Source organism: Lactuca serriola, chromosome 4 (assembly GCF_051521515.1).
Source record: "Lactuca serriola cultivar US96UC23 chromosome 4, Lser_US96UC23_V15, whole genome shotgun sequence".
NCBI classification, from domain to species: domain Eukaryota; kingdom Viridiplantae; phylum Streptophyta; class Magnoliopsida; order Asterales; family Asteraceae; genus Lactuca; species Lactuca serriola.
In genome coordinates this window covers 363,042,586-363,114,674 of record NC_136411.1, presented here as the reverse complement: position 1 = coordinate 363,114,674, position 72,089 = coordinate 363,042,586, and positions in this window count along the sequence as shown.

Genomic DNA, 72,089 nt, shown 5'->3' with positions numbered 1-72,089 from the left:
ATAGTTTAAGCATCAGAGTATCCCGAGAACCAAATCACAAAATCATGAAATATGAGGAGCGGTACGATCACGCCTTTGCGTTGCCACGTTCTCCTGATGTACCTGAAACAATAAACTGAAATAGTAAGCCCGAAAGCTTAATGAGTTTCCCACAAAATACCAACCACATACAACTATAATCATATCATATCATATCACAATACAGAACAGCCATGCCTCTAAAGTCTGCAGTGTGACTGGTCCGCCCTCAACAAGCCTTCAGTCCACCTGTTCCACTCTCTAAGTCTACAATATGATTGGACCGACCGCACCGAGCCCTCAGTCTATCTGGATCTATCCTGAGCCTTCGGTATTGACTGGACCACCATACGGGCCTACAATCTATCCAGACCGCTCGTAGGGTATGTTGGCCTTCAGCACAAAGCAGGACCGCCTCAACCCAAACATCAAGCAAATAACCATGTGCACATATAACAAGTAATCACATAACGGTCCATAGACAAACAAATCGATCTAGCGGATCATAAAGCATAGCAACATCCTAACCAGGATACCGACCTAACCGGTCACTAACATAGCATCATCCTATATACCAGGATACCGACCTAAACCAAGTCACTAACATAATATTATCCTAATTACCAGGACGCCGATCTAAACAGATCAAAGCACATCAAACAGTACACGTACAAATATCAGATATAAGTATCTCCCAGATCATCGATCATAGTAATCTCTCATAATAAAACACCGACCTAACCAGGTCACTAACTCACCAATCCTAACAGATCATTAGAGCATGACAACATACTGTCTATCCGGATACCGATCTAACATATCATAACCACATGTAGCATACTGTAACCATGATAACAACTAAAAGGGCTGGCCTTGGTGCCTTAGACCCTATTGATATAGTGAGGATAACTCACCTTGCAACTTCCGAACCGAACCATGAAAGCACTAGCCTGAAGCACTCCTCCAAACTCCAACACCTGATGCCATCAATGGACCATGACATAAATATCCAAAATACATAACACCCCTGAAGGTCAAACAGGTCAAAGTCAAAGTCCTTGCCAAACTCAACCTTCCTGATTGACTCTACTCGCCGAGTCAACCCGTCGACTCGTCGAGTTCTTATGGTCAGAAAACTCCCATAAAACGACTCAACTCACTGAGTCGCCCCAAGACTCGTCGAGTTCAATGATCTCTAAATTCCATCCTGTCCAACTCACTGATTCACCAATCGACTCACTGGTCCGATGTTTAACTACAAGAGGTTGGGTTTCTGCGACGTGACTCGCCGAGTCCAAGAACAGACTCGCCGAGTCCAAGGCAATCTTCAACAGACTCGCCGAGTTGTTCTTCCAACTCGTCGAGTCCACGCCCATCTTCATATGAATCGTCGAGTCCACCCATGCGACTCGCCAAGTCCCTTAAGTCCTTCATCCATATAGAGGCTTTTCAAGCCATGCAGGGGCTCCGAACTGTAGATCCACTCTTCTAGGGCATAACCCCTACGTAAAGTTGCAAACTTTTCGTGAAACCAAGGAGTTAAAGGTCCAAATCATTCTAGGGCTTGGGTTTTAGACAAAGGGGCTTCACCAACAAGTCATTGACTGATGCTTTATGACATTCTGGACCAACACAAGTCTAGATCTGAAATAGCAACGTCAGATCTAAACTCCAAACCCGAAATAGGTCTCAAACATACCCAAAATGGCCCCAAATCTCTCTCATGGATAGATCAAGATGCAAAAGAGTGAAGGTAACAGCTTATTACCTCCAAGATGTGCCCAAACTGAAGTAGATTCTGGATCTACACCACTCCCTTGATGCAAGCCCTATTTGATATTCAAGTTTCTTCCACAAAAGACAACTACCAAAGCTTCAATCTCCCTCCAAAGGCCTCACACACATGAGCTTAGGGTCTTCTGGTTCTCAAGGGAAATAAGGAGGCTGAGAGAAGGACATAAAGTCCTTTAAATAGGGTGTAACCTTCGAGATTAGGGTTTTCTCATTCCAGCACCAACTCGTCGAGTACAACTTCCAACTCGGCGAGCTGGCCACTTAACTTGTGATCAAATCCTGCTCCAACTTGACGAGTTGCATACCTACTCGTCGAGTAGCTTCCTTAATTTACACTTTAAGCCCTTCACTCATACTTCTGGAATTTGGGATGTTACACGTTTGACATGGAAGTTAGTTGAACACATCAATTTAGTACTGAACGGGCCCGATACATATGTCAAAACAAAATCATCAAGGGGCCCAAATATCGCTTCTAATCCAAGAAGGAACAAATAAACTTCAACTCATATGCTTGTTCTACTACTTTTTAAATTACACACAAAGGTACGTTTTATAACATCGAGTTACCAATGCGGTTTCGTACGATCAATGCATAACCAACTCATAGGCAACAAGATATATCTCTAGGTTTGAAGACTTATATGATATTACCGTCTTGCCATCAATCGAGATAAATTGCATGAAGCGATACCAGCGAGCGTGTGTTGAATCCAATACTTATAACTTATGAGCACTCATGACTGTTGAGGCGATGTCCAACATCTTAGACCTCTACATCCAGCTCATGACAGTCTTAATTCATATCTACTTCTAACATATGACCGACTGTGGATAATTTGAATAATATGCAAAACACAACATAAATCTTCTGGAAGTCAAAACATGCGAAAGAAATAATAGTAAACGATTGACAAAAGATAGCAACACTTTACTCATAAATCTCCATAGGCTCCTTTATAGCTGGTACAACTCCAAGGTCTCCAATGAAGTTCTTCAGCCATATTGCCTCCTTTTCTGCCTCGCTTATCGCTATATACTCTGATTCGCAAGTTGAATCAGCCACTGTCTCCTGCTTGGAACTTTTCCATGTAATTGCTCCTCCGTTTAAGGTAAAGACCCAGCCCGAATGAGAGTAGAAATTATCCCTATCAGTCCGGAAGCTAGCATCACTATACCCTATGACTCTTAAGTCATCACTCCCACCGAGGGTATGGACACAGTCCTTAGTCCTCCGCAGGTACTTGAGGATATTCTTTACCGCAGTCTAGTGAGCCTTACTAGGGTTCCCCTGATATCTGCTGACCATGCTCAATGAAAAGGCCATATTTGGACGAGTACAAGTCATATCATACATGATTGAGCCTACAACAGATGTATAAGGTACTCGATTCATTTCTATTGTCTCAGCCTCGATACTCGGGCTCTGAGTCTTACTCAATCTGACGTTACTCTGGATGGGTAACTCTCCTTTCTTGGAATCTTGCATGCTGAACCTCTTCATCACCTTATCCAAGTATGTACTCCGACTATGTCCAATTAGTCTTTTACTCCGATCTCTCAGAATCCTTATCCCTAGGATATAAGAAGCTTCTCCAAGGTCCTTCATAACGAAACACTTCCCAAGCCAGGACTTCACTTCCTGCAAGGTTGGGATGTCATTTCCTATGAGTAGTATGTCATCCACATACAGTACCAAAAAGCTGACTATACTCCCACTAGCCTTGACATATACACAAGATTCAACTTCACTCCTCGAAAATCCAAACTCTTTGACTTTCTCATCGAAGCAAAGATTCCATCTGCGAGGTGCTTGTTTCAATCTATAGATGGATTTCTCAAGTTTACACACTTTATTAGGGTACTCTGTGCTAACAAAACCCTCCGGCTGATTTATGTAAACATCCTTAGCCAACTCCCATTAAGGAAAGCGGTTTTGACATCCATTTTCCATATTTCATAGTCATGAAATGCAGCAATGGCTAACAGAACCCTAATGGACTTAATCTTGGCCACTGGTGAAAAGGTCTCATCATAATCAACTCTTGGAGTTTGAGAAAAGCCCTTTGCAACCAGTCGCGCCTTATACGTGTGTAAATTACCATCCATGTCGGTCTTCTTCTTGAAGGTTCATTTGCACCCAACTGTCTTACGACCTGGTACATTGTCAACCAAGTCCCAAACCTGGTTGTCATACATGGATTGTATCTCGCTGTCCATTGCCTCTTTGCATTTAGCATACTCGGGGCCTGCCATGGCTTCCACATAGCTGTTATGTTCATCAAGACTCACCAGTGTCGCATCACTGATAAGTGTCTCACCCTCCGCAGTAATATGGAGACCATAATAATGCTCAGGTGCATTCCTAACCCTTGTGGAACGTCTCAGAGGTACAGACTCGTAAATTGGATCAACAAGAGTTTCCTCCTCAAGTTGATTGATAGGGTTTGAGGTTCCTTCAGCACTTGAATCTTGAATTTCTTCAAGGTTAATTTGCCTCCTGCTGTTTCTTTAGCTTATGAACTCTCTCTCTCTCTCTCTCTCTCTCTCTCTCTCTCAAAAGACAACCCTCCTTGCTACAAAGACCACATTCTCACTAGGTCTGTAGGAGAGGTAACCAAAGGATTTTTGTAGTTAGCCGATGAAAATACATCTCTCACTTCGAGGTTCGAGTTTATCGTGAGTCTCGCGTCTCACAAAAGCTTCGCAACCTCAAATCTTGATGTGTGCTAGATTAGGAACTTTTCCAGTCCACACCTCGTGAGGTGTTTTGGCAACCTTCTTTGTAGGGACCAGATTAAGGATATGGGCGGCAGTCTCTAAGGCATACCCCTAAAATGAGATTGGTAGCGAGGCTCGACTCATCATGGAATGAACCATATACAACAAGGTTCGATTACGCCTCTCAGCTATACCATTCAACTGTGGTGTCCTGGGAGGTGTCAATTGTGAGACAACCCCACATTCCCTAAGATAGTCGAGAAACTCTGTACTAAGATACTCACCACCACGATCGGATCGAAGCATCTTAATGTTCCTGCCCAATTGATTCTCTACTTCCCGTTTAAACTCTTTAAACCTTTTGAAAGTCTATGACTTATGCTTAATTAAGTAGACGTGTCCATATCTACTATAATCATCTGTAAAAGTCACATAATAAGGATTAGCATCCTTTGTGGCAGTTTTGAAGGGTCCACACACATCGGTGTGTACTAGATCTAACAAACCTTCACCCCTAGAACAAGAGCCTGTGAAGGGTTACTTTATCATTTTTTCCAAGTAAGCATGATTCACAGCTATCATTTGACTTTAGGTCAAATGAATCCAAGACTCCATCCTTTTGGAGTTGGCCTATGCGTTTGTTGCTAACATGTCCAAGACGACAATGCCATAATGATGATTTATCCAAGTTATTATCATTAGTAGAATCAATACACGAAAAAAATATTTCCTAAGTTATCTACAACAGACACAACTTCATTCACACCATCACAAGGTAATTCTTTAAAATAAAACACATTATTAAAGAAAGCATTTATTCCACCAACATCATTATCAAAAGAAAAGGTAAACCCTTCTTTGTACAAAGCATGAAAGGAAATAATATTTCTTGCCATTTCAGGCGAATAAAAACATTTATTCAAATCTAAAGTAAACCCACTACTTAGCAACAAAGTATAAAATCCAATGTTGGTGACAGGTGAAGCTTTCCAATTCCCCATGATCTAGTTTATCTTTCCATGCCCCCACATTCTCACTTCTTCTTAGTCCCTGCAAATCAGTACAAATATGAATACCACAGCCGGTATCAAGGACCCAAGAGTTAGAATAGAGTGGGTTATTAGATAATATAGTGTAAATACCTGTATGGTTGGGTTTTACTTTCCCATCCTTCAAATCTTGCTGGTACTTTGGGCAGTTTCACTTCCAGTGTGCCTTTTCATGGCAATAGAAGCATTCAGCCTCTTTTCGATCAGAAGAAGGAGTGACGAAACCTTTCTTGGTTCCGCTCGAGGAGGAGCCATCAAGGGTCTTACCCTTGGTACCCTTCGAAGGGTTTTTCCTCTTCTTCCCTCTACCTTTCCCGATTGCCGGGACAGGTGCAGAGTTTGGAGTAGGAGTAGGAGTCGTAACAACCGACTTACCCTTTAGACCACTTTCAGCGCTCTTCAAGAGTCCTTGAAGTTTGATGAAGGTGACTTCTTCCTTGTTCATGTGATATGTCATGCGGGGTTGATCATAACACGATGGTAAGGAGTGTAAAATGATTTCTATTGATAACTCCTTGGTGAAGTTCACATTTAGCTTCATTAAACGGTCCACATACCTTTGCATTTTCTGCATGTGGCCTGTGACGGGTTCACCATCCTTCATTCAGGTTGTTATCATGGAGGAGATGATTTCATATCACTCTTGACGAGCACTTTGATGGTAGCGGTCCATCAGATCCTGGTGCATCTCAAAAGGATAGTAGTCCTCATAGGACTTCTGGAGCTCGGCTGTCATAGTGGCCATCATGATGCATGCCACTTTGGTAGCATCTCTTTCATGTGCGTCATATTCCGCAAGCTCCTCAAGAGTAGCAGTTTGCTCGGGTACCTTAAGCTCCTTGTCGAGAACATCTTATTTGTTCTCATTCTGAGTGACGATGTTCCTGATCCAATATGTAAAGTTGGATCCATCAAAGATGACTCTCCCACAAAGGTTCATGAGAGAGAAGGAGCCGGTAGGATTTGAGCTAGAAGCAGCATTGTTGGAAGACCAGTTTAGTTTAGATATAGAGATAGTCCTTAATAAAACACCCAAATGTAATATTAAGGCTAGGATTCAATCACAATATATTATAACTTAGAAGAGAGATGCTATAATCCAAGCTATAACATATTTGAAAGGTAGGTGAATGACGATTCACCAATTTCCACCGTGAAAATGAAATATAGATTATTAGGTTTTATTTGGTTTTATAGAAACTCCTAGATTCTTTTGAGATTCATTGAACTTTTCAATGGCATGTTTCAATCTCGAGTGTGCCCTTCATGTTTTGTGACTGGGATACCGAGGTCCGCAAAACAAGGTGTGAAGTAACCATGCAAATTACTTGGTACCCTTAATGTTTTTTCACTTAATCGATAAGCTGGTAAACCACACGCGCTCTACCGACCTATGAAAAACCATAAGTCACCCTTTGCCTACCTTTTTAAGTCCAAGTTAGTGTGCCGGTTAACCACACACGCTCCACTAACGACTTAATCAAAGTGCAAATTGTAATTTCATGGGTTAGCACCTTATTCACATTTTCCTAAAGTAAATAAGATTGAGAATTTATAAAAACATTTAGTTACTTTATACCAATCATTATACTTTTAATGAGAATTTTAAGTCATTGTCCTACCCGTTCGGCTAACTTCACTCCACCAATCAAGGAAGTGGTGGGTGAGAGTGGACACCCATTAAGCTATCATTTTATAGGCAACAACCTTATACCCCCTTATAGACCGGCTTCGTGAATGAGGCCTACTAACGGTAAAACGACTTTGTTCTTATACATATATTATAATTATTAAACTTATAATATTGTAAAGTATAAGGGTTGAATTTTAACTTTTAAAATTCTAGAGGTTGGAACTTAAAGTTTTTAAAATGACTTTACATGTTCCAAAACTTGAGGGAAAGTCTTTGTAACTTTCAAAACTTTTCATCTTTCATAACTTATGAGTTAATGGATTAATAAAATGAGAGACTCTTCATTTGAAAGTGTGACTTTTGGTAATTCATAACTTGAGGACAAATTATGGATTCCATTAACAACATATAATGATCAAGAATTAAACTAACATGCAAGTTACAAATAATTCCTATGATCTTCTAAACTCATAAGTTCATGAACATGCATATCAACAATTTCAAGAATCATAAAATTAACCATATGAAACTTGAGATTTTGATAATTGCTATTGAAAATTGATTAGTATAACCATTACATCATCTAAAACAAGTTTTATAACACCAAAACAGTTTAGGGTAATGTTTCTAGTCCATTTCCAATAGCAAAGCTCCAAAAACTGCTCACTGGACGACAAACTCGTCGAGTTCATGCAATAACACATAAACTCGACGAGTTTTTGGCCAGAAATCTTCGAGTTTTCTTGTCTTGATAGTTTTTTGGCTTTTGAAAAACAAGTTTGCATCAAGTATTTAACAAACAAGCCTAGGCTCTGATACCATTTATGGGTTATGAGCATTCTAACACCCCTTAAGTGTACATGCAACCCTAGAAAACCTTGGATCTATGTTTGTCTAAAATACATGCAAAATATTATTTCCAAGGTTCATAATCCTATCTAGCATACATGGGGAACTTTTAAACCTAAAAGATGGCTAGAATTACATACCTTGTAGTTGATTTGATTCCTTGAAATCCTTGAGAGCCTAGCACCCCAAGTGTGATGCCTCAAATGCTTCACACAACACCAAATGCTTTGGAATAACTTTAGAGTATGTATAACACTTGTATAAATCGGCTTGCCCTCTCTTGTTCTTAGTGTGTAGCCGATTTTGGTGTGCATCATGTTCTTTATATAGTGTGTCACATCTAGGGTTACACCATGTAAACCCTAATGTGACACGAGTCTTCATTTCCATGACCCATGGGTTTGTAACTCCCATGGAGCATCTTATGGGTTTTACCCAACTTGATAATCCATGGAGCCTTTTAGCCCACTATACAAGTTATGGATGATTTACATAATCAACCCATATATTTAATTAGCCATCTTTTGATCACTTAATTAATTCCAAATTAATTCTAGATCAATACTAACTAAATAATACTATTAATATATTAGAACTTATAATATATTAATAAACCACAAGTGTAATTTCTCTGATTTTAGTCTATCCAAATGCGTGATGCCATGCAACCTAAATGGACCATGCCGGGTCGGGTCAAGTACATACCAAATATAGTTCTGGACTTAGACACCTTATCCAACAGTCACGACATGATTTGAGTGGTCGTTGATCAGTTTACTAAAAGTGCACACTTCATAGCAGCCAATGAAAATGGTCTATAGATAAACTTGCAAATGCCTACGTGAAGGAGATAATGAGACTTTACGGTGTTCCCTTAACGATTGTATCAGATCGTGATAGTCGTTTCACGTAAGGGTTTTGGAGAATTATACAAGAAGAATTGGGTACAAATTTCTGTCTAGGTACAACCTACCATCCGCAAACTGATTGTCAGAGCGAACAAACGATTCAAACATTGGAGGATATGCTGCGAGCATGTACCTTGGAATTCCAAGGTAACTGGGATGAACATTTACCTCTGGTAGAATTTTCCTACAATAATAGTCTCCACTCAAGAATCAAGATGACACCTTATCAAGCTTTGTATGGACAAAAGTGTCGAATGCCATCATTTTGGGTTGAAGCTAGAGAAAAGCAGTTTATGGGACCCGAGATAGTTCATCAAATTGCTGAAAAGCTGAAAGTGATTAGGGAAAGGATGTTAGCAACTTAGGATCGTCAAAAGAGCTATGGTGACAAGAAAAGAAAACCGATAACATTTGAAGTTGGAGATTCGGATTTTCTTAAAGTCTTGCCGTGGAAGGGACTTATAAGATTTGGTAAAAGAGGAAAGTTAAGTCCAAGGTTTATTGGACCGTTTAAAGTTCTTCAAAGGAGTAGGGACCAAGCTTACAAGCTAGAACTACCAGAAGAACTAGATGGTATTCATAACACTTTCCACGTGTGTTATTTGAGGAAGTTCATGGGAGAAGTTCCCGACATAATTCCAATTTCTAAATTAAGGTTGGATGAAAGCAATAGGTTAATTAAAGAACCAAAGGCAATCTTTGACCGTAAGACTAAGAAGTTGCGACACAAGATGGTCGATTTAGTGCTTGTGCGATGGAAACATATGAATTAGCCAGATCTCACCTGGGAAACAGAGAGTGACATGATGAGTCATTATCCGTATTTGTTTGCTGATGTGTGATTCCGGGGACGGAATCATCCTAAACGGGAGAGAATTGTAATGCCCGTGTTTCTAGGCTAGGCATTAATAATGATGTAATAGTCTAGGCCAACCTTTGTAACTTGTTTTGAAATAATAAAATGTATTATTTGAGTATTATGTGTTTTATACTTAATTATTATGATTTAATAAATTAAGGATAAAAATAAGCGTTGAAAATAAATGTTAGCTAAACTTGATATCTATTAAGAAAGTTGTAGTGGTTGAAACAAGGATTCTGGAAATATAAAGAATACCGAAATCCGAGTTATAACGAGAAAGTTAAGAGTTGTCGAAGTTTCGCGACAGAACCGGCACGACGCTGTGTGCGGTAAAAAGTGAATTTACGATAAAGTGCTTTTTAGCCTTAGCGATCTAAAGGAAAGTCGTAGTACACGTTAAACTGAGAGTGTGCGTAAAAAGAATGTCCAAATCTGACTTGGTATGAGGAAGTTATAAATTTTCTAAGATTTGGTATAGGAGTATGCAGCCCGAAATTCGAATTTTAGATTGAACAATTTTTAGCCGACACAACCTAAACGAGAATCGAAGTTCTTGTTGATAGTAGTTGAATGGTAAAAAGATTGATCAAAACGGACGTTGGATGAAGAAGTTATAAATTTTTAACGGACTTTTCCTGTGCCGGCCTATTAAAAATATAACTTTAAAAATAAAGTCAAAATTAGCCGAATGAGTATAAACGAAAGTTATAGAGCATGGTGTCACACCCCAAAACCATGAACGGCGGAAACGTTCTGGGGCGGAGGATGTCATGTACTGTATCACAACAATGAATAGTAGTAAACAAGTAACAACATCATCCATTGCATTAATAATATAATTTTAATACAAGTGTGATCTGTCAAATTATAATAGACACTGAAGTATAAATCAAAATGAAAGATGAGTCTTGAACGAGCTCCATCTTCTCTAAACCTTGCACCTATACCTGTCTACTGTTGACCTGAGGATACAAGTTATTTTTCAAGAGAGTATCAACTTTAAAGCTGGTGAGATCATAAGTATTTTAGTGTCTGAATTTGTATGTAAGTATTTGTACGTATATGAAATGTAAGTATGTAAAAGTTTTGAACCTCCTAGAAAACCCTATGTTTCCTACTAAAAGTATCCTTCTATCAAGGCATCTAGTATCTGTGTGTGTCTCTTGTAAGAGTATGTATTTTCCCAAATCTGAATATCATTAACCAAAAATATAACTTCTACATTACCGTGCATCGTGCGAATGTTCACAAAGTGAATGTAATGGGAAAATGAAATAGTACTATGGTGTAGTATCAAATAACTACAACCGTACTAACTACTTTAAATCTATTGTAATTTAAAGTAACATGTGATCGACCTGTATCCTGCTACCGAATCTAGTAAAATGACGATGTAAGACGCCGTAAGAAATGACATTTGGCACTCCTAGACTTGCAAGTCCCACTGCAGCGAGTAGAAATGTGTAGGATAGTCAATCCAGTATAGATTTATATGCAAACTCATATGCTCCCCAATTAAGGAGATTCGGGATACAAAAACGGTCATGGCAGGAAGTGCCATAACCCGTTTAATGGTTCACATTACTGCATGAATGTACATGTAATGAATGTGCTACTATAAAGTGTACTCTTTCTCTGTCTAGCCTGTATGTACTGTAATGTTCTGCGTGTGCTAGTTGTAATGTGTGCTATCTCTCTATCTCGCATGTATAGAAATGTACTGTAATGTTCTGCGTGTGCTAGTTGTAATGTGTGTTCTCTCTCTATCTAGCATGTATAGTAATGTATTGTAATATTCTACATGTGCTAGCTGTAATGTGTGATCTCTCTCTATCTAGAAAGTATTGACTCATGAATGAACTGACTCATTGTATGATTTCGCGTTCTAGTAATAGTTCTAGTATCTTCCTGAACTACCCCTATGGTAGCTTACTAGTAATGTAACTGGTACGTATGAACATGAAAGTATACCCCTTCTACCCAAGGGTATTGAATTAACTGATAGAGCTTTTATGTCTATATATGTATACATAATATATAACTAATATTTAAACGACCTTCGGACGGATAACCAATGCCCTCAAGCCACATCCCAACGGGGAAAAGGAGATAAAGCGAGCTTGCCTTCCTAAGTCCTTTAAACATTACTTATATAACTATACCTATATAGGCATGCAATTGACAATATAAAAGCATAAAAGAAGTCTTGTAAAACCATTGAAAAGTTTAGCAACTAAGAAAAGATGAATTTATGTCAAATTGTAAAACGATTTGAAAGAAGTTTGTTTGATAAGAATAGTGTAAAGTATAAGGAAAACATTTGTTTTGAATCACAACTGTAAAGGGGTTTGAAAAGATACATTCAGTATGAAAGACAGTTTAGCAAAGAGTTTTAAATGAGTAAAAATGTTTTGGAAAACCATTTGAAGTAAACTGTTTGGTAAAACAGCTAAACGAGTAGTAAATCCATTTGTATGTTGCTTATTAATCACATGTGATTGATATAATAACTAGCATGATTCAACTTGTATCCCCCCATAAAAGCATTTAAAAACATTTAAAATATTGATTAAGGTGTATGAATTCACCTGTAGCAAGTGGTTGGGATTGAACGGACTGTATAGGATGATAGGTGTCAAGTGAAGACTTGTACACACTCTATGATCCCAGTTAACATATAATATCACATATATGTAACCAGTTAGTGTTTAAACAACTAAATAACAAATTTAAGACATCCTAAGACATGTTAAACATTTTATATAAGTGTTATAAGTGCTAAGGATTTCATCTAAGTGTTGTAGGACAAAGCTATTGAGCTTAAGGTTCAAGGGAACCCCTAATATGAGTTTACTCCCTAAAGACCATAACCCATTAATTTTATGGCCTAAACTCATGAATTTACAGCCGTAAACTCACACTCTTTGACCACTTTGAGTTTTGAAGCCTTAGAAGCATTTCTACATTGAAGTATAAGCCTATGGAAGTGTTTGTGGCATCAAAACACCCCTATATGTAGTTTACGGCCCATGGAACACTTCCCATGTGTTTGCGGCCATAAACACATATTATTTATGTCCTTTTGATGTTTTCAAGTCCCAAACATATCAATGAATAAATCTAGACTAGTTTCCTAAGCTTGTGAAGCGACTAGGGCCATTTTTAACCCCTTAAGAAGTGTTTACAGCCCAAGATGTTCTTGGACCGTAAACACCTTTAATCTTGGTGTTTTCTTGTGATTTTCTTGATGTAAGGACGTATACTAAGCAGTATGATACCATAGGATAGAAACACTTACGATATAGAAGCTTGAAATGAGCCAAAAGTCCAAGAACACTAGTGTGTGTTCTTAGTGTAAATTGAAGATTGACCCTTTTGGAATGATTTCACGGTTAGAAGTGTGTTAAAACACTAGATTAAGTCATATAACAACTTAACAAAGATAGAAACACTTACTAGATCGAAGATCTCGAAAAACTTTTGGATGATACTTGAGAGAGAAATGGGACTTGGATCTTGAAATTTGGAAAAAGTGTAAATAATGACCAGTTCTCATATATATACTTTCAGATTTAGGGTTTTTGGCAGAAAATATTTTATTTAGGCAGTAAACTCTAATTTCCTAGAGTTTTGGAATAACAGTGTTGCACAATAACCCTGTTATAAGGAATCGTTTTTCTGTCTATGCCCGATGTGGCATTTTCTATGAAACTATCTTGTACTGTAAGTACTTTTGGTTAGGTCTTTATGCTGTCAAGGACTTTCTACTCTGGATATGATGTAAGACCTTCTACAAGGTCATTTTTCCCAAACTTGTACGTCACGGATATCAAAGATATTGACAGTCGGCTAACTTCTGTGTCATTCTTTATTTAAATACTTTCATCATGCTATCATGGGAGTCTAATTGAAACCCATTTTAGTTGAGTTATTGAACTAGGGTATTCTAGCTCAGGGATAATTCCCAATTCTTCTTCAAGGGTTGGATCATGTTATTTACCAGCCGATGGTACCCTGTTTTAGACTTCAAGTGTCATAAGACCATATTACGAAACTTACTTCTATTCTATTATAAGACTGCATTGTAGGGATGTAGGTCAAACCTTCACAAACATACTTCCAATCCGTACTAGGACTGCATCATAGGGATGTAGTTCAAACTTTCGAGAACATACTCTTGCTCTTTACTTGAACAACTGAAGTACATCTCGGGTCAACCAAAATCGCTCACAAAATCCTTATCTTTCATGTTACAGAATCATGTCGTCATCCGGAAACAGTCAGCCGAACAACGAAACCCTTGCATTTCCTATGGACGCCGCTACTTTCCAAATCGCAGTTGCAGCTGCCATGATGGTTGCCGTGACAGCTGTCCTTGCGCACCGCAGTGCTATCAACGCAAGCAATGCTGGTGAAGGAGCTGAAAATCCCGATAGTAGTATCAATCCAGGAAGTCGTCAAACGATAACAGTCGCAGGCTCGCAAAGCCGAAAAACAGAGAACAAGAAACGAAAGTGCCAAGCCCAATAAGAACGCAAGCGATCCGAAAAACTTGCCATGCAACAACAACAAGTGGAAACCCCTGCCATCCCAGTACCGAGCAAACCATACGAGGGAAAACTCACGAATTGTGATAAGTGTAGTTTTCATCATCATGGGGCTCGCCATGAGATGCAATGTTGTAATTGCCTAAAAATAGCGCACTATGCTCGTAGCTGTGGAGCACCGGCACGACACATCACTCAAGCCCCTGATATCAGAGTCAACCAGGCTTACGATGGTGGTGTTAAAACTAGACCCTATGAAAGGAAAGTTTCAAAGTTGATGAACACGGAGAACACTCGTGTCCACGTCACTCTAGCTCGACAATTCACTTCCACCGCCAATGCTGGTGTTGTCCAGATATGTCACCAATGCGGTGAAATTGGACACCTCAAGAAGGATTGCCCGATAGCAAAGAACTCTAGCGCAGACGGGAAAATGCTAAGGATCACTGCCGTAGGAGAGACTACTCCAGACCCAAGTTAATGTAATTAAGGCGTTTCGTTGTAAAAGACTTATAAACCATCCAAAACTAGTGCAACTAGAGTCTTATCTTTTGCGAGATCCCGTTAGTGAAGGGATGCTCAAGCTGCGTATACTTGTCTTTTGTAGTATACCTTGTTCGCAGCAATAGTCTTGTAGTAAGTCTAAAGTATTGTAACTCTGTTGATGGTTGCACGGTTGTGTTTTGTCTGTAACGCCGTTATGATCAAGTATAATGTCTTTATTTTTCAAGTGAGTCCGATATTACCATACGAATAGATTCAATTTGATCCGCACAATACCAGCTTCATACGTTCATCTCTTTCTCCGAAATCGCCTTTCCAGCGAAGCCGTCATATCAAAACACCGAAGTACTCATGCATGGAGTACCTCATGTTTCATTTCCATTCCGAAGAATTCCCCGAAGTACCACTCATACAGTACGTCAAGTTCAATCCAAAGATCCATACGGTTGATCTATCGCTAAAGAATGTATACATAGGGGTGATATATAATCAATGTTTTACAACTTTAGAATTGATGAGTCCACTTTAACCTCTTTTCCTCGTTGGGAAGTTAGCATAAAGAAGAATCATTCATTCGACTATCTTTTCAATCTTAATTATATACAACTCGTATACACGAGATTGTGATCGTGGAACCATGTATGAATTCTAATATGAACTTCAGGACGGAGACTGCCCAAGACTATGAGTAATCGCATCGTCATGTGAACAAACTTAGAACCCAATACGACTTCTGTAAACAGATCGCCCTACGGTCTAACGCCCATGGAGATACAAGAACCGTCCGGACAGTTTAAAGGCTACTCAGCACTAGAATGGAAAGACCAAGCTTCTCATCCTAGAGAGCTTCGGTCTTATTCGTCAAGAAGATAGATGGATTGCTTCGTAAGTCCCTCATCTTCAGAGACCTCGACAAGATTCTTATTAGAAATCATCACCCTCTGCCTCGCATAGATGAGTCGGTTGACCAACCGCAAGGAACTATTTACCTTTCAGAAATGGACCTGAGATCCCATCATCACCAGTTTCAAGTGTTAGCGAAAGATGTCCCGAAGACTACCTTCCAAACTCAATGCGAACACTTCGAGTCCGTAGTGATACCCCTCGGATAGGACCAATATGCCCGTAGTATTCATGAGCTTAATGAATAGGGTACGCCATTCTTACATGGATCAGTTCGTCATTCTCTTTGTAAATGATTTACTTATCCACTCTCGTAGTAATAAGGAAACCATGGAAACATTACCCTTAGAGAAACTCTTTGCGAAGTTCTCTAAACACGAGTTTTGTAATTGAAGAGTAAAATTCCTAAGACACACTATTAGTGATGTGGAAATTCTTGAGTACTCTGTCAATTTATCAAAACCGTTGAGAAATTGTCGGCACTGAAGACGCTTATGAAATTCGCCAAATTTTAGGTCTCGCCGACTTACTGTCAGGAGTCCATTCAGATCTCCTCGCGAATTACAGAAACCCTTACGACTTTGACCCAACAGGAGGTGGCCCTTGACTGGGAAGATAAGCAAGAAACAGAAACCTTGGAATCCCAAGTGAGAGACCAAATTCTTTAGGAAGTCTCACTCTGGGAATGGCTTGATATGCTTCGGAAAGCGTGGAGAGCTAAATCCAAGATAGTTAGGACCTCCGAGATTCTTACCAGAATCGGTCCTGTATCTCACAAACTAAACCTACTCCACGAGCTTAGTAACATACATTCTACCCTTCACGTATCGAACTTGTAAAAAGTATCGATCCGACGAGACTCTTGAAATCCCACTCGAAGAGATCGATTCCCACAAGAGCCTCACCTGCGTGGAAGAACCGTAGTGACCATGGACCGAGAGGTCATGTGAACTATTCATAGTCGTTTCCTTTTAGTGAAGGTCTGCTAGGATGCCAACCAAGGACCCGAAATCACGTGGGAGTGCGAGAATCAATCATTTAGGAAGTATCCCCACTTCTTGGCTTGATTATTCATGCCTACTTCCTTACCTAAATTCTAATTTCGGGACGAAATTCCTTCTAACGGAGGGATGATGTGACAACTCGAAATTTCTATTTTGTACAAATATGTTAAGTCATTAGAAGTCAGAGCATTTGCTGTTAATTTTCAGACTTTTTAGGATAAGTTTGAGTATTTTAGGATTCACACTTTAGAGATATCAGGAGAGAGGATGCACTAGGGTTATTATGCAACATTGTTATTCCAAAAATCTAAGAAATTAGAGTTTACTGCCTGAATAAAATATTTTCTGCTATAAACCCTAAATCTGAGAGTATATATATGAGAACTGGTCACTATTTACACTTTTTCCAAATCTCAAGATCCAAGTCCCATTTCTCTCTCAAGTATCATCCAAAAGTTTTTCGAGATCTTCGATCTAGTAAGTGTTTCTAGCTTTCTTAAGTTGTTATATGACTTAATCTAGTGTTTTAACACACTTCTAACCATGAAATCATTCCAAAAGGGTCAATCTTCAATTTACACCAAGAACACCAACAACACACACTAGTGTTCTTGGACTTTTGGCTCATTTCAGGCTTCTATATCGTAAGTGTTTCTATCATAGAGTATCATACTACTTAGTATACGTCCTTACATCAAGAAAATCACAAGAAAACACCAAGATTAAAGGTGTTTACGGTCCAAGAACATCTCGGGCCGTAAACCCTTCTTAAGGGGTCAAAAATTGCCCTAGTCCCTTCACAAGCATAGGAAACAAGTCTAGATTTATTCCTTGATATGTTTGGGACTTGAAAACATCAAAAGGAAATAAATAATATGTTTTTACGGCTGCAAACACATAATGAAGTGGTCCATGGGCCGTAAAGTACATATAGGGGTGTTTTGATGCCACAAACACTTCCATAGGCTTATACTTCAATGTAGATATGCTTCTAAGGCTTCAAATCTCAAAGTGGTCAAAGAAGTGTGAGTCTACGGACGTAAAGTCATGAGTTTAGGCCGTAAAATCAATGGGTTATGGTCTTTAGGGAGTAAACTCATATTAGGGGTTCCCTTGAACCTTAAGCTCAATAGCTTTGTCCTACAACACTTAGATGAAATCCTTAGCACTTATAACACTTATATAAAGTGTTTAACATGTCTTAGGATGTCTTAAATTTGTTATTTAGTTGTTTAAACACTAATTGGTTACATATATGTGATATTATCTGTTAACTGGGATCATAGAGTGTGTACAAGTCTTCACTTGACACCTATCATCCTATACAGTCCGTTCAATCCCAACCACTTGCTACAGGTGAATTCATACACCTTAATCAATATTTTAAATGTTTTTAAATGCTTTTATGGGGGGATAAAAGTTGAATCATGCTAGTTATTATATCAATCACATGTGATTAATAAGTAGCATACAAATGGATTAACTACTCTTTTAGCTGTTTTACCAAACAGTTTACTTCAAATGGTTTTCCAAAACATTTTTACTCATTTAAAACTTTTTGTTAAACTGTCTTTCATACTAAATGTATCTATTCAAACCCTGTTGCAGTTGTGATCCAAAACAAATGTTTTCCTTATACTTTACACTGTTCTTATCAAACAAACTTCTTTCAAATCGTTTTACAATTTGACATCAAGTCATCTTTTCTTAGTTGCTAAACTTTTCAATGGTTTTACAAGACTTCTTTTATGCTTTTATATTGTCAATTGCATGCCTATATAGGTATAATTATATAAGTAATGTTTAAAGGACTTTGGAAGGCAAGCTCGCTTTATCTCCTTTTCCTCGTTGGGATGTGGCTTGAGGGCATTGGCTATCCGTCCAAAGGTCGTCTAAATATGAGTTATATATTATGTATACATATATAGACATAAAAGCTCTATCAGTTAATTCAATACCCTTGGGTAGCAGGGTTATACTTTCATGTTCATACATACCAGTAACATTACTAGTAAGCTACCATAGGGGTAGTTCAGGAAGATACTAGAACTATTACTAGAACGCGAAATCATACAATGAGTCAGTTCATTCATGAGTCAATACTTGCTAGATAGAGAGAGATCACACATTACAACCAGCACACACAGAACATTATAGTACATTACTATACATGGTAGATAGAGAGAGAACACACATTACAGCTAGCACACGCAGAACATTACAATATATTTCTATACATGCTAGATAGAGAGAGAGAGAGCACACATGACAACTAGCACACGCAGAACATTACAGTACATACAGGCTAGACAGAGAAAGAGTACACTTTACAGTAGCACATTCATTACATGTACATTCGTGTAGTAATGTGAACCATTAAACGGGTCATGGCACTTCCTGCCATGACCGTTTTTGTATCCCGAATCTCCTTAATTGGGGAGCAAATGAGTTTGCATATAGATCTATACTGGATTGACTATCCTACACCTTGCTGCTCGCTACAGTGGGACTTGCAAGTCTACGGGTGCCAAATGTCATTTCTTACGGCGTCTTACATCGTTGTTTTACTAGAGTCAGTAGCAGGATACAGGTCGATCACATGTTACTTTAAATTACAATAGATTTAAAGTATTTAGTATGGTTGTAGTTATTTGATACTACACCATAGTACTATTTCATTTTCCCATTACATTACATTCACTTCATAAACATTCACACGATGCACGGTAATGTAGAAGTTATATTTTTGGTTAATGATAGTCAGATTTGGGAAAATACACACTCTTACAAGAGACACACACATATACTAGATGCCTTGGTAGAAGGATACTTTTAGTAGGAAACATAGGGTTTTATAGGAGGTTCAAAACTTTTACATACTTACATTTTGTATACGTACAAATACTTACATACAAATTGAGACACTAAAATACTTATGATCTCACCAGCTTTAAAGCTGATACTCTCTTTCAAAATAACTTGTATCCTCAGGTCAACAGTAGACAGATACAGGTGCAAGGTTTAGAGAAGATGGAACTCGTTCAAGACTCATATTTCATTTTGATTTATACTTCAGTGTCTATTAAAATTTGACAAATCACACTTGTATTACAATTATATTATTAATGCAATGGATGATGTTGTTGCTTGTTTACTACTATTCATTGTTGTGATACTGTAGATGACGTCCTCCGCCCCAGAACGTTTCCGCCGTTCATGGTTTTGGGGTGTGACACACGAACTCACCTACGCGTGGATATAAAGAACTTCAAAAACGAAGCTCGTATGCGAAAGTTATGAATTTTTGAAGTTTGAAAAATCGTTGTACGTCCATCATACTCGTGTATGTGATCCGGAGTCAGTCACCCCCTACTCCTTCGCATGATGGACACTTGTTCGTAGCCTCGACGCGTCCGAGCTGATCCATTCATATGCCCAACATACGAAAGCGTACACCCAGCGAAGAACCTTGTGAGGCAGTACGCCCCGCGTACTCTAAAATTACGCCCAACGTAATTAGGTGCTTCGGATACTATAAATAGGGTGCGAGGCTGCCCCAAATTTTTTTTCAAAATTTACACTTTTTCACCTTCTACTTTCTTTTTACCTACACTAAATACCCCAAGCCTAGAGTATCATCCTAGCATCGTAAGCAAGCCCCGGAGAGCCCGAAGATCCCGAGAATAGAGTTTTTCGAGACGAAACTCTACCCATGTGAAGCCCGATATTTGAGAAAACATCCCGGTTTCCAAAAAAAAAGATTGTTTTAAGTGACGAAGTGATGTCTAATCATTGTTAATCATGCGAGTGTATATTCACTTTCATCTTACATATAGATATGAAGTATTTTCTATAAAATACGTGCTATGTGTATATATATTGTTTGTTTATTTGAGATGGGTGTTGAATAGATGTTTTATACAAGTTTTAAACTGTATATGTATTTTTATCTATAAATATGCTGGGTAAAACATGGGTAGATGAAATATTTGATGTGTGATAAAATGATGAGAGGCCTCGATGTTGTTGTTGTTGTTGTAGCCTTCTAGTGGAGTATAGATGACGACCACGAACCTTTCTAGACAGTCTAGTGGAACGCTAGCAGGCTCGCAACCTGTAGGTGTTGGTGAACCATATGTTTGCTGGTGTACTCCATCCCCCTCGTGGTTTCCTTTTGGACATATATGGCTGAGGAATCCCGTTAGCAGTAGTGTCCATCCCGATGATGACCCTTAGGCTAGGTCCCTTATGATAGGTGTTAAGGGACATAAAGTGAGGATAACGGGAACAGGTAATCAAGGTTATTGTTGGTTGATGAAATTAATACATTTATTGTTGGTTGATGAAGTTAATAAATTTATTTATTGTGGGTTGAAAACCCTATATGCTCACCAGACTCCCAAGTCTGACCCACTCAACTTTCTATATTACAGTTAGTGGACCCAGAGCATAGTTGGATGATGACGAGGGATTTTTGGATTATAAGCCAACATATGTAAATAACTGTTGCAATGCCTATAATGTATAGTTTATGCTTTTGGTCTGTATCGATGTGGACATCCCAACTTTTGTAATGAAATGAAAATACATTTCTTTAAGAAATGCTTTGTTAAATATTTTTATCATATTTTGTTTTAGGACAAATTCCGCATATTTTATTGGAGAGATTACTCTGATTTTATTTTAAAAGCATAAACTAAATTAGTCTTTTATGGCCGAGAAATTGGGGATGTCACACCAGAAGAATATGAAATACTTGTTAGATTATTCAAATCTGAACATGAAGCAACATAAATGGTTTATCATCCAGGGAAATCCAATGTGGTGGCCAATGCATTAAGTTGGAACACGAAAAGTGAACCCATTTGAGATCTGTTTCTGAGGATGACGGTTGTTACTCTCATTTTAGAACGAATCAAGAAGGACCAGGTCGAGGTAGTCAAGCAGGAGAACCGGAAGAGCGAGAGGATTATGGGACAGATTTCAGCTTTCGACATAGATAGTCATTGTTTGACGACTTTGTACGGTAGATTTTGGGTTCAATGTTTTGGTGGGGCTCGAAAGACATTGATGGAGTGGGAACATAAATCCAAGTTTTTGATTCATCCAGGAGCGACGAATATGTACAGATACCTAGGAAATGATTAGTTGTGGCCCTCCATAAAGAGGTATGTTTCATGGTATGTCAAAAGGTGTTTGACTTGTTGGAAAGTCAAGGTTGATTATTAGAGCCTCACGACATGTTGCATAGTTTAGATATCCCGTTATGGAAATGGGAGAATATCACTATGGGTTTCATTACCAAGTTGTTGAAGACTTCTGGAGGGTTGGATACTATTTAGGTTATCATGAAAAGGTTGACCAAGAGTTCCCACTTTATTGCTATTCAGGAAAGTTCATAATCCAAGAAGTTGGTTGATATCTATATTAGGGAGGTGGTCGCCTACCATGGTGTACCGATTGCAGTGATTTCCGATAGGGATATCTGGTTTACTTATAGTTCTTGGAAGAGATTCCATGATGATTTTGGCACATGGTTGCATTTTAGCATGTCACAACTAGCAAATTAGGGCTAGGATTTCTATCTTTGTACAAGATAATTTCTTGTGTAACATTGCAACACTACGTTTGGTATAAATCAAATTTCAATGCTACTAAATTCATACTTCCATAGATTGATATTTAGGTCGAAACAACCTCATAAAAGCCCAAAAACTCAACCCAATAAGTCAATTTTCACTCAACTTTGGGCCTTAGCCCAAGAGTTGTCAGTCCAAACCTCTTGTTGGACCAAGACCTTCTTAATGGGCCTTAATGGGCCGGTAACCCTTCCAATTGGTCTTTTGGGCCGTAAAACCCTTATTGGGCCATAAGAATTTATTTCGAGAACATAATGGGTCGTACACCTCTATTAGGAAATATTTGTTGGATTAGTATCTAAGCCTGTAACTATATTTGGTATGTACTAGACCCGGTTGTGCATGGTCCTTTTGGGTTGCCTTTACCAAAGCACCATGATAGGATGATTTATGGAGAAAAAGGAATAATTATGATTTGTTAATATAGTATATGAATAATATATTAAAGGAGAAATCATATTGTTTAATTAATATTAGTCAAGAATTTATTAAGAAATAGTTTTGTGACTAAAAGACATTAATTAAACTTAGGGGACTGTAATTGTAATTATAAGATAATTGCAATTGGGCTATGGATCACCTTGTAACATAGGTTGGACGAATTCTATGGGAAGCCAATAAATAAATCGTCCAAGGGGTGTTCTAAAGGGAGTCCATGGGCTGCTTAGGGCCTAAGCGGTCAAATTAGGGTTTCCTAGTTGAAAACCCTAATAGCCTACCTATATAAGGAACCCCTAAGGCCCCAAAAACATGACTAACACTTCTAAGAGAACCCTAGACATTTTTTTGGTGCCTCCTCCTCCTTCTCTTTAGTCATCCTCTTGCTTATGGTGTTTGTAAGCCATTAAAGGAGTGACACTTGTGACTCTAAGCGCAAAAGACAAGAAGATTCAAGTCATTGAAGAAGAGGTAATCGTCTAGATCTGTATTGTTATGTCTCTTTTGAAATATATATCTAGATCTAGGGTTTATAAGTCTTGGATGAAGTGCATGTACAATAGAGAAACTTAGATCCAAGCTTTAGGGTTTGCATGAGCAAATAGGATGTTCTTTTGTATAAAACCCATCAGTGGTATCAGAGACTTGATTGGTTTCTGTTGTATGTGATGCAATGCTTGTTTATCTACTAAAAATCGAGTTTCTGGCCTTTGCCTGACCCGACTCGGCGAGTTAGTATCTGGAATCGGCGAGTCAGCCCAACTCGGCGAGTCTAGGTAGTGACTCGGCGAGTCCGGGAGTCAGGCAGAGGATATTTTGGGATTTATTGTTGTTTTGCTGAAGGATAATTGCTAAAATCGTTTTCTCATGATAAAATCCGAATTTTATTGTTTCTATGTGATTATCCTTACCAAAACAAAAGACAATTTCAAATTATTTGAATAATAACTTCCTTATATGATAAATGTTAAATTTTTTTGGATTATTTGATCATTATCTTGCATGAAATTGAATTAAGTTATAATTAGATAATCACCAATTAATTGTTTAATTGCTTTATTTGTATTTTGATCTAATAGTTTTTAAAAGTTTCAAAACTTGCCCTCAAGTTTTGGAAGTTAAATTTTGATTAAAAGTTTAATTTTGAAATATTTAAATTCTAAACCCTAATGATTTGAAATGTTTCAAAACTTGCCCTCAAGTTTTGGAATTTATATTATAATTAAAAATTTAATTTTAAAATGTTAAATTCTAAAACCTTAATTTTTTAAAATGTTCAAATTGCACCCTTATGGTTTTATTAAATTAATTAATTGTATAATTAAAGAGAGTTAATAAATCCATAGTGATATGGTTTACATTTAATTAAATTAAAAGTATAATTTATTAAATCAAACCACCTAGTATTTTAAAAGTGTAAAATACACCCTTATACTATATATAACATTAAAAGTCTAATATTATATATGTATAACTTCAACTGCTAGTCTTATCGTTAGTAGGCCTCATTCACGAAGCTGATCTATAACGGGGATATAAGGTTATGGCTTATAAAATGGCCGTTTAATGGGTGTCCACTCTCACCCACCGCTTCCTTGATTGGTGGAGGGTCGTTAGCCGAACGGGTAGGATAGGGCAAACCCTTTCCATTGAAAGTATAATAAATTATAATGTAACTAAATGTTTTTAGAAAATTCCCACTCTTAGTTACTTTAGGAAAAAGTGAATTTGATGCAATTCCATGAAATTACACTTTGTACCCTTGCGAACACGTTAGTGAAGCATGTGTGGTTAACCGACACACTAAATGGTTCTGAGCAAAGGTAGCAAAGGGTGACTCAATGTTTGTCATAGTTCGGTGGAGCGTGTGTGGTTAACCGGCACATCGAATAGGTGACTGTAACATTGAGGGCACCATGTATATTTGCATGGTTATTCACACCCTGTTTTGTGATCCTCGGCATCACAGTCACAAATCGAGGGGCATATCGGGATTTAAACATGTCATTGAAAAGTTCAACGAATCTCAAAGGATGTAGGACTTTTCAATACATTTAAAACTTAATCTCTTTTTTGTTTTTTATGGTGGAAAATTAGTGAATCGTCATTCACTTCCCTTCAAATGTTCTGCAATTTGGGTTACGACATCCCTCTCCCAAGTTGTAGATTATTGTGTTGGGTCCTAGCCTTAATATCTCATTTGGGTGTTTTATTAAGGACTCAATCAATCAACTAACTTGAATTTTCTCCCATTTTGTAGATGTCAAAGTATGACAACTATGGTCTTCCCGAATCCAATGGAAAATGTTTTCCTGCCCAAAGTAAAAGTATGTTTCACAATGAAGGTGAAAGATCGATCCTTGCATTGTGGACCAACTTGGTTTCACTTCCTCCACCTCCTCCTGTCGTTCTCCCAAAGCCAGAATATCGAAAAATTGAAAGGTTCAAAATCACTGAAGCCCTGTTGGCAATGAAAATGAAGATGGAAAATCAATGTGTGCTCACATCCTAGGGATGAAATCACACATCGATAGGTTGATAATGTTGGGTGTGACTTTCCCAAAGGAGTTGGTTGTAGATTGGGTTCTTAAGTCACTCCCTGAATCATATAATTAGTTCAAAAGAGAGTATTATATGATGGATCTTGATGCGACCCTCATTGACCTAACTTACATGGTTATTGCTGCTGAATCAGAAATGATTTGGCAAAGTAGTGGAGCATATTTGTCTGGTAATTCAACCATTCATGCTTCTGTGGACACTCTAGAAGAACCCACCTGTTTCTGCTGCCAAGAGAAGGGGCGTTGGATACGAAGCTGCCCAGAGGACCTGAAAAATTTAAGAGATGGGAGAGTCAAGAAGTATGGCTCTACTTCAGGTAAAATCCACTATCTAACTCCATTAAGTTCCTATTCATTGATTCTTAGTACATAATGTGATAAGATTACATCTGAATGTTTTGTAGGATCAGAGAAAAGAGAGGAAGCTTGATGGAAGAGCAAGATGAGTCTGATTACGAAGAAATGATTACGATCACATGGATCCGAAGATTAGATTTTGAGCTCAGAAAGTTATGATAAATTTGTTGGGAATATTTGATTACATAGTTTTTTAGTTGATTTTGCATTGTAAGGACATGTTTTCCGCTACTTTTATGAATAAAATAAAATTTTGATTTGTCTTACTTATATATATATATCCTTGCAATGAAATCATTGTGGAAAATTGATGTTTGCATATTTCTATAATAAATAGATGTGATTCATAGATATTATTTATGGAAATTTTCTTAGTAAGGAAAGATTCTCATCGCCCAAGTTTCAATTGGACAAAATCTTGGAATCATATGATTTGAATCATGTGATGTATGGAAATCTTGATACTTTGAAATTTTAAGACTAATTCCTTGACAAAGAGTCAAGTGAAGGACTAGGAGAACGGGTTCACGATCATGTGCACCCATTAAGTCCGTCATAAATAACAATAAGATTATTCGTCATATTTACTAAAAGATTAGTAAATGAGGCTATACTTACAAGATTATGCGTCATTCTGAATCATTGAAAAGTTTCAATGAATGGCAGAATGAATAAGAAGAATCAATTAAGGCAAAAAGATAAAAGGTTTCTCAAATCTAAGAAGAAGGGAGAGTACTTTTGTATCAGTTTTTATGATCGTCTTAATAATTATGAACCATATCACAATTAATTCTCTAAGGAAATATTAGTTCTCAATAAGTTGCATAAGGGCAAACACCTTGTTCAATGAAAGTACATTGACTGGCATAGGTGAGCTGCTAAATAACTTGGAAGCAATGGTGGGACCCTTGATGGCAAGAAATTAAGGATGAACAAGTTCTGTCCATAAGAGTTTGAATTTGTCACAAACATTATTTTTCGATTTTGATTATGGCAAATTCACATGGATAAAAACACATACACTATAAAATCTAAGTGTCATAAGGTTTCTCTCCTTCATGAAAATGATTGTGAGGGAACGCTTTCACTAAGAGAGATTTTAAGAAGATAGCGATTATGTAAATTGCATTCTCAAATTCGATTATGATTACAACATCTTTTTTCATAGTTCGAATTGTGAGATTTGGCAATCGGTCTGAACATTTGGGACTTAGTAAAATAGGTTCTGAATTAGTTTAGACACACATGTGAGTTGTATTAGGAAAGGTGTGTGATTTTAAGAAGCTAAGTTAAATGCTTATCGAAGCATATCATATTAGAAACAGTGAACTTTGGAAGTCAATAAGTATTGTTTCTAAAAGTTTAGATGGTTTCCGAATACGTGTCAAAGCTAGTGGGAGCATAAATGTTATGCTGGAATGGATATAATCATCATGTTAGTGGGAACATGATTATTATTTAAGTATTGCAAGTTGGCAATATTAATTATAGAAAAACAAAAGTTTCACTTTGCAAAGTTGCAGGGGTAGAAAAGTTGTTTTTGCTATAATTAAGGGAGAGAATGGTATACTTCATTTTCAATCTAAAAGCTTAGATCAAGAAATTTTAATTGAATTTAGTCAAGGTTATATTTACGATTTGGATTCTCAAAGTTCGATTATGATTATGTCATCCCTTTTTATAGTTCGAATTTAGAGAACACAACAACTAGAAATATTATTGCAATATTATAGCAAGAAACTGCTAAAGTATCATGTTTTTCATTATGAATTGTATCCCACACGCTTCGGGTATAGGATCGATTGCTTATACTGTAATATTCGACCGTTCTAAAATTTTCCAACCGAATTTGAGTAAAATAATTAAAAAACTGTCAAGGACATTCTAAGGTTCGCCAATAATTGGTCGCTTGTGGAAAGTTGGAAGTATAGTCATGAATGGACGATATTGACATTATTATGAATAGATAAGATTCTATTTATAATGAGTTGTCATATGGAAAATATGGAAATGTTTCCAAATTGGGAGTTGGATATCGAGAATCAATGTCTAGATTAGAAAATTTTATGCAAGAAGGAAGTTCAAAGGAATGTGCTTTGAATATGAGACTTCATGACTATGGAATTGTCTTGTAATAATCTCCAATAGAGTACTTTGTAATTTCATTGGTAAAGTCTTGGTGACTTTGGCGCTATGATTTTACGAAAGAACCGTTGCATGAAATGTTAGAATCTAACATATTCTATAAGTGGCAAGAATTTGGTATTATCACACCTGTGGTATGGATTGGGAATGGTGAAATGAGTGTGATTGAAAATGTTATTCAATTATACTAATTCACAATTTAAGGACCATAGTTAAACATAGTGTGCAGGCTAAGAGCATGAGACAATTGTTGTTGTAATTCAAGCAATAAGTTGATTGCCCGAATAATTATACAACGAATAATGTGTAATCAATATGGTGACTAAATAAAAGGAGTTTTATTTATACTCAAAAGTTTGGGGCCATATTGGATTCAATTATTCTTGTGTTTCACTTTGCATGTTTTAACTTCCTGAATAATAAGATTATTCGGACGTTCCACAATCGCTCATACTTTGGGAGTATGTAAGAAAGAAGATTGTGATGAATTGGTTGTAGATTGTCTAAAGTGTTGGATTAATGTCTAAGTCCATAACTATAATTGGTAAGACTTGACCCGACCCGGCATGGTCCATTTGGGTTAAATGGCATCATGCATTTGGATAGACTAAAATGAGAGAAATAACACTTAAGGTTTGTTAATATATTATAAGTTATAAACTATTAATAAGATTATTTAATTAGTATCGATCAAGAATTAGTCTAGGATTAATTAAGTGATCAAAAGAAGACTAATTAAATATATGGGTTGATTGTGTAAATCATCCATACTTGTATAGTGGGCTAAGACTCCATGGATTATCAAGTTGGGCTAAAACCCATAGGATGCTCCATGGATGCTCCATGGTGTTTTTGTACCCATGGATCATGGAAATGGAAAGCCATGACAATTAGGGTTTACCGTAATTGTCACTAACTATATAAGCATCTTATTGTTGACAAAAGCAGCACTAGAATATATGTGAGAAAGGGCTAGCCGATTTTCATAAAGTGTGTATATTCACTCAAGTCTTTCCAAGTGAATATGATGTTGTGTGAACCATTTGAGGTGTCACACTTGGGGCACTAGGCACTCAAGCTTCATGAAGACAATCTACATCAAAGAGGTATATAATTCTAACTTGATATATTCATATGAATCGATGTTATTATGCTAGTTGGGATGAATACCTTGGAAAGTTCATATTTGCATGTATAATAGAGCAAACATAGATCCAAGTTATTTAGAGTTTTATGTACACTTAGGAGTGTTAGAATGGTCAAAACCCAACATTGGTGTCAGAGCCTAGGTTTGTTTTCAGAGCCTAGGTTTGTTTTCAGTCCACTGATGAACTCGCCGAGTCCATGAAGAAAATCATCCTACTCGTCGAGTAGGTTGATAGACTCGGCGAGTAGGAGCCCCAGACAGCATATTTTCGAGTTTTTTTTGGCTAGAAATGGACTAGGAACATTACCCTAAGCTGTTTTTAGACTTATATAGTTATGCTAATTACATGAAAAAGATAATTGTCAATAGATTCATATTTTGTGCTAGTTTAAAAGTTATGCTAATTACATGAAAAAGATTGATGTGAATTATCTTTGTTCATATGAGTTGCTTAGATTATTAGATAAGTTAATTGATTATGTGTTTTCAATATATTTTAATATAAGAGATGATTATAAAATGTGTTTGTGTAACTTGTCTTCAAGTTACATGAAAGGTCACATTCAAGTTTCTTAAAACTCATAAAAGATGGCAAAGGTTACAAAATGAAGAGTCTTGTTCTCATTAAATGGTTTTATGACTCTATAATTTGTCCTTAAGTTATGGAGGTTCAAGAGTCACTTCATTAAGTAATAAAATATGTAACCTTAATTAATACTATAAGTTACAAAATAAAGAAAAGTTACATTCTTTTGTAAGTTTAAAGTCTTCTATAACTTGTCCTCAAGTTATGGAACTTGAAAAGTCTTTTAATTAAAACTACTTTAAACACATATGTTATGGAATTAATTAGTTTTGAATAGTTTCAAAACATGCCCTCAAGTTTTGGAATTTGAAAAGTTTTCACTTATGAATACTTTAATTCCAAGTTAGCCATTAGAATTTTAAAAGTTAAAACTCAACCCTTATACTTTATAATATTATAAGTTAATAATATATATATATATATATATATATATATATATATATATATATATATATATATATGTATAAGAGTAAAGTCAGTCTTACCGTAAGTAGGCCTCATTCACGAAGCCGGTCTATATGGGGGGTATAAGGTTACTGCCTATAAAATGGCAGTTTAATGGGTATCCACACTCACCCACCGCTTCCTTGACCGGTGGAGGGTCGTTAGCCGAACGGGTAGGACAAGGACTAGAATTCTCCCTTCATTAAAAGTATTAATGATAAATACTAAGTAACTAAACCTTTTATAAATACCCAATCTTAGTTACCTAGGAAAATGTGAATTTGGTGCTAACCCATGAAATTACACTTTTCACTTTGTTTAAGTCGGTTAGTGGAGCGTATGTGGTTAACCAGCACACTAACTCGTATTTAACAAGGTAGGCAAAGGGTAACTTAATGTTTATCATAGTATAGATGGAGCGTGTGTGGTTAACTTACACATCGATTGAGGGGTAAACACTTAAAGGTACCAAGTAATTAGCATGGTTTCTTCACACCTTGTTTTGTGATCCTCGACATCCTAGTCACATAACCTGAAGGGCACAGTCGAGATTGAAACATGCCTTTGAAAAGTTCAATGAATCTCAAAAGAATCTAGGAGTTTCCAAACCAATTAAAACCTAATAATACATTTCGTTTATCTTGGTGGAAATTAGTGAATCGTCATTCACCTACCTTCAAATATTTTATAACTTGGATTATGGCATCCCTCTTCCAAGTTATAAAATAGTTTGTTGGGTCCTAGCCTTAATATTTCATATTGGGTGTTATATTAAGGACTTTAGATTAACTATCTTGAATATCTCCCAAAAGATACCTGGTTCAGACATCTATGATCCTCCCAAATCTCTTGGAACTTCACTTCCTCCACCTCCTCCAATTATTCTCCTTAACCCACAAGTTCAAGGTCACTCATGCCCTATTGGCAAGAAAGGTCTATGTGTGATCACATCTTGGAGATAAAGTCACACATTGACAAGCCGGGAGATTTGGGTGTCAAAGTCTTGAGAAAGTTGGATGTCCAATCACTTTCTATGTCACATAGTGAGTTCCTTTGGGACTACTATGGAACACACTATGACATGACCCATAATGATCTTATCTATTTGCTTGGTGCTTCTAAATCAAAAATGATTAGGAGGAGTAGTAAAGCAAATTTGATTAGAAGATCAACTTCCTAAACTTCGATGGACATTGAAAACGATACATGGTAAGGGGCATTGGTTACGAAGCTGCCAACTTTACCTAAAAGATCTTCAAGTAAAGTCCACTATCTAACTCTGTTAAGTTTCTATTATGAGATTCTTGTTACATGATGTGACTGGGTCACATGTTGATGTTTTAATAATCAAGGAAAAGTGAAGAAACTTAAAGAAATAGTATGCTGAATCTGATCACGTAGATGGATTTCTATCGCATAGTTTGAATCTCGGATTCTTGAGCTACTTCTTAGGAGTTATGATATATTGCTTAGGAATAGTTAACAACAAAGTTTTCATGTGCTTTTGCACTGTAAGGATAGTTTTTCCGCAATGTTTTTAAAATAAAAGGAAAAAATTTTTGATTTTATTTATTTTAAAATATCCTTACAATGGCATTTGTGAAAAAAAAAATTGGTGCTTATATGATTCCATTAATAGCAAGAGTGGAAATATGAATTTGATTATTTCATTTGTGGTAGTGTCTAAATTTACCAAATAAGGAAAGATTCTCATCACCGAAGTTTCAATTGGACTGAAACTTGGAATCACGCAAGTTGTATAGCTTGATGAATGAGAACTTTCAAGCATTGGAAAAATTAAGACTAACTACTTGTTCACATGGATGTGTGAGTCAAATAACAGACTAAGGGATCGAGTACAAATTCTTATGCACTAATTAAGTCAACCACAAAATATCGTTAAGACTATTCGTCATTATTTACTAAAGTTTAGTAAATATGGTTATACTTACAGGTTTAAGTATAATTCTGAAGCATTGGAAAAATTTCAGTGTATGGCAGAACGAATAAGAAGAATCAAAGTAGGCAAAAGGATAAAAGTTTCTCAAATCTGAAAGATGGGAGAGTACTTTAGTATCATGTCATATAATAATCTTAATGATTAAGAGACCTTATCACAATTCATCCTCTAAGTGCATTCTGGTAGCTAAGAAGAGGAGCTATGAATTGTTGAAGTGGTCAAATCAAGAAGATGAGTCATACTTTGTTCCAAAACAAGTCGTAGAGTCATACTCCAAGACTGTAATTTGAGTGATATATCTTCAAGAAAGGTTTAAAACACTTGTGAAATGTAAGAGTAAAAGTTTTCTACTCTTGTACATTTGAAATTGGTAAGTTGTGATGTTTTGGATAAAACAAAGACCAACTAAGGCCAATTGTTTGAAGTGTTTGTCTTGATTAGAATCCATACTATCTCTTGAATCTCTGAGAAGAAACTCTTATATGTCAAAAGGACAGTGGGAGTCTTAAAGGTCTTGAAAGTCTCAAGAACTAATCAAGAATAAAACCTGAAGTTCTTCACTAGCACACGACTTGAGGTTTATAACCTATCGTGTTGACATATTCTGTGCCCATTCCAATTAAAGTTGGCTTTGCATATGAGTTCTTAGAGTTCTCAATTGGTTGCACAACAACTTGGAAGCAATGGCAGGCCCTTGAGCTGTTGGGTGGCAAGAAGTTAAGTCTGCACAAGTTCAGTCCATATAAATTTGGAAGTTTCACTAACCGAATCTTGTGATTATGGTTTTGAAAAAATTCATGGTTTTGAAAAACATGGATAAGAACACATACACCATTAAATCTAAGTGTCATAAGGTTTCTCTCCGATTCATGAAAATGATGGTGAGGAAACACTTTCACTAAGCAGATTTTAACTAGATAGCAATTGTGATATGATTATGGCATCCCTTTTCATAGTTCTTAAATTGTTTAGACACACTTATGATCTATCTAAGATAAGGTGTATGATATTGATAAAGTTTTATCAAAGCAATCTAGTATCAGAAATCTGAACTTTGGTAAGTAAGTCAATAAAGTATTGTTTTTCTACAAGTCCAGCTGATTTCTGAGTACATGTCAAAGCTAGTGGAAGCATAAGTGTTATGCTAATAATCATCATGTTAGTGGGAGCATGATAATTATGATAAGTATTGCAAGTTAGCAATGTTAATTATAGAAAACAAAAGTTTCAATTCCTGAGGCTGCAGGGGTTGAAAAAGTTGTTTTGCTATAATTAAGGGAGACGAAATTATACTTTATTTCAATTCTAAAAGCTTCGATTGAGATTTTAATCAAATTTAGTCAAGAATATATATGAATTTCATGTTGGAATGACTCAACATAAGGAAATTCTATATATGGGTTCATTATTTATTTTCTAAAATTCGATTATGATTACGACGTCCCTTTTTATAATCTGAATTATGAGAACATGGCAAATAGAAATGGAAATGTTATAGCAAAAGACTGGTTTAGTCTTTATGTGAGACATCATGAATCGTTTCCCATATGCTTCGGATATAGGATCGATTACATGTGCTATATTCATCCTTTCTAAAATTTTCCAAATGTCTGGGGCATTAAGAAGGGAAAAGGTCTAGAATTGGATATGACTAAAAGGATTAAGCAATTGTTGAGGATAATCTAAGGTTTACCAAAGATTGGTTGCTCAGGGACAGTTGGAAGTATAGTGTTAATTGTTGGAAGGACCATATTGACATATTCTTAAAAGAGGCAACTCTTTTTCAGAAGTGATAGTCAAAAGGGGAATATGGAAATGATCCCATAGGTGGAAGTTGTTCAATAAATCTGTGTAAGATTAGGAAACTTAATGTAAGAAGGATGATTCCAAGGATTTAATCTCCTTTGGAATGCTATGTAATGTTTGTTGTCAAGTGTTTGTGACTTTGTGCATAATCGTTACAAGAGAATCAGTGCATATAAGTTTAGAATCTAACAGATTTCGGTAAATGGCATGAATTTGGAATTTTGCATTTTCCATAAGAATTCGGGACTGTGAAATTAGAATCATTGAAATTATGGTCAATTGATTTATTTCACAAAGTAAGGATCATAGACAAACATAGAGTGCATACTTGGTGTATGGCAAAGCTATTGCTTAGAAAACGTAGTGTACATGCTTGGAGCATGGGGCAACTATTGTTTTAATTCAAGTATAAAGTTGATAGTTTGAAATAGTATGCAATGAATAATGTGTAATCATATGGTGATAAATGAAAGGTGTTTTATTTATATTCATAAGTTCTGAGACCATATTAGATTCAATTATTCTTGTGTTTCATTTTTGCATGTTTTGACTTCCAGAATAACTAGGTCATTCTTCCTAAATGACTAAGTTATTCAAACTATCCACAGTCGGTCATATGTTGGAAGTAGATATGAATCAAGACTGTCATGGGTTGGGCATGTATAGGTCTAAGATGTTGGACAAGGTGGTGCTACAACACTCATGAGTGCTCATAAGTTCTGAGTAATGGATTCAACCTGCGCTCATTGGAATCACTTCATGGATTTTATCACGAGTGATCATGAGACGATAATATCTTATATTCTTCAAACCTAGAGATATGAGTTGTTACTATGAGTTGGTTGTTCATTGATTGCACGAAAACGCATTGGTAACTCAATTTTATAAAACGTGCCTTTATGTATGATTCAACAAGTAGTAGAACAAGCCATATGAGTCGAAATTTATCCATTCCATTTACCTTCGTGATAAAAGCGATATTTGTGGGCCCCTCGATGATTTGGTGATGACAAATGTAAGTGCTTGGCCGAGCCATGACTGATTTGATTTGTTCAATTAGTCAGTCATCATAAATCAGAAATCGGGAAACAACAAATAGACAGAGAGAATGATTTATAATCCATGTCTCAGTCCATATGATATCTAGAATGGAGGAATATATGATCCCTTATCTAATGGACAAGTCATTGACAAAGGTCAGAGATCTTCGGCAGTTCAGAGTTCGACGTAAGCTTTTTAGAGCTACGATTGCCAGTTGGTTCTTGAAGTCATACGCGATAATAGTGTTAGACTTATCCCAGTGGGAGATTGTTGGATTAATGTCTAAGTCCATAACTATAATTGGTAAGACTTGACCCGACCTGGAATGGTCCATTTGGGTTGCATGGCATCATGCATTTGGATAGACTAAAATGAGAGAAATAACACTTAAGGTTTGTTAATATATTATAAGTTATAATATATTAATAAGATTATTTAATTAGTATCAATCAAGAATTAATCTAGGATTAATTAAGTGATCAAAAGAAGACTAACTAAATATATGGGTTGATTGTGTAAACCATCCATACTTTTATAGTGGGCTAAGACTCCATGGATTATCAAGTTGGGCTAAAACCCATAGGATGCTCCATGGTGTTTTTGTACCCATGGATTATGGAAATGGAAAGCCATGACAATTAGGGTTTACCCTAATTGTCACTAACTATATAAACATCTTATTGTTGACAAAATCGGCACTAGAATATATGTGAGAAAGGGCTAGCCGACTTTCATAAAGTGTGTATATTCTCTCAAGTCTTTCCAAGTGCATATGATGTTGTGTGAACCATTTGAGGTGTCACGCTTGGGGCACTAGGCACTCAAGCTTCATGAAGACAATCTACATCAAAGAGGTATGTAATTCTAACTTGATATATTTGTTGGATTAATGTCTAAGTCCATAACTATATTCGGTATGTCCTTGATCCGACCCAGCATGATCCATTTGGGTTGCACATCACCAACACAATTTATATGGATAGTCTTTTGAGAATAGTATATTTATGATTTATATTAATATATATAAGTTCTAATATATTAATATGGAATCATATTATTTAATTAGTATTGATCAAGACTTAATTTAGAATTAATTAAGTGATCAAAAATGAACTAATTAAATATGGACTCTTATATATATGGAATGGGCCAAGTTCATTTAGGTTGGGCTAAGCTTTCATGGATAGTCCATGGAGTGTTTAACCCATGGATCATATGAAATGAAAGGTCATGGGTTTAACCCTAGTCTCCATACTATATAAATATGTTTTTGGTTGGTGAAATGGGCACTAGTGTGGTTACACTAAGAGTGCTAGCCGATTTCACTAGAGAGAACCAAGTATTCATATTCTCTAAAGTCTTCCAAGGTGTTTTGGTGATTTGTGATTCCACTTGAGGCTTCCACACTATTGGGGCTAAGCTCTTAAATCTTGAAGACATCAAGCTACATCAAAAGGTATGTCAACTAACTAGTACTTTGTAGTATAAGAACTTCATAATATGCTAGTTAGGATTAAAGCCTTGGAAAGTTCTTGTTTGCATGTATAATAGAGAAAACATAGATCCAAGGTTTATAGGGTTGCATGTACACCATAGGGGTGTTAGAATGCTCAAAACCCAATAGTGGTATCAGAGCCTAGGCTGGTTTTCTTGTTATACTTGCAAAAGAAGCTGGAAAATCGAGTTTTGATGTTCTCTGCCTAGCAGACTCGCTGAGTCCAAGGCAAAATGCATCCAACTCGCCGAGTTGGTTCGTGCACTCGACGAGTTGGACCCCCAGACAGCATAAATTCAACTTTTTTGGCTGGAATTGGACTAGGAACATTACCCTAAGATGTTTTTGAACTTATAAACTCGTTTTTGATGTGGTAATGTTCATTCTAATCCAATTTCAAAGAGATAACTGTCAATAGATTCATGTTTTGTATTAATTTAAGGTTTAGACTAATTACATGAAAAAGTTTGATTTGAATTATATTGTTCTTATGAATTGCTTAGATTAATAGAAAAGTTAATTGATTATGTGTTTTCAATCCAAATTAATCTAAGAGTTGATTCTAAAATGTGTTTTTGTAACTTGTCCTCAAGTTATATGAAAAGTCACATTTAAGTTTCATAAACTCATAAAAGTTGGCAAAGGTTACAAAATGAAGAGTCTTGTTTCATTGAATAGTTTTATGACTCCATCACTTGTCCTCATGTTATGGAAGTTCAAGAGTCACTTCATTAAGTAATAAAATATGTAACCTTAATTAATTCCATAAGTTATAAATTAAAGAAAAGTTAATTCTTTTATTAGTTTAAAGTCTTCCATAACTTGTCCTCAAGTTATAGAACTTGAAGAGTTTTTTAATTAAAACTACTTTAAACACATAAGTTATGGAATATAAAAGTTTTGAAAGTTACAAAACTTGCCCTCAAGTTTTGGAATTTGAAAAGTTTTCACTTATGAATACTTTAATTCCAAGTTAGCCCTTAGAATTTTAAAAGTTAAAATTCAACCCTTATACTTTATAATATTATAAGTTAATATATATATATATATATATATATATATATATATATATATATATATATATATATATATATATATATATATATATATATATATATATATAAGAGTAAAGTCAGTCTTACCGTTAGTAGGCCTCATTCACGAAGCCGGTCTATATGGGGGGTATAAGGTTACTGCCTATAAAATGGCAGTTTAATGGGTGTCCACACTCACCCACCGCTTCCTTGACCGGTGGAGGGTCGTTAGCCGAACGGGTAGGACAAGGACTAGAATTCTCCCTTCATTAAAAGTATTAATGATAAATACTAAGTAACTAAACCTTTTATAAATACCCAATCTTAGTTACCTAGGAAAATGTGAATTTGGTGCTAACCCATGAAATTACACTTTTCACTTTGTTTAAGTCGGTTAGTGGAGCGTGTGTGGTTAACCGGCACACTAACTCGTATTTAACAAGGTAGGCAAAGGGTAACTTAATGTTTATCGTAGTATTGATGGAGCGTGTGTGGTTAACCGACACATCGATTGAGGGGTAGACACTTAAGGGTACCAAGTAATTTGCATGGTTACTTCACACCTTGTTTTGTGATCCTCGGCATTCCAGTCACAAAACTTGAAGGGCACACTCGAGATTGAAACATGCCATTGAACAGTTCAATGAATCTCAAAGATCTAGGAATTTCAAATCCAATTAAAACCTAATTAATTATTTCGTTTTTCATGGTGGAAATTGGTGAATCGTCATTCACCTACCTTCAAATATTCTATAGCTTGATTACGGCATCCCTCTTCCAAGTTATAAAATAGTTTGTTGGGTCCTAGCCTTAGGATTTGATATTGGGTGTTATATTAAGAACTTTAAATCAACTATCTTGAATATCTCCCAAAAGATGTCTGGTTTAGACATCTACGATCTTCCCAAATTTCTTGAAACAAGCTTTCCTAAATGAAGATGATGTCCCTTGGAAATCATACTTCTTTCACCTCCTCCAATTATTCTCCCTAACCCACAAGTTCTTGAAAAGTTTAAGGTCACTCAAGCCCTATTGGCAAGTAAAGGTCTATGTGTGGTCACGTCTTGGAGATGTAGTCACATATTGACAAGCCGAGAGAGTTGGGTATCAAAGTCTTGAGAAAGTTGGTGGTTCAATCACTTTCTAAGTCACATAGTGAGCTCCTGTGGAACTCCTAAGAACCAGACTATGACAAGACCCTTAATGATCTTATCTATTTTCTAAGATCGACTTCCTAAAACTTTATGGACATTGACAATGATGACACTGGATAACCAGTAAAGTTCTCTCTTCCCAATGAAAAGGGATCGGCCATAGTCAACTGGGTTGACCAAATGGTAAAGAGAAAAGCTAAGTCTATGATAGTCTCGTGTACCATTATCAAAGGGTCCATAAGTTCAATTGCCAAAGGAAGGGGCATTGGTTGCGAAGCTGCCAAATTTACCTAAGGATGCTAAAGTCATTAGTTTGACTCTACTTCAGGTAAAGTCCTCTATCTAACTCTGCTAAGTTTCTATTCTAAGATTCTTGATACATGATGTGAATGGGTCACATGTTGATGTTTTAAGAATCAAAGAAAAGTAAAGAAACTTAAAGGAAGTATATGTTGATTCTGATCGCGAAGATGGATCGCATGGTTCGGCGATCAGAATTTTGAGCATGTGCTTAAGAGTTATGATAGATTGCTTAGGAATAGATAACAACAAGTTTTCATATACATTTGCATTGTAAGGATTAGTTTTTCCGCAAAGTTTTAAAATAAAAGAAAAGTTTTATTTTTGTTTATTTTAAAATATCCTTACAATGGCATTTGTAGAAAAAGGAAAAGATGTTGCTTATATGATTCCATTGATAGCAATATTGGAAATATGAATTTGATTCTTTTATTTGTGGTAGTGTCTAAATTTACCAAATAAGGAAAGATTCTTATCACCCAAGTTTCAGTTGGATAGAAACTTGGAATCATGCAAGTTGTATAGTATGATGAATGAGAACTTTCGAGCATTGGAAAATTAAGACTAACTTCTTGTTCACATGGATGTGTGAGTCAAGAGAAGGACTAAGGGATCAAGTACACTCTCTTGTGCACTTGTCAAAGTCCACCACAAAAGATGGATAAGACTATTCGTCATGATTTACTAAGGTTTAGTAAATATGATTAAACTTACAAGCTTAAGTATAATTCTGAAGCATTGAAAAATTTTCAATGTATGACAGAACGAATAAGAAGAATCAAATTAGGCAGAAGGTCAAAAGTTTCTCAAATCTGAAAAGATGGGAGAGTACTTTAGTATCAGTTTTTATGATCATCTTAATGATTTAGAGACCTTATCACAATTCATCCTCTAAGTGCCTTCCTATAGTTAAGAAGAGGAGCTATGGATTGTTGAAATGGTTAAATCAAGAAGATGAGTCATACTTCGTTCCAACACAAGTCTTAGAATCATACTCCAAGATTGTAACTTGAGTGACATGTCTTAAAGAAGGTTTAAAACACTTGTCAAATGTAAGAGTTAAAGTTTTCTACTCTTGTACATTTGAAATTGGTAAGTTGTGATGTTTTGGATAAAACAAAGACCAACTAAGGCCAATTGTGTGAAGTGTTTGTCTTGATTAGAATCCACACTATCTCTTGAATATCTAACAAGAAAGTCTTATATGTCAAGAGGATAGTGGGAGTCTTAAAGGTCTTGAAAGTCTCAAGAACTAATCAAGAATGAAACCCGAAATTCCTCACTAGCACACGACTTGAGGTTCATAACCTATCATGTTGACATATTTTGTGCCCATTCCAGTTAAAGTTGGCTTTGCATATGAGTCCTTAGAGTTCTCAATTGGGTTCATAACAACTTGGAAGCAATGGCAGGCCCTTGAGCTGCCAGATGGCAAGAAATTAGATTGAGTTCAATCCATATGAGGTTGGATTTGTCATTATCCTTGTCTTGTGACTATGGTTTTGACAAATTCACATGGATAGGAACACTTACACCATAAAATCTAAGTGTCATAAGGTTTCTCTTCGATTCATGAAAATGATGGTAAGGAAACTCTTTCACTAAGTAGGTTTTAAGTAGATAGCAATTGTGATATTTGCAGTTCTCAAAGTCGTTAGTGGAGCGTGCGTGGTTAACCGGCACACTAACATTGACTTATGAGAAATGGAAAAAGGTCTAAACAATTTAGACTATGATTACGACATCCATTTTCATAGTTCTGAAATTGTTTAGACACACTTGTGAGCTATCTAAGAGAGGTGTATGATTTTGATAAAGTCTTATCAAAGCAATGTAGTATCAGAAATCTGAACTTTGGTAAGAAAGTCAATAAAATATTGATTTCTAGAAGTCGAGCTGATTTCTGAGTACATGTCAAAGCTAGTGGGAGCATAAGTGTTATGCTAATAATCATCATGTTAGTGGGAGCATGATAATTATGATAAGTATTGCAAGTTAGCAATGTTAATTATAGAAAACAAAAGGTTTCAATTGGGAAAGAGTTGTTTTGCTATAATTAAGGGAGAGGATATTATACTTCATCTCAAATCTAAAAGCTTAGATTGAGGTTTTAATCATATTTAGTCAAGAATATATATGAATATCATGTTGAAATGGCTCAACATAAGGAAATTCTATATATGGGTTCATTATTTGTGTTCTAAAATTCGATTATGATTACGGCATCCGTTTTCATAATCTGAATTTTGAGAACTAGGCAAATAGAAATGGAAATATTATAGCAAAAGACTGGTTTAGTCTTTATGTGAGACATCATGAATCATGTCCCATATACTTCGGATATAGGATCGATTAGATGTGCTTTATTCATCCTCTCTAAAAAAAATTTCCAAATGCCCGGGGCATTAAGAAGGGAAAAGGTCTTGAATTAGATATGACTAAAATGATTAAGCAATTGTTGAGGACAATCTAAGGTTTACCAAGGATTGGTTGCTCAAGGACAGTTGGAAGTATAGTGTTGACTTTGAAAGGACCATATTGACATAGTCTAAAAAGAGGCAACTCTTGTTCGGAAGTGATAGTCAAAATGGAATATGGAAATGGTTCAAAGTTAGAAAGTATTCAATCTGTAAGATTAGGAAACTTAATGCAAGAAGGATGTTTCCAATGAGTTGATCTCCTTTGGAATACACTGTAATGATTGTTGCTAAGTCTTTGTGAATTTGTGCATAATCATTACAAGAGGATCAATGCATATAAGTTTAGAATCTAACAGATTTCAGTAAATGGAATGAATTTGGAATTCTTGAATTTGTAGTAAGGAATTGGGACTATGAAATGAGAATCATTGAAGTTATGTTTAACTGGTCTATTTCGCAAAGTAAAGATCATAAACAAACATAGTATGCATACTTGGTGTGTGGCATGACTAGTATTTAGAAAACATAGGGTACATGCTTGGAGCATGGTACAACTGGTGTTTTAATTCTAGTATAAAGTTGATAAAACTGAAACAATGAATAATGAGTAATCAATATGGTGATAAATAAAAGTGTTTATTTATATTCATAGGGTTTGATACCATATCTGATTCATTTATTCTTGTGTTTCACTTTGCATGTTTTGACTTCCAGAATAAACTAGGTTATTCTTCCGGAATGACTAAGTTATTCAAACCATCCACAGTCGGTCATATGTTGGAAGTAGATATGAATCAAGACTGTCATGGGTTGGCTTGTAGAGGTCTAAGATGTTGGACAAAGGGCTACAACACTCATGAGTGCTCATAAGTTCTGAGCATTGGATTCAACCCGCGCTCATTGCAATCACTTCATGGATTTTATCACGAGTGATCATGAGACGATAATATCTTATATTCTTCAAACCTAGAGATATGAGTTGTTACTATGAGTTGGTTGTACAGTGATTGCACGAAAACGCATTCGGTAACTCGGTGTTATAAAACGTGCCTTTGTGTATGATTCAACAAGTAGCAGAACAAGCCATATGAGTCAAAGTTTATCCATTCCTTTTACCTTCGGGATAAAAGCGATATCTGTGGGCCCTTCGATGATTTAATGATGACACATGTGAGTGCTTGGCCAAGCCAGGACTGATTGGATTTGTTCAATCAGTCAGTCGTCATGAATCGAAAATCGGGAAACAATAAATGGACAGAGAGAATGATTATAATCCATGTCTCAGTCCATATGATATCTAGAATGGAGGAATATATGATCCCTTATCTAATGGACAAGTTCGTTGACAAGATCAGAGTTCGACAGCGGGTTTAAGAGCTACGATTGCCAGTTAGGTTTTGAAGTCTTACTCAATATAGTTTTAGACTTATCCAAGTGGGAGACTGTTGGATTAATGTCTAAGTCCATAACTATATTTGGTATGTACTTGACCCAACCCGGCATGGTCCATTTGGGTTGCACTTCACCGACACAATTTGTATGGATAGTCTTTTGAGAATAGTATATTTATGATTTATATTAATATATATAAGTTCTAATATATTAATATGGAATCATATTATTTAATTAGTATTGATCAAGACTTAATTTAGAATTAATTAAGTGATAAAAAATGACCTAATTAAATATGGACTCTTATATATATGGAATGGGCCAAGTTCATTTAGGTTGGGCTAAGCTTTCATGGATAGTCCATGGAGTGTTTAACCCATGGATCATATGAAATGAAAGGTCATGGATTTAACCCTAGTCTCCATACTATATAAAGATGTCCTTGGTTGGTGAAATGGGCACTAGTGTTGTTACACTAAGAGGGCTAGCCGATTTCATTAGAGAGAACCAAGTATTCATATTCTCTAAAGTCTTCCAAGGTGTTTTGGTGATTTGTGATTCCACTTGAGGCTTCCACACTATTGGGGCTAAGCTCTTAAAGCTTGAAGACATCAAGCTACATCAAAAGGTATGTCATCTAACTAGTACTTTTTAGTATAAGAACTTCATAATATGCTAGTTAGATTTAAAGCCTTGGAAAGTTCTTATTTGTATGTATAATAGAGAAAACATAGATCCAAGGTTTATAGGGTTGCATGTACACCATAAGAGTGTTAGAATGCTCAAAACCCAACAATATTCATATGAATCAATGTTATTATGCTAGTTAGGATGAATACCTTGGAAAGTTCATATTTGCATGTATAATAGAGAAAACATAGATCCAAGGTATTTAGTGTAGCATGTACACTTAGGAGTGTTAGAATGCTCAAAACCCAACATAAAGTGTATTAGACATAGCAAAGGTTTGCTGCAACGTTCATGAGTGCTTATGAATATGATTTGAGCATTGGATTAAACCCACGCTCACTTGGATCACTTCATGGATTTTATCACGAGTGATTGGTGAGATGGTAATATCTTATATTCTTGAAACCAAGATGTGTGATTTGTATCTTGCGAGTTGGTTACACATTGATAATATGTAAATGCTCTAGTAAGTTGGTGTTATAAAATGTATTGTTGTGTGTGATTCGGTGAGTGAGTGCAAGCGAGCATTGAATCGAAGTTTATCCGTTTCTTTTACCCAAAGTGGGATAAAAGCGATATATGTGGGCCCTCGATGATTTAGTGATGACACCCTAAGCGCTTGGCCAAGCCGAGACAAAGTTGATGTGTTCAATTGTAGTCTGCTGTCAGTCGTCATAAATCGGAAATCGGGAAACAACACATAGACTTAGAGAATGATTTCAATCCATGTCTCATATCTATACGATATCTAGAATGGAGGAATATATGATCCCTTATCTAAAGGACAGGTTGCTGATAAGATCAGAGTTTGACAGCGTCTTTCAGAGCTACGATTGCTTATCGGATTGTACTTACATTATAGTTACTAGACTTATCCAAGTGGAAGACTATTGGATTAGTGTCTAAGCCCGTAACTATATTTGGTATGTACTTGGCCAGGTTGTGCATGGTCCTTTTGGGATGCCTTCACCAAGCAACTTGATCGGATGATTTTTGGAGAAAAAGGTATAATTATGATTTGTTAAGATATTATATGAATAATATATTAAAGGAGAAATCATATTGTTTAATTAATATTAGTCAAGAATTTATTAAGAAATAGTTTTGTTACTAAAAGACATTAATTAAACTTAGGGAACTGGAATTGTAATTATAAGATAATTGCAATTGGGCTATGGATCACCTTGTAACATAGGTTGGACGAATTCTATGGGAAGCCAATAAATAAATCGTCCAAGGGGTGTTCTAAAGGGAGTCCATGGGCCGCTTAGGGCCTAAGCAGTCAAATTAGGGTTTCCTAGTTGAAAACCCTAATAGCCTACCTATATAAGGAACCCCTAAGGCCCCAAAAACGTGACTAACACTTCTAAGAGAACCCTAGACATTTTTTGGTGCCTCCTCTTCCTTCTCTTTAGTCATCCTCTTGCTTATGGTGTTTGTAAGCCATTAAAGGAGTGACACTTGTGACTCTAAGCTCAAAAGACAAGAAGATTCAAGCCATTGAAGAAGAGGTAATCATCTAGATCTATATTCTTATGTCTCTTTCGAAATATATATCTAGATCTAGGGTTTGTAAGTCTTGGATGAACTGCATGTACAATATAGAAACCTAGATCCAAGATTTAGGGTTTGCATGAGTACATAAGATGTTCTTTTTTAAAAAACACATCAATATTTTGGGCTGAAAACCCTCTAATGGGCTTTGTAAGGATGAAAACAACTATTAGGCCCCTTTTGGGCCGAAAAGTTTACCATTTAGTATCATTGGGCCAAAAACCTATATATGGGCCATAATAGATCAAAAATTTCTATTGGACCCTCTCCTTAAACCGAAAACCTCTATTAGGCTACTTCCACTCCTTTTGGGCCCATTATTGGATTGAAACCCTTCTTGGGCCCAAACCAAACCGAAAACGCTAATAGACCTAGGGTGTTCTCGGTTGCCATTCAAGCCCAAAAACTTTTTCTCTTTTCTCCTTTGGACCGATTGGTTATAAAAATAACAAAAGAAATGAAGTTGACTTATGTTGCCACCTCAATATTACACATCATCTATCCATGCATTTGTCTAGCATGCATGTAGGGAAGTAGTATTTGTCCAACATATATCAAGAATGGATTTTCTCTTCCCTCCCACTTATACCGGCCGAACACCACCACCATCCCCTCTCCATTTTCATTTCTAAATTTCTTTCTCTCTCATTTCCTCTCTACAATCAACATCTTCACATCCTTTCTCTCCATAATTTTCGTGTGAGTGTGTGTGTTCAAAGAAGTCTTCATCCAAACTCCACAAACTTGGTAAGTTTTTGACAAACTCCTTAGTTTTATTCCGAGTTACACTAAAAATGCTTCTTACACTCCATTTTAGTGTCTATGCTTCCTAGAACCACCTTGATCTCGAAAATCTCCTCAAGGAAGCAAGCTAGGGCCGAAAACCTTCTCCGTCTTCCTCTTCAAAACCGGAAAAGGCCCAAGGTGAACTTTTTACCCCTTGTTTTCAAGTTTTCCTTCTTTGGGGGATGGGGGATACAAGTCAAAGTCTTGTGTAAATCTATGGATATTTTCTTGCATGTGTATGTTTCATATGTTATGTGTGTTGAAATGTTGTGAAATAATGGTAAAAGTCCATGAACTCGAGATTTTGGTTGAATCTTAAGTTGTTGGAACAAAGTTAACTTGATATGTTGTTAAAAATGAAAACTACTTTCTAGATGAATAATGTTTTCACTTGATGCATGTTAAAAATCACAAGGATTAGTCCAAGAATATGTTTAAACAAAGTTTGGTTATGAAAACTTGGAAAATAATAAAAAAAAAGAATATTTTTGTAAAAATGGGCCTTATGCGATAATTTTAGTAAAATCGGGCCTTTATTGATAGTTTTAGTAAAATTGGTCCTTTATTGACAATTTTAGTAAAATTGGGCCTTTATTGAAAATTTTGGTGAAATTCAGCTTTTTTTGACAACAATGGTAAAAATGAGCTATTTTTGACACTTATGGTAAAAATGGATATTTTTGTCACTTATAATTTGTAGTCGAAAATATACACTAGTGACATTATTTATAACATTAAATAATGGAATTCAATATTCACGTAAATTTCGTTAAGGCTCTTGTGAGACACTCATTCACTTGTACCTACCTAGTGTACATTGTAAGTCTTGTAGTTATAACTAGAGTCTCCTGGAGGGAGAGAGGAATATTGTGTATAGATCTAGGGTGACAATTATCTTTATAAACTGACACATGAAGAACGTCAATATAGGCGCTCTCATCACATTAGTATGGTTGTAACGACTCATATAGAGAATAACAATTATCTTTTAAAATTTGAGCATAACATATACTCAATTCATTTTATAAGGTACAAAGTAACGTGTCATTTATTTTGCATCAAATTGCACCGCTCGGGTCTTAGGGTTTTAAGACCACAACTTTTCATATAACAGAAAATATAAGATTTTCTGGGAATCATCCTCTATATATTTTCAAATAACATAAACAAGGAATACACATGCAATTATAAATGATTTGAAATGAGACTTAAAAACTATTTTTACAAGAAAAGATTGGATTTTCTGGATGTTTACAAACTATTAGAAAGTTTTCTTAAAAACATGCTTATGAACTCACCAACATTCTATGTTGACGCTTTTCAAAACAACTAGTATTCTCAAGGACTAGTATTCTCAGTAAGCAGGTTTGTAGCTATGGATTTTTGGGTGATTGTTGTATTTTCGAAATGTCATACATTGTATTACTTTTGTGATGTAATTTCATGAACAAACACAAAGTTGTAAACAATACATGTTGGTATCTAATTGTATGATGTTTGGTTGCTTGTCTCATTTATAACCAACTGTTATTATATTTACAAGATTAAGTCACCCGCCCCCGGAAGTTTCCCCTGTTCGGTTCGGGGGTGTGACAGGGTATCAGAGCATTGTTTATAGTGAACTAGCATATCTAACCATACAAGATATGCAACTATAAATACAATGGGACTAAAACACTTTGAACAAAAATAAGAAACAATTAAAAGTCTATAGAAGAGTTGGACATCGCGGTTAAACCCAGGCAGTTATGTAATCGTATTGGGGGTAAATATAGTCTGATCAACTATATTTATTCAAAATACGACCAACATGTGCTTGGGAGTGATCAGAGTGGACAGCGAATCTAAAACTTACCAACCTTATACCCAAAAGTTTTAAGGAACCGAACATAAGCAATTAAAATACTATAGGAGTATTTTTAGCATGCTATCTATTTTCTTGTGTGTGTGTGTGTGTGTATATATATATATATATATATATATATATATATATATTCTCGTACATACACTATGGCTAGTTTCCATCTCCCTAGAAGCAGACCCGAAGGAGGACCCGAAAGAGGAGCCCATGGAGGAACCGGAAGAAGAAGAATTTGACGAGGAAGTCGATGAGGATGATGATGAGGAGGAGGATGACTCGGACACAGGGTCCGAAGTCATTGACCCACCCTACATGGCTAGTGTGCCTGCACATCGGATGGGCCCCAATGGCCATATGCTTCCGTGGGCACACAACATATGGAGGTGGAGCAGGCATCGGGGGTTGCGTCCACCGTTTGGCATGGAGAAGGGACTTTTCGACCTCATACATGGAGGGCCAGCGGACCGAGCCCTTCCGATTATGATCAGACGGACCAGGGATATTGGTCAGCAGGCCCAGGCCACCATCGATCAGATGGATGCAATGAGAGCCGTCGTGGAAAGCGCTGAGAGGCAAACCCAGGACATAGTGCAGAACTAACAAGAGCGACATGTTGCACTTGAGGCGAGGATGCGACCGAGCGCCAGCTAGCCAGAGTCCAGGGCGCTTCCACTTCGTCATCAGCACCACCAGATATCTCCCGCCATGAGTACGACTCGTCCTACTCGCCGCTAATGTCGATGGGACTCTTTTTTCATTTACTTTATGTATGTAGGGCTGACCCTACGATTAAGTGATTACAGTACTCGTAGAGTTGTTATGCTGGCAGATTTTTATTGTCTACGTATTATAGACCTTTGAAAGGTCAAATTTTCATGCATGTATGTACTAAGAAATTTATCATTATTGAAACGGTTATGTGTTTTATTTGTGATGTTGTTATCTCCTATGTTCTCTCTCTCTCTCTCTCTCTCTCTCTCTCTCTCTCTCTCGTTATTTGTATTTGATATAATACAGTTCAATTATAAGTACAGTCGAACCACCGTAACCGTTAGAAACAAAAGGATTCATCAACTCATCGTCATTCTTGTCTCATAGCAGGAAATGCCAAGAAGATATATCTACAAAAACACAACACCACGACCACCACCGCCTCCACCATCGGATATGAACTCTGCTGCTTTCCAGGCAGCAGTTTCGGCTGCGGTTACAAAAACTTTAGCACATATCAACCTGGACATTAATGGAGGTGGCAACGGGAATGGAACTGGAAGTTCCAATCACGGTGATCTTCAAGGACGCCCAAAAAATTGCACTTATAAAGATTTCACAAATGCAAAACCGAAGCCATTTAATGGAAGCGGAGGAGTGATAGCTCACACTCGGTAGTTCGAGAAGATTGAATCGGTCTTCGAAATTTACGTCTGCCTCGACGAGAGCAAAGTGAAATTCGCAGCATGTACCTTTGCTGACAGGGCACTTTCATGGTGGAACAGCCACAACTCCGACATCGAAACGTACATTGCCATATTCAGTGAGCTGGCACTTTTGTTCCTTGGAATGATAACTTCTGAGGGCAAAAAGGTCGAACACTTTATTTGGGGGTTAACACCTCCAATCCAGGGGAATGTAATTGTTGTTAAGCCCTCGACCTTCGATAGTGCGAAGCGTCTGGCATAAAAGTTGTATGACCATGGGGATGGATAAGGAGCGAAGACTTCCGACGCTGAAACAAAGAAGGAGGGAATCAACAAGAACAACCGGGGAAACAAAAGAAACGGGTGACAGAATCAAGTATCATCTAAGAAGCAAGAAACTGTAGTAGTCCACACTGCTACCACTCAGATCACACCAGCTCCAGCTGCACTAGCCTCAACCACATTAACACCTGCAAGGCCTTACGCGGGCTCCCTACCGAAGTTTGATAAATGCAATTTCCAACACAATGGCGCACGCCAAGACTTACAGTGCATCAAATGCAATCGTAAAGGGCACATCGCTCGATATCGCAGATCTTAGCCACAGCCAAACGACCCCAACCCAACAATGTCGGTGCCAGTCGAGAATGCTACGGATGTGGGGAGACTGGCCATTTCAAGCGAAACTGTCCTAAAAATAACAATGAAGGTGCAGGGGGATCAGGCAGGGTCCTAACAATGGGACAGGGGGGAGGTGGTGCAAGATTCGGCTGTAGTCACTGGTATGTTTCCCCTCAACAACACTTATGCTTCCATTTTATTCGATACTGGGGCTGAATGGAGTTTCGTGGGTCATAAATTCAAACACCTACTAAATCAAAACCCCTAAAAGCTAAGAGAAGCATTCACGATGGAAATCGCAAATGGGAAAATTGAAACAGCAAAATACATTTTCATTAGGTGCACATTAACACTAAATAATCACTTGTTTCAAATCAACTTGATGTCGGTTACTATTAGAAGTTTTGATGTGATCACCTGTAACAATGTAAATTTTCAAATAAATTTTTCATTTTAAAATTACATAATTCTCATAACACATTTCACAAAAATCCCAAGTATCTAATTATCAAAACACAACTCCATAAATGTTTGATTAAAAATCCAGGATCCTCAAAAGATAACTCTTTCTCTAGTATGTAGAATCAAGTTGGCGCCTTCCCGCGATCCTGAAAAGTACCTGAAACACATATCACATAACACGGTAAACACGAATCTTAGTGAGTTCCCCAAAATACCACACATAACTCATTAGCCTCTCATGGCGATGCTCGAATAAGACCTTCCGGTCAATGTGTCTCAGTCGGACCCTCCGGTCCCATCACTCGGGTGGATCCTCCGGTCATAACGCAGTAAGTTCAAGATAATACACATGCACAAATCACAAAGACATAATGCAGGATATCACAATACTCAATATAAGCACATAAGACCCTCTGGTCAGACATAGATTACCACTCTAGGTAGGTATAGTGAGAAGACTCACCTTGAAGCAAGCAAGCAAATACACCTTGTACACAAATCACCGATCTAGCCTCCGCCTAACACATACAATAATTATCTCTAATTAAAATCACAACTCTAAATAAAATCATACTAGCCCCTCTCTAACTCTTGGGAAGTGTAAAAGACCATTCTACCCCTCCATGGTCTTCATTACCGACATTTGGTCAAAACCCTAAAAGTCAACAGAAGTCAAACTCGAGTCAACAATCCATGTTGACCCAACACGTCGAGTACATCAAAGCAACTCATCGAGTCCCCTCATTTCCTCAGAATCCTTATGAAAACCAACTCAACTCGTCTAGTTGACCCGCTAACTCGCCGAGTTACAACATGCTCAGACTCATCGGGATAAACCCTAATTGACTCGTCGAGTCGGCTCACCGACTCGATGAGTCCTTTAAGTCGAAATCTCATTCAGACGTTTTAAGACAAAAATGATGCCCCATACTCTAGATCTATCTTCCTACAGCTCAAATATCATGTAAATCTACAAGCTTTACGTTCATGCATGGAATATTAGGCTCATAATGCCAATACAAGCTCCAATAAGGGTTAGATGCACAAGAGCTTGCCTCCAGCTCAATAAAGCTCGGATCTTTGGACTCTCAAGGCCTCCTATAGTCTAGATCTGAGGTTCCAACCTCAAACCATGTTCAAATAACTCAATGAAACAAGATGGATAGGAGAAAATAGTAAGTCCCAAATTCGCTTGACGTATCAATCAGATCCAATTGATGGTGCGAAATCCCAATCAATTGGATAATGCAAGATTAAAATGGAGAAGAAAGAGAAGAAGAATAAGATGAATCTCGTATGATTTGATGATTAGAATGAAGTTCTTTACAAGATTCACACACACTTAGCATCATTCTTTACTTTCTCTCTCTAGTACACCTTAGAGTACACACACTTAAGCTCCTTGTCTACACATACACTCTCACAATCTACCATCTAACACCAATATATATATATATATATATATAAGGCACATGGGCCGTGAACAGGTTCACGGCGGTGAGCTTGTTCACCACCGTAAACACCCATCGGTCCATGAATACATTTAACCGCGCACACCACATGGACCGAAAACCCAATTGCCTAGAAAAGCAAAGTATAAATGTAACACCGTAAAAATTCAAACAATTTTTTCGCATTTTAAAAATCATATATTTTAATTCACATCCACATTTTAAAATATTGTATCCTCATTATATTAATACAAAACCCCAAGTTCAAAACATATGAACTCCAGTGTGCGTGTGTACGAGTCATGTCGGCGCCTTCCCGCGATCATCACTGGTACCTGAAACACCACACATAACACTGTAAGCATAAATGCTTAGTGAGTTCCCCAAAATACCACATAAACACATATCAGCCACTCAAGGTTGTAACTCTGTTGACCCTCTGGTCGAATATCTCTGTGGGACTCTCGTGGTCACATAACTCTGTGGACCCACTGGTCCTAACTCTGTAAACTCTGAATCATGCATATCACATATCACAATAAATCACAACACATAATATCATGAAAATACACTGGCATATAACTCTAGAATACTTTTTCACATAACTATGTTACCACACTAGGTAACGTATAGTGAGAAGACTCACCTCAGATGTCTCGGTATATCTCTGACTCGGTAGAAATATGATCTAGCCTCCGCCTAATCACACAAAGTAAATATTTTCATAAATACAACTCTCGGGATTAGACTCAACCTTCTATAGGTGAGAGACCATTTTACCCCTCTATCAGCTCAAAGGACACATTGTTGACCAAACCCTAAAAGTCAATGGTCAAACTTTGACCTGACTCGTCAAGTGCACTTGGGCGACTGGGCGAGTCTACATGTGTCTACTAACTCTTTTAGTCCCGCTTGGCATGTCGAGTTCCTCCCCTTACTCGACGAGCCACACCTGGCATGAATCGCGGGGCCACCCCGATTCAACTCGCCGAGTCTCAAGAACAACTCGGTGAGTTCCGCCTTGAACTCTAGTCCCTTGACTCTCTCTCTCTCTCTAACTCACTGAGTTATTTCCCAACTCAGCAAGTCCACTCACTGAGTGATTTACGAGAAACCCTCACCCTACTCGTCGAGTCTGATCTTTGGACTCAGCGAGTTCATGCCATGCACAAACTCTATAGACCTCCTGAGGTCAGATCCGTTTCATCAATCCATAGATCTGACTTTCCCCAAGCATGATAATCACGTAAAGTTCAGACCTTGATACTCATATAACATCTAAATAGTCTAACTTGGTGATTTAGCCCCAAAAATAACATCCTAAGCTCATGGCTCCCAAAATAACTCATAAAGCTCCAAGGGTTAAGGTCTCTGGACCTCTTTGGGTCCATATCTAAAGCATAAACTCGAGAAGAGACCAATTGCTCCACTTATCCATCCTCTAAAGAGTTTAGAAAACCCTAACTCTAAGAATCAACACCAAATCTGAAGAAGGTACGAATAAATACCTAAATATGAAGTCTATGAACTCTGAAGTCACCAAAATTGCACCTCCTTCAGCCTCCTCTTGCCTTGGTCACCTCTTTCTTGCAAATACACCGACAAAAGATCAAGAATGGCCTATCCTTCCTCACAAACGCTTTAGATCTCTTAGGGTTTCTCTCTGGGGTTTGGTAGCCGCAAATGACGGCCCTAAGGGCCTTTAAATAGGTCCCAAACCCAGGAAATTAGGGTTTCATTAAATAGCGTGGACTCGCCGAGTCCAGCTGTGAACCCGGATAAGAATCTACGACCATACTCGGCGAGTCTAAGCACCAACTCGCCGAGTCCCCTCTCAACCTCCAAAAATAAAAGGAATAATTAATATACTTAGGAATCCGGGTGTTACAATTCTCACCCACTAGAATTAGACTTCGCCCTCGAAGTCTCACTCTGCAAACAACTCTGGATGCTGCTCCCGCATCTCACGCTCCGGCTCCCACGTCAACTCCGACCCGTTCCAATGTTGCCACTGGACCTGCACCAGAGGCACATCTTTGTTCCTTAAAACCTTGACCTTCCGATCCCTAATCGCCACCGGTCTCTCAATATAGTTCAGGCTCGCATCCACCTGAATGTCTTCTAATGGCACCACTGCCGACTCATCGGCTATACACTTTCTCAGCTGCGACACGTGGAAAGTGTCATGGATCTGACCCAACTCTGCAGGTAACTCCAAAAGGTAGGCTACCCTGCCTACCCTCGCGATCACCCTAAAAGGACTGATATATCGGGGTCCCAACTTGCCCTTCTTCCTGAATCGAATCACTCCTTTCCAAGGAGAGACCTTCAGGAGCACGAAGTCCCCGACCTGAAACTCGAGTTCGGACCGGCGCCTGTCCGCATAACTCTTCTGACAACTCTGAGCGGTCAACAACCTTTGTCTGACCTGCCGAATTTGCTCTGTCATTTGAAGCACGATCTTAGTACTACCCATCACACGTTGCCCTACCTCTCCCCAACAAATGGGGGTCTGACACCTCCTCCCATACAACAGATCAAAGGGTGGCATACCAATGCTCGAATGATGGCTGTTGTTGTAGGAAAACTCTGCCAAGGGCAAGTACGTGTCCCAACTCCCACCGAAATCCAACACACATGCTCGGAGCATGTCCTCGAGCGTCTGAATCGTCCGCTCAATCTGCTTGTCAGTCTGTGGGTGGTATGCGGTACTAAAATGCAGTCTCGTACCCAATTCCTCATGAAACTTCTTCCAGAATCTGGAAGTGAAACATACATCTCGATCTGAGACAATCGATATCAGCACTCTGTGCCACGATACCACCTCTCTCACGTACATCTCTGCCAACCTCTCCGTAGAAGAGCTCTCACTGATAGCAAGGAAATGAGCGTTCTTCGTCAACCTGTCCACAATAACCCAAATTGCATCGACACCTCTAACAATCCTTGGCAATTTGGTGATGAAATCCATGGTAATCTGTTCCCATTTCCACTCGGGAATCTCTAACGGCTGCAACTTACCATGTGGACGCTGGTGCTCGGCCTTAACCCGGCGACAGGTCAAGCATCTCTCTACAAACCTGATGGGTTTTGGTCATAAGACATCCTATGTGCTCATACAAACCCTAATGCTTGGATCTAGGTTTCTCTATTGTACTTGCTTTGAATCCAAGACTATAAACCCTAATTCTAGCATATGGAAATCAATATTAACATATAATTAGGTTTAAGATAGTACCTTGATTGTTATGTAGCAATAACAATCCCAATTCCTCCTTGAATTGACTTTGGAAGGCTTAGAGTCACAAGTGTCACTCCTCTAATGGCTTACAAAAACCATAAGCAAGTGGAGAAGGTATAAGGAGAGAGGGGAGGTATTGAATTCGTTTCTAGGACCTCTTGGGAAGGCTTAGACGAATTCATGAGCCTTGGGGTCTTTATATAGGGTTAGGATTAGGGTTTCAGTCCTTATCCTTATATAGTTACTTGCCCATCAAGCAACCATAAGATAAGCCTTGAAAATCCCTATCTTTTGGACCTTGGACGATTTTAAGGATATCCTTATCCTTGAATTCGTCCATCCTTTAACAAGGATAACCATTGCCCTATTTTGTAAATATCACATAATTACAATTCAGCCCCTCTAGTTTAATTAATTACACTTGATCACAAAATTAATTCTTAATTAATTATTGACCAATATTAATTAAACAAATATGATTTCTCCTTTAATATATTATTCTTATAACATATTAATAAATCATAATAACCTCTCTCTTTATTTATTTCTCCAATCAAGTTGCTTTGGTGAAGGCAACCCAAAAGGACCATGCACCATCGAGTCAAGTACATACCAAAATAGTTATGGACTTAGACACTAATCCAACAGTCTCCTACTTGGATAAGTCTAATAACTATTCTACGTATGACTTCAGATCCTGATCTGCAATCGTAGCTTTCCAAAGCCGCTGTCAACTCTGATCATATCAGATATGCATTCCCTTAGATAAGGGATCATATATTCCTCCATTCTAGATATCATATGAGATATGATTTCAAATCGTTCTCTTTGTACTATATCTCGATTCTCGATGTATGACGACTGACTAATTGAACAAATCAAATTAGCCCTAGCCCGGCCGAGCATTTACGTTTGTCATCACAAAACCATCGAGGGGCCCAAAGATATCGCTTTTATCCTACTTTGGATAAAAGGAACGGATAAACTTTGATACAATGCTTGCTTGCACTTACTAACCAAATCACACACAACAATATGTTTTATAACGCCAAGTTACTAGTGCGTTTACATATTATCAATGTGCAACCGATTTGCAAGATACAACTCACACATCTCAGTTTCAAGAATATAAGATGTTATCGTCTCACCAATCACTCGTGATACAATCCATGGAGTGATCCAAGTGAGCGTGGGTTTAATCCAATGCTCAAATCATATTCAAAAGCACTCATGAACGTTGCAGCAAACATTTTCTTATGTCTAATACTCCTCTAGACAATCCACACACCAATTCACGACAGTCTTCATTCATATCTACTTCCAACATATGAACGATTGTGGCCCATTCGAATAATTCGATTATTCTTAATAAATTCAATTATTCTGGAGGTCAAAACATGCAAATGTGAAACACAAGAATAATACTAATCCCATATGGCCTCAATCCTTTGAGCATAAATAAAACACCTTTTATTTATCACCATATCGATTACTCATTATTTCTCGTTTCGGTTAATCAACTTCTTACTTGAATTACAACACTTGTCCCATGCTCCTAGCATGCACACAATGTTTACCTATGGTTCTCACTTTGTGAAATAGATCACATTGAACACATTTCCAAGCATTCTTATTTCACAACTCTAAATCCTTTTTCATAAGTGTAAGAATATCAAATTCTTGCTACTTATAGATTATGCTAGATTCTAACATTTTATGCAATGATCCTTTCGTGATATCACTGCACCAAAGTCTCAAAGACTATTGCCAATGATATTACAAAGTCCTCTATCGGAGATTTTTACAAGACAATTCCTTAGATATGATGTCTTCTCACTCAAAGTACATTCATTTGAACATCCTTTTGCATAAAAGTTTCTAATCTAGACATAGATTTTCAATATTCAATTCCCAATGTGGATACGTTTCCATATTTTCCATATGACAACTTATTCTTAATAGAATCTTGTCTATTCATAATAATGTCGATATGGTCCATCCAATATAGAAACATTTCCATATTTTCCAATACTATACTTCCAACTACTCACAAGCGACCAATCCTCGTCGAACTTTGGATTGTCCTTTGATAGTTGTTTAATTATTTTAGTCAAAACTGATTCTACTCCTTTTTCCCTCTAAATGCGCTAGACATTTGGAAAATTTTATAATGGTCAAACATTAAAACATTTGTAATCGATCCTATACCCGAAGCGTATGGGACACGACGCATAATGTTTTATTTGCTATGTTCTCAAAATTCGAATTGTGAAGAGGAATGCCGTAATCAAAATCGAAATTTTAAGAACACACTATGTACCTTTGACTAAATTTATTAACATTTCTCAACCTAATCCTTTAGATTTGAAATGAAGCATAATATTCTCTCCCTTAATTATAGCAAAACAACTTTACAACCCTTACCACTTTGCAAGGTATAACTCTTGTTTTCTATAATTAATATTGCCAACTTGCAATACGTGCCTTAATAATCATACAATCATAACATTTATGCTCCCACTATCATGATGATTATTATAAAACATAACACTTATGCTCCCACTAGCTTTGACATGTATTCAGAAACAGCTTAACTTTCAGAAAGACAATACTTATTGAATTTCTTAAGTTCATGTTTCTAATACTTAGTGCTTTGATAATCTTTTATCAAGGCTTCTTGAACTTATACACCTTTGCCTTAGATAGTTCATATGTGTGTCTAAACAATTAAGACTAATTGCCAAACCTCACAATTCAAATCATGGAAAGGGATACCGTAACCATGATCGAATTCGAGAATGCAATTTTATAATCACTATCTTCTTAAAATCTTTCTTAGTGAAAGCATTTCATCACAATCATTTTCACGAAGGAGGAAATCTTATGACACTTAGATTTGAGCGGTGTATATGTTCCTATCCATGTGAATTTGTTGAAACTAAGGTTTACGACAAATTCAAACTCATATGGACCGATCTTTCTTAATATTGATTTCTTGCCTTATGGTAGCACAGCTGCCCACCATGTCTTCCAAGCAGTTAAGCAGCTCACCCTTTCCTATCAATGTACCTTTCATTGATTAAGGTGCTTTGCCTTTTATGCTTTCAAAATGAGAACTCATAGAACTCACATGCATAATTAAGTCGATTGGAACAGCACAGAAACAAAAAAATGTCAACACGATAGGTTGTAAACCTCAACTCGTGTGCTAGTGATGATCGATAAGGTTTATTTGATTTGTTCTTGAAACCTTTCAAGACCATTAAGACTCCCACTTACTCCTTGTCATATAAGATTCTCTTGTCAATAAACATTTTTTGACAAACAAATATTCAAGAGTTAGTGTAGTTTTTATCAAACTCTTCATAAATTGGTCCTAGTTGGTCTTTGTCTTATCTAAGACATCACAACTTTCCACATTTGATGAATGTTATAAACCTTTTAATACATGTCACTCATTGTCACAATCTTAACTCTAAGACTTGTTTTGGAACGAAGTATGATTGACTTCTTGATTTAACCATTTCATCAATTCTTGATTCCTCTTCTTAGACATACAATTGTACTAAGACTCATTTAGAGGATCAATTGAGATATGGTTCTTAATCATTATGACCTATCATAAAGCATAAAAGGTACTCTCCCTTCTTCTTAGAATGGAGAAACTTTTATCTTTCTACCTACTTGATTCTTCTTATTCGTTCTGCTATTGATCTAAACCCTTTAATCAATTCAGAATTACACTTAATCTCATATTTACTAAACCTTTAGTAAATCATGACGAATATCTTTGTTACTCTTATGGTGGACTTGATCAACACGCAACTTTGTGTATTCGATCTCCAAGTCCTTCACTTGACACTTTGTCAATGAATTAGTCTAATTTCCAAATATGAAATTTCTCATTCATCGTGCAACCAAGTTGCATAATTCCAAATTTCTGTCCAATTGAAACTTGGGCGATGAGAAACTCTCCCTATTTGGTAAATTCTCGACTTTTCCATAAACACCATAAATAAGAATCATATCCATTTGTTGTAGAAATATGCAAACACCAATTTTCATAACGATTTCATTGCAAGGAAATAAATAAATAAGTCAAACGAAAATTTATTTTATTTATAAAAGCAGCGGAAAACATTTGTCCTTACAATGCAAAATCCATTGAAAACTATGTATTTCAAAAGAAAATTTTATAACAACTCTATCATAACTATCTAAGCTCAAAATCTAATCTTCAAGTCCATGCGATCAAGATCCATTCCTTGTGATTAGATTCATCTTGCTCTTTCCCTAAGCTTCCTTTCTTTTCACCGATCCTGTAAAACATTCAAATGCAATCTTATTACATTATGTATTAAGAACTAATGAATAGGAACTTAATGGAGTTAGTGGATTTTACCTGAAGGGCAGCCATACTCTTTGACTCTCCCATCTTCTGGACTCTTCAGGCTCTTTAGGCAGACTTGTATCCAACACCCTTTCTTTTGGCAGCAAACGCAGTCGGTTCTCCTAGTACGTCCTCGGAAGCATGGTCGGTTGACTTTCCCAACAAATATGCTCCATTGCTTCGCCAAATCATTTCTGATTTAGCAGCAATGAGCATGTAAGTAAGGTCAATGAGGTTGTCGTCATGATCCATCATATAATACTTTCTTTTGAACTCATTATATGATTCAGGAAGTGACTGCAAAACCTAATTCACAGCCAACTCATCTGGGAATGACACACCCAACATTATCAACCTATCAATGTGTGATTTCATTCCTAGAACGTGGGCACACACGGGTTTACCATCTTCATGTTTCATTTCCAATAGGGCTTTAGTGATATTGAACCTTTCAATTCTTCGATCTTGTGGGTTGGGGAGAACAATAGGAGGAGGAGGAGGAAGTGAAGCATGATTTCTTGTTCCTCGATTGAATCGTGGAATACCATCTTCATGTGGAAAGCTTGTTCCACAGGATTTGGGAAAACCATAGTTGTCGAACTTTGACATCTACAAAACGGGAGAAAAACAAATTCAAGTTAGTTGATAGATTGAGTCCTTAGTAAATCACCCAAATGAGATACTAAGGCTAGGACCCAACACAATATTCTACAACTCGGGAGAAGGATGCCGTAACCCTAATTGCAGAATATTTGAAGGTAAGTGAATGACGATTCACTAATTTCCACCACGAAAAACGAAAAAGAAATTTAAGTTTTAAATCTATGAAAACTCCTAGATCCTTTGAGATTCATTGAACTTTCAATGGCATGTTTAAATCTCAATATGCCCCTCTTGTTTGTGACTGGGATGCTGAGGATCACAAAGCGGGTGTGAATAACCATGCAAACTTACATGGTGCCCTCACATGTTATAGTCACCTATTCGATGTGTCGGTAAACCACACACGCTCCACCGAACTATGACAAACATTGAGTCACCCTTTGCTACCTTTTCTTAGAACCATTTAGTGTGCCGGTAAACCACACACGCTCCACTAACGTCTTCACAAGGGCACAAAGTGTAATTTCATGGAATTGCATCAATTCACTTTTGCCTAAGTAACTAAGATTGGGAATTTTATAAAACATTTAGTTACTTTAATAATTCATTATACTTATAATGGAAGGTTTCGTCCTATCCTACCCGTTCGGCTAACGACCCTCCACTAGTCAAGAGTGCGGTGGGTAAGAGTGGATACCCATTCAATCGCCATTTTATAGGCAATTTCCTTAAACACCCCTTATAGACCAGCTTCGTGAATGAGGCCTACTAACGGTAAGACTGACTTTTACTCATACATATATATATAATGTTAGACTTTTAATGTTATATATAGTATAGGGTGTATTTTACACTTTTTAAAATACTAGGTGGTCTAATTTAACAATTATACTTTTAATTCAATTAAATTGTAAACCTAAACTTTTATGGATTTATTAAACCTCTTTTAATTATACACCTTAATTAATTGATAAAACCATAAGGGTGTGATTTGAACTTTTTCAAAACTATACTAGAGTTTTAGAATTTAACATTCCTAATTAAACTTTTAATCAACTTTTAAATTCCAAAATTTGAGGGCAAGTTTTGAAACATTTCAACACATTAGGGTTTAGAATTTAAATATACATCAAAATTAAACCATTTAATCAAAATTTAAATTCCAAAACTTGAGGGCAAGTTTTGAAACCTTTTTCAAAACATTAGGGTTTTAACTATTTAAATTTCAAAACAACAAAACTTTTGGGTTCAAATTTAAACTATAAAACCTAAAGGGAAAAATATGAAACTTTTCATAACAACAAGGATCAAATAACAAATAATTTAAATTAACATTTAATCACACAATTATCCATATTTGATTTGTTTAATGATTTCTTGCAAAACAATTTATCAATTAAGTCAAAATAATTAATCAATTATCTTATAAGGAAGCAATTATCTTTTTAATTGATAAATATCTTCAATTAGATCAAAATAATAGTCAAATATATCATATAATCAGATTAATATTGATCTAACATGATAAGGTAACTATCCCAATGCAAAAACAGCAAGAAATCCAGAGATAACCTCCATCTGACGAGTTGACTCGTCGACTCAAGCCTGGACTCGTCGAGTCACCTTGGACTCGGCGAGTCCAGCCTCTAGAAACCCAAAAAACAAATTTTTTGAACATGTAATGCATCAATACAATTGAAACCAAGCTAGGCTCTGATACCACTGATGGGTTTTGGTCATAAGACATCCTATATGCTCATACAAACCCTAATGCTTGGATCTAGGTTTCTCTATTGTACTTGCTTTGAATCAAAGACTATAAACCCTAATTCAATCATATTGAAATCAATATTAACATATAATTAGGTTTAAGATAGTACCTTGATTGTTATGTAGCAATAACAATCCCAATTCCTCCTTGAATTGACTTTGGAAGGCTTAGAGTCACAAGTGTCACTCCTCTAATGGCTTACAAACACCATAAGCAAGTGGAGAAGGTATAAGGAGAGAGGGGAGGTATTGAATTCATTTTTAGGACCTCTTGGGAAGGCTTAGACAAATTCATGAGCCTTGGGGTCTTTATATAGGGTTAGGATTAGGGTTTCAGTCCTTATCCTTATCTATTTACTTGCCCATCAAGCAACCATAAGATAAGCCTTGAAAATCCCTATCTTTTGGACCTTGGACGATTTTAAGGATATCCTTATCCTTGAATTCTTCGATCCTTTAACAAGGATAACCATTGCCCTATTTTGTAACTATCACATAATTACAATTCAGCCCCTCTAGTTTAATTAATTACACTTGATCACAAAATTAATTCTTAATTAATTATTGACCAATATTAATTAAACAAATATGATTTCTCCTTTAATATATTATTCTTATAACATATTAATAAATGATAATAACCTCTCTCTTTATTTATTTCTCCAATCAAGTTGCTTTGGTGAAGGCAACCCAAAAGGACCATGCACCATCGGGTCAAGTACATACCAAAATAGTTATGGACTTAGACACTAATCCAACAAAACCATGCGACATCCCTCTTCATACTGGGCCAACAATACTCCCTCTTCAGGTCCAAATACATCTTAGTGGCCCCGGGATAGATCGAGAATTTCGATCGATGAGCTTCTTCCATCAAAGTGGTACGCGTCCTGGCCACAAACGGTACCCATATCCGACTCTGAAATGTCATAAGCTCCCGGCTGTCGTTAACGAATTCCGATACCAGCCCGACAACTCGCTCTCTCTTCTGGCATTCTGGGCTTACGGCCTCAACCTGGGTCCCACGAATAGCGTCCAACACCGGAGTCATCACTGTCAATCTCAAGAAAACTTCTAGCATCGGGGTGCCCTCTGCCCTACGGATCAATGCATCGGCTACAACATTAGCCTAGCCTGGGTGGTACAGGATCTCACAATCGTAATCCTTCACCATATCCAACCATCTCCTCTGGCGCATATTCAGGTTGGGCTGATCCATTAGATACTTCAGGCTCTTGTGGTCTGTGTATATGGTACACCGAACCCCATACAAATAGTGACGCCAGATCTTGAGGGCGAACACCACCGCCCCCAACTGCAGATCATGGGTGGGATACCTCGCCTCATGAGGCTTCAGCTGCCTCGATGCGTATGCTATCACATGACCCCTCTGCATAAGCACCGCTCCTAGCCCAGTTATTGACACGTCACAATACACCACGAAATCCTCCATCCCCTCCGGAAGGGCTAACACCGGAGCTTCGCATAATATCTGGCGAAGTGTCTCGAAGGAGGCCTGCTGCTCTGGACCCCATGAAAAAGAGACACCCTTCCGGGTCAACTTGCTGAGTGGCACGACGATCTTGGAGAAATCCCTGGTAAATATCCGATAATAACTAGCCAACCCTAGAAAACTCCTGATCTCAGTAGGTGACCTCGGCACCTCCCAACTCATCACTGCCTCAATCTTGGCCGGGTCGACCAATATCCATTTCTGGTTCATGAGGTGCTCTAGGAACTGGACCTCTCGCAACCAAAAAATCACACTTGGAGAATTTGGCATAAAGCCTCTCCGATCTCAGGACCCCGAGGATCTCCCTCAAATGCTCCTCATGCTGCTCTCTGGATCTCGAATACACCAATATGTCGTCGATGAATACGATCACCGAGCAATCCAACATCGGTCTGCACACTCCCTGAATGTTGTCTTCTGGACGTCCTCATCTCGCACTCTCACCTGATGATACCCAGACCTCAAATCGATCTTGGAGAACCAAGATGCTCCCTGCAACTGATCGAACAAATCGACGATCCTTGGCAACGGGTAACGGTTCTTGACCGTTAGCTTGTTCAACTCCCGGTAATCAATGCACATCCGGTGTGAACCTTCCTTCTTCTTGACAAAAAGGATAGGCGCTCCCCATGGCAAACTGCTCGGCCGAATAAACCCCTTCCCCAGCAGCTCCTGGAGCTGCGAGGATAACTCCTGCATCTCTGGAGGTGCAAGGAGATAAGGCGCCTTGGTGATAGGCGCAGCCCCCGGAACCAAATCGATACTGAACTCTACCTGCCTCTCCGGAGGCACACCCGACAACTCGTTTGGAAATACATTCGGAAACTCACGCACTATCGGGACCTCATCCACTAACCTCGGTCTCTCTGAAACAACCCTCGTATCCATCACGTATGCTACAAATCCCCTACAGCCCTGTTGTAGACTCTGCCAAAATGTTAACCCAAAACGTGTACCCTCGCCATATACCGTAAGAACTCCTCCACTAGGGTCTCATATGGTCACCAGCTGTCTCTCGCAGTCGATAACCGCTCCCACTCTGCTCAACCAGTCCATGCCCACGATGACACATACATCCCCCATCGCAATAGAAACCAAATCAATCGGAAAATCGACGCCGAAAATATCGAGTACACATCCTCGGATTACCTCGGCGGCATACACCGTCTTCTCGTCAGCTATGGAAACCCTTAGAGGTCGACTTAACGCCTCTCGACTAATACTGATGTGCTGACTAAAAGCCAAAGATACAAAAGACCGACTCGCACCCGAGTCAAATAACACCAAGGCAAGTACAAAATTCACAAGAAAAGTACCTACGCATAACATAAAATAAACACTATATCCCAACATCAAAATAAATACAAGAAAGGATACATATCAGCCACAACATCGGGCGCAACACGGACCTCCTCCGCAGTCAGCTGAAATGCTCTCCCTCGTTCCTTTGGTACCTCAGCCTTCACTGGCCGGCTCTCAGCAGCTCTGATAGCAGCAGGGGCAGATCCCTGAGGTGCTCCCTGAGCTGTCCCTCGCAACTGTGGACACTCTGCCTTGCGGTGCCCGGTCTGGTTGCAGTGGAAACACACTGCAAATCCCTTGGGGCAATCCTTGGCCATATGCCCCTCCTTGCCACATTTGTAGCAAGATCCCGCTCTGCACACCCCATCGTGGCTCTTAACGCACTTACTACCAGTGCGGCCCTTCTGACCCCCAGATCTCGAATCAGCGGGCTTGGCCCACTTGGCTGCCGGCTGAGACTGTGTCGGTCGGCGATCCCTCCCCTGAGACTCAGCCTCCTCCCTAGCCTGAGTCTCCAGCTCTATCTCCCTCTTCCGGGCATTTTCCTGAAGCTCAGCAAATGTCTGGTATGTTGATTTCGCCACGAACTCCCGTATATCCCTCCTCAAAATGCTCATATATCGGCTTAGACGTGCCTGCTCGGAGGACACGTGCTCTGGGCAGAACATCACCCGCTCATTGAACATCCTCGTAATAACTGTGACAGACTCAGTACCCTGCTTGAGGGTCAAAAACTCCTAAGCCAAACGCTCCCTCTCCACCTGGGGAACATACTTGTCTCGAAACATAGCATTGAACCTCTCCCAGGTCACTACAGCAAGCTCAACAGGCGTATAGTGCGCCGTCACAAACTTCCACCAGTCCTTCGCTCCCAAGCGAAGCTGGTTCAGCGTAAGTCGGACTCTCAAATGCTCAGGAGATGAGCAAGTAAAGAAACACCCCTCAATGTTTGAAATCCACCTCATCGCTACAATCGGGTCCTGGGTCCCATCAAAATCTGGTGGTTTTGTGTTGCTGATCTCCCGGAACAGCAACGCATCACCACCCTGCGGTCTAGTCGCAGCTACAGCGGCAGTGGCCGCAGCAACAACAACATCAAAAAGAGCAGTGTATCACTCGTCAAATGTCTCTATCAGGGTGGTCTTGATAGACCCGAACATCTCTAGAATCTCAGCGCGGATGGCAGCAGCCACCTCATCAAGAATCATCTGGAGGAGCTCCTCGTCACTCACACCCCCTCCACTAGTCCCTGGTCTGTGGCGCATTCCCACCATGATACCTCTCTGAAATACAACACACAAAATATCAAAGATTCGCTCGAGCGTGCACACACTCGATACCCCCAATCCAACTTGGTTCCTGGTACCCTAAGGAATCTTACTTGGGTTGCGCACTGGCCCGGTGCCTTCGGTAGTACGGGCCCAATACTACCGACCACACCGACTCAGCATTCACTCCAAGTCCTCCTCCCCAGAGTCCCAAATTTCCAAGCACTCTACTCTCTTAATCATGTGCTACTAACAAGCAGATATCTCATAAGCACCTCGCTGCTATCTAAACACTCTCAAACATTTTTAGCAGCAAAAGCCCCTAGACTAAGGCATCATATATCAGGCCACTCTAGTCCTAATAAGAATACCTAGTCTACTCTAGCATGCATATCTTAATTTTTCATAACATAACATAACATATCTGATAGCACTTCTTGTAAGGGGTATTTTAGGAAATCACCGTTCGGGTGCTGGCTGATCGTACACACGGCTCTGCTCTGTTTGTCTCAAAACTCCTTTTACTCTTTTCAAAAATTTTACTTTATTATCAAAATTCTTCTCAAATCCTCAGTTTGAGTTCAGATACGCCCGAAGATGCATCCGGATCCCTCAAACCAAGGCTTTGATACCAACTTGTAACACCGTAAAAATTCAAACAATTTTTCGCATTTTAAAAATCATATATTTTAATTCACATCCACATTTTAAAACATGGTATCATCATTATCTTAATACAAAACCCCAAGATCAAAACCTATGAACTCTAGTGTACGTGTGTACGAGTCATGTCGGCGCCCTCTCGCGATCATCACTGGTACCTGAAACACCACACATAACACTATAAGCATAAATGCTTAGTGAGTTCCCCAAAATACCACATAAACACATATCATCCACTCAAGGCTGTAACTCTATTGACCCTCTGGTCAAATATCTTTGTGGGACCCTCATGGTCCCACAACTCTATGGACCCACTGGCCACTGGTCCTAACTCTGTAAACTCTGAATCATGCATATCACATATCACAATAAATCACAACACATAATATCATGCAAATACACTGGCATATAACTCTAGAATACTTTTTCACATAACTCTGTTACCACACTAGGTAAAGTATAGTGAGAAGACTCACCTCAGATGTCTCGGTATTTCTCTGACTCGGTAGAAATATGATCTAGCCTCCGCCTAATCACACAAAGTAAATATTTTCATAAATACAACTCTCGGGACTAGACTATACCCTCTATAGGTGACAGACCATTTTACCCCTCTATCAGCTCAAAGGACACATTGTTGACCAAACCCTAAAAGTCAACAAAAGTCAACGGTCAAACTTTGACCTGACTCGTCGAGTGCACTTGGGCGACTCGGCGAGTCTACACGTGTCTACTAACTCTTTTAGTCCCGCTTGGCACATCGAGTTCCTCCCCTTACTCGACGAGTCACACCTGGCATGAATCGCGGGGCCACCGCGACTCAACTCGCCAAGTCTCAAGAACAACTCGGTGAGTTCCACCTTGAACTCCAGTCCCCTGACTCTCTCTCTCTCTCTCTCTCTCTGACTCACTGAGTTATTTCCCAACTCGGCAAGTCCACTTACTGAGTGATTTACTGGAAACCCTCACCCTACTCGCCGAGTCTGATCTTTGGACTCGGCAAGTTCATGCCATGCGCAAACTCTATAGACCTCCTGAGGTCAGATCTGTTTCATCAATCCATAGATCTGACCTTCCCAATCATGATAATCACGTAAAGTTCAGACCTTGACACTCATATAACATCTACATGGTCTAACTTGGTGATTTAGCCCCAAAAATAACATCCTAAGCTCATGGCTCCCAAAATAACTCATAAAGCTCCAAGGGTTAAGGTCTCTGGACATCTTTGGGTCCAGATCCAAAGCATAAACTCGAGAAGAGACCAATTGCTCCACCTATCCATCCTCTAAAGGGGTTAGAAAACCCTAACTCTAAGAATCAACACCAAATCTAAAGAAGGTCCGAATAAATACCTCAATATTAAGTCTATGAACTCTGAAGTCACCAAAATCGCACCTCCTTTAGCCTCCTCTTGCTTTGGTCACCTCTTTCTTGCAAATACACCAACAAAAGATCAAGAATGGACTCTCCTTCCTCACAAACGCTCTAGATCTCTTAGGGTTTCTCTCTGGGGTTTGGTAGCCGCAAATGATGGCCCTAAGGGCCTTTAAATAGGTCCCAAACCCAGGAAATTAGGGTTTCATTAAATAGCGTGGACTCGTCGAGTCCACTCATGAACTCGTTGAGTCCAGCTGTGAACCCGGATAAGAATCCGCGACCATAATCGGCGAGTCTAAGCACCAACTCGCCGAGTCCCCTCTCAACCTCGAAAAATAAAAGGAATAATTAATATACCTGGGAATCCGGGTGTTACAATAAACCATATTTTCGACCCAAAAGTCCCCCCGTTATTTAATAGCTTTCTTTTCTAATTAACCCAACAAACTCCCCCTAAAAATGTAGCTGGATTTTCTTGTCAATCTTCATTGGGAGCTTGGCTTCAACGTTTATCTTCGATTTCTTCATACAGCTTCAAGATGAACTTGATGAATCTTCAATAAATGACTTCATCTTGAGCAGTTGGGCTTTTATTCAAAATTTGACTCTGAACGCACATTGGGTGTTGAGGCTTCATGTAAAGATTCTTGAAAAATGGCGTTTTCAGCTGGAGAATCTTCAGAGAGAACAACAGAGAGAGTTAATCTTCTGGATCACTTCAGCAGGTTCATGAGTAGCAACAAATTGATTGAGGAGGCTTCAATGCAATCTGTCACATAATATTCAAGTCAGCTTCACATTGCTTCTGGGGTTGAAAGATTGAATGTTGAAAGAATAGTCTTCGTTTCTTGTTCCTTCGAATGAGAATTCTTCGATGATCATGGATGAAGCCTTGGCTCAGAAAATCTCGATACAGTCTCCATGAGTCTCATATATATCTGAATTCACTTTTCAAGACAAAAAAAAACTAAAAGAAAACTTAGCACATAATATTTTCGGACTTTTTTTTAAATTTCTTAAAAAAAAGATAAAACAGAACAAAAATATTTTTGGATTTTTTTGATTTTTCTGAATAAGAAATAAAACAGAAATAACACTATTTTTGGATTTTTAATTTTTTGATTTTTGAATTTTTTTAATTCTCCCCCTAAATTTGTGAATAGAGGAAAACTATGAACAAATTTAACAAAAACAAAAATAATTAGGATCAAAGTTGTGAGAAAATCTTATGTTTGTTTATCAGTACCTTTACCTTGATGAATAGATTTTGGTCAATTGCTGGTATTGTGGTACACTCAAACACTAAGAATATTGACAAACTTTTCTAAATAAACCATTTAGTTGAGGACGACCACGGGTATTGTTGTTCTATTAAATTAAGCAGCGAGATCTACAGACTACCTTTAAATGGTTCAATTTTAGTTGCACTAGAACGTGTTCCCTACTTCCCGATATTCCCATATTATCAAGAACTTCTTACTTTAGGTGAATATACAATTATTAAGGAGGAAGTCAGATTTAGAAATAGGTGCATATGTTGTGTCCCAGGTCAGATCTCTTTCAATCACATAGAGGGGACAACATATGACTAATAGAGATAGAGGGATTGAGAGGTAGAATGTTGCATATGTTGTGTCCCAGTTCGGATCTTCCGATCACACAGAGGGAACAACATATGGCTAGAAGATAGAAAGATTTTCATAGAAAAGGAGTTGCATAGAATTAGAGTTACATATGTTACAATCTAGGTTGGATCTCTTCTAATCATGCAGAGGAAGCAACATATGACTGACAAATAAAAAGCAAGAAAATAATTTCCTACAAGCCTACTTTACCAAAACCACCCAATTACCCTGTTAGAACCAGAATTAAGGACATAAGTCCGTACATCAAGGAAAAGTTGAACCACTGTTCTAGATGCGTATTAATTTAATGTATCCCGTGGGTTCCCGCGTGTATCTCACTTCTCAGTCTACCTGAGCGTCGTATGTTCAGTCCAAATAATCCTATCTAAATCCATACTGTCAAATCCTTTGTGCCTACCAGCACATTGAACACAAAGTCTGGATAATTCAGATTCAGTCCCTCACACATGTTTAGACTGCCCGTTATCACTCTCTTGGTATCACTTCCCAAAGGAAACCTACTAAAGAAAAACTATAAGAAAGAAAAAAATTGTCTTCAAAATGAATCAGTTTATGATAAACTTAGGAGTATCGAGAAGAAAACTCAAACTGTAAGTCACTGATTGAACTTGCATCAAGAAGGTCTGAGAACAGCACACATAATCTCAAAATAGATCCAAAAATTATTCACATCGTTAAGCACAAAACCCCACGTGTGATCCTCTCCTTTCTTACTTTCCAACAAAGGACACATACTCTCAATTGAAGTTCTGAGTGTTGTACAGTTGATAGATGCCTCCTATCATGTTCCTGGAATAGCCACTACTAACAAACCGAAGTCTGGTGATATGCCTCCATAGCTGCTCCAACACAGAGCGGGATCAGTTAGTCTTTGGAACCCAGTGCATTTTGAAGCTGTGTTGACCTTTGTCATCTTTGCAAAGAACTCTCTCCCATGACATATCCTGCTTATTATAAACAGAAGATGAAGAAATATTATAGTCATTAGGTGATTTGGGAGATTGAACCTTTGGTACCCATCTGTACTTGGGTTTAACCCATTTTTTGTTCGATCGGATGGGTGCCTCAATACTTGCTTTTGAACTTGAAGTCGGCTTCCGACATGACTTTGATATGACTGATCTTGATTTCAGTTGAACATGTCTTGATTGGAATTTCTTGGCCGGCATACCCTTCTTGACCTTTGGATTTTGATTCTTGGCCTTTTGCGCGTTCCAGTCACCATTGTGCGATTGTGACATCGAACGATTTCTTTTGGAGAATCTCCCACTTTGCACATTCTGCTAGCCTTGTGTCTAGAAGGGAACGTATGCACGATTAAGACAATTTCTAGCAATGTGTCCAGGTGTTCCACAGTGAAAACATGTCTTTTTATTCACTGAGAAGTTGTTTTTTATTGCCCCTGGTGGCGTACCCTTGCCTCGTCTCTGATTGTACCCACATGCACACATATGGCAAGCCGTCGGTTTCGCTTTTTTGGTGGCATGTATTTCTCAACAACAGGTTTGTTAGTACAAAAAAAATTAGAAGCAACAGATTCAAAGTTCAAGGAGTCATTCGTTTGTTCAATAGTGTTCTCCTTGTTCTCTTCTTCCACTTCTTTACCTACACAAGAAGTAGAAACATCAGTATTCTTCACCTCAACACCCTCAGTTGGCCCTGATTGTTCAGTCTTAACTGAAGCTAGGGCTGGTTCAGGGAGTGGGCCAAAATGAGCAGGTGTCTCTTCCTCGTTGGTCTCATGGGGTGGGTTATAGTTGTCATTAAAGGGAGGTGGTACACTGTGATTGTAACAGCCCGAAAACCAGGTACCCTTCTATTTATCCCTTCATCTTTGTTATGTTCTCTTTTTAGGGTTGCATGATTTGCGAGTACGCTGGGCGTACAAGAGGTACGCTGCGCGTACTCGTGCGCTTCATTTGGACGCGTTCACCCTAAGGTACGCTGGGCGTACCCAAGGTTACGCGGGGCGTAACCGGTCTAGACCTAAAAACCATAATTCATTTGGAGGGCTATAAAAGGAATGTGTGGCTCGACTTCACAGCCACCATCCCTCAGAAAGAAACCCTAAAGAGAGTGTGCAACCGTTCTTAGGCCATTTTTGAGTATTCTAAGCTTGGTGGTGCCATTTCTAGGTAGCAAAGGAGAAGAGGAGCTCATTGGGGAAGGCTAGAAGTGGTACTCAAGTGTAGATCTGAGCTTAGCAAAGGTTGAGGCTTCATTTCAAGGTAAAAAGCTCGGATTTTGTTCTATAGTTCTGGTAATATGCTTCATGTACCATTTTCTAGGGTTTTAGTCCCAAAGGTGGAGACTTTTGAGCAAATGGTCTCCATAAGCTTAGATCCTTCGTATTTCTGGTCTATTTGAGTTGTAGACTCATAAAAATGCAATCTTGGTCGTGAACATTGCACCATGCATGAGATCTAGGTCCTTGAGTTGGAATAGAGTGATGTTATGAAGTGTTGGAGCCTTTACAGCCATGCCAAGGCTTAAAGGTCTTGACTTTATGGGTATAGACGCATAAACTGAGCCGGATCTAGAAGTTGGAGTAATGGCTTAACCGATTAAGACCAGAAATGATGTATGCTAAAGTCTGATGGTTACGTTGGGCGTAACTTCCAGTACGCGCAGCGTACTGGGTGGAGACCCCGATCCATGGGTTGGCGATGTACGCCCCGCGTACATCAAGCAGTACGCCCCGCGTACTCGTAGGGTTGACTTTTGTTGACTTTTTAGGGTATTGATCAACATGAAGACTT